Here is a 72,089-nt window from a genome sequence, read left to right as displayed (position 1 = left end):
TTTTCTTTGTGAGTAGTTTATTATTAGTATTAGTCTATTATAATCTCTTATTTTAGACTTATCTAAATTCTTCTTGGGTTAGTTTTGATAGCTTGTATCTTATAAAGTATTTTTTGCATTGAAGTTAATTGTTTGACATACTATTGTTCACATTATTTTTTCTGATTCTCTTTGTTTTTTAAAGTTGGTAGTAATACCTCCTCTTTCATCTATGGTTCTAGTAATTTCTTTCCTTTTTTCTTTATCAAAATTGTCAATTTTATTCTTTTTTATTCAAAGAAACATCTTTTGACTTCATTGGTTTTATCTGTTGCTTTCTATTCTCTATTTCATTAGTTTCTCTTTCATCTGTCTTTTCTCATTATTTCTTTTTGATTTAGGTTTATTTTGCTGTGCCTTTTCCAATGTCTTAAAGTAGAACTTTAGGTTATTAATTTAAAATATTTCTCTTTTCTTAAATGACATTAATACCAATAAATTTTCTTTTTAGCACAATTCAATCTTCATCATTTATATTTTGAAATCATATGTTGATTTTAATTAATCTTAAAGTATTTTCTGATTTTCCTTTTCCATTTTTATTCCTCTGGTACACTTGTAACTTATTGTATTGTTTAATTTTCACATTTTTGTGACTTTCCCAAATTTTACTCTAATATTGATTTCACATTTTACTCCATTCAGATGGAAGAAGATAGTTTATATTACTTCTATTATATGAAATTTTTCATTTGTTCTATTTCCCAGTATATGGTGTATCCTAGAGGATATTCCATGTGAACTTAAAAGTTTGTTTATTCTTTTGTTGTTAGGTGTAGTATTATTTAAAGGTCTGTTAATTCTGATTGATATTTAGTGTTTTCCAAGTGTTTTATTTCCTTGTTGATTTTCAGTATTGTTGTTTTACCCATTATTTTAAAACAGGGTATTGAAGTTTCTAACTGACATTGTTAAATTGTCTATTTTTCCTTTCATTTTTCTCAGGTTTTACTTCAGGTATATTAGTAAGTGCCTGCATATATTTATAATCACTATGTATTTCAGGGGCATTTACTCTCTTGTGATTATAAAATGTTTCCTTTATCTTTAAATATCTTTAGTAGCCCTTTTTCTATTAAATTTTATTTTGTCTGATATTAATATAGGCACTTCAACTTTATTGTGATTCCTCTTTGCTTAATATGTCTTTCTGTAGCCTTTAACTTTCAACCTATTTGTATCTTTTATTGTAAAGTATATCTCTTATAGACAACACATAGTTGGATCATTTTTATCTAATTCAACAGTCTTTGCTCTAGATATCTTATTCATTCATATTTAATGGCATTATTGATATAGTTGGTTTTACATCTATAAATTTTACTTTTTGTTTCTATAGCTTTCTTTTGAATTAAGTAAATATTTTGTAAGATAATACTATAATACCTTTAATGAGTTTTTCACTATATTTATTTGAGGCATTTTAGTGGTTGCTCCAGAGTTTTTCACATACATCTTAGCTTATTAAAATCAGCTCCAGGGCTGGGTTTGCAGCTCAGTGGTGGAGCATTTGCCTAGCATGTGTGAGGCACTGGGTTTGATCCTAGGCACCACACAAAAATAAAGGTATTGCATCCATCTACAACTAAAACATATATTTTTTTAAAAAAAAGAAAGTTAAAGACTGCACTTTGAACAGTGCCTCTGGTTTTGCCTGGAAGGAAAAATGGCCAGATGTGTGAGTATATACTGATTCATGGGCCATAGACAATGGTTGGGTGACTGGCCAGGGAACAGGAAAGAACACAACTGATGATAAGGAGAAGAAAGGGAGAAAGATTAACAGTAAAGATTTTTGGTACTGCACCAGGGTCATTCCTCAAGGGTACCTGGCTTCCTCTTTCATTCATGAGATTCTTGATCTGTAAATTGACTCAAATTTGGGAAGTGGTTGAAGGACCATGATTCTCTGCTGTTATGATCTAGGGCAAACTTTTGTACATTTTCCCTGGAATTTTTCTGCTTGTATAACTCAAGTAAGAATTTGATGTGTTTCCCATCTATTTGGCTTCTAGAAACACCATGATTAGCCAATGCCAGAGATCTACACAAGTCAGAACATTTTGTCCATTTCTTCCCCTTTGTTGTCTATTATGGTAACTATGACCAAACTGTCTTTGGAGATTGAGGGCTACCACTTGGCCCCTTTCTCCCCAGGATCCAATTATTCCCATCATATGTAAGTCTTCCAGTTGGTTGACTGCAGCTTCCACAGTAAGGTTTTGCATACGGAGAAGAGCAATGACAGAGGTGTTCAAGGATGCTGGTCCCCCTCAAAAATTTGTTTCTTACAGTTTTGGTGAAGGGCACATGTTCTGGACCCTCCTCCCAGTGTGGAGGAGAAGGTCATACATGACAGATCCATGCCAGCATCCCAATCTCTCTGAGCCTCTGAATTCCTTCATCAGCAGTAAACCAAAGATGGCCTACTGTGAATGAGCTGGAAATTCTGACTTCTTTATTCTCTCAGATGGTAGCTATGGAGAAAAATATCCCTGTTTCCTTGGATACAGCAGTCTGAAATGGATTATTCACCTGCTTGGCTGGGATGTCAGACATTTTCAGCTCATTCACAGTAGGCCATCTCTTGATCCACACTACAGCCAACCATCCAAGCTATTAGTACCTTTTTTTTTTTTTTACCCTGCAAGCTATTACATTAAATCTAGAATCTCTGCTTATTGGGCCTATATTAATAAATTCAGCCTGATTTAATCTTATGTTCCTTTCACCATTATCCCATACCCTTAAAGTCCATACCTAAACATGTTCCCCAGACCTCTGCTTGTATGAGTTTAAAAACTCAGGAAGTTCCTTCAGAGCGTAGTATACATCCTCATGGGTCACATTCTGTACCTCACTTCTAGAGACCTGCTTAGACTTGGATCTAGTTATTGCACTGGAGGCAAAACTGGGTGGTATGGGTGGATCCTGAGGAGTATCAACATTTTCATGCTGAACAACTGAATCATGAAAGGTTGTTACTATTTTCACAGGCAAAGCAGGATTAGTTTCCTCCGGGGGAGGTGGAGAAGCCAATGCCACAGAGGATGGGGGTAGGGATGCCTCAAGAACTTTGGAACTCAAGAACTTCTGGCAAAATAAATTCATCATAATGTGGGAGGTCAGTGTCCCCAGCCCCTATAGGGTCCCATATGTCAGTCCCCATGAGTCATCACCGTCCCAATTTACAGGATCCCATTCTTTCCCAAGCAGTGTCTTCATTTTAACTGCAGACATCTTTTGAGGTTGAAAGTTAAGCTTGCATTTAATTCATCCAATCACAGGATGAGGGTTTGTGTTTTGTTTTCAGCAACCTCAGCCCTTTGACTACAAGAGAGATGATTCTCCTTCAGAGCACAGATCAGTTACACATATCTTCTGCTGAGAAACTGAATTTCCTAGTTCATCCTCCTTTCTTACATTTCCAGTGAAGCCAGAAACAACCAACCAACATCATAATATTTCTTAGTTTTCTAGAATGGTTCAAAGGCATCATGTATAGAGTCACTAAACTCCTTGCTTTTACAAGTGGCAAGTTGGGCACATCAATGTATACTTTATGAATCTCTTTATTTTAAACAGTTCACAACCATGGATTATCAGTGCTCTCCATAGTACCAGTAAGAGAGGCTTTGGCAACTTTAGACCTAACTAATTTAGACAGTCAATTCCAGAAACCCCAAAGTCAACTAAGAAGATGCATCCTTACAATTCTGTTTCTCTTTAAGCATTCCTGCTACCAATTTCTGTATTAGAATTTTCTAGAGGAACAGAATCAATAGGAAGTATGATTATAAAAATAGGATTTATTATATTGGTTTACACAACCAGAAGCTGGATAGTCCACAATGGCTATCTGCAGAATGAAGAGCTGGAGGAACCAGTAACTGCACAATCCAAGTGGCTGAAGCCTCAGAATAAGAGGGATAAATGATGCTACCCCAGTCCAAGATTGAAGGTTTCTGGAAACTCCCTGGAGAATCACTGGCAGAGTCTGCTTTGGAAGAGTAAAGGAATAAGAATCTTATATCCTCAGGTGATCGCAGAATCAATAAATAACTCATGCAAGAATTGAGCTTGCATTTTCTCCTGCTTCCTTGTTCTTCCAACCTTTATTCCATCTAAGCCACCATACTATTGATTGATGTAGCCCATGCTTAGGGAGGATCTCCACTTCAGTTGGCTATCCCACATGCCAATTATTCCTAGGCACACCCTCTTTGACATACCCAGAAGCCTCTGAATCTTCAACATCTCTTAATACAACCAAGTTGACAATTCAAATTAACCATTACAGATGATAATATTACTCTCAGAGCTCTCTTCCATTCCATGACCATATATACGTGCTGAACTCCACTAATTTTTGACCAATTGTTCAATTGTTTTCATGATGCCTTGAAGTGTATATTGCTTTGCAAACTAATCCAATAAAATCATGGCTCCTTAGAAGGTCAACGCATGGCATTTTTCAGAGTATAGGAAGGCTTCTCCCAGCTATCTTGTCATCTGTTCTCCTTTGAAAACTAGCCACAATCTACAATTTACTATGTCTTTATCTGTCCAAATTGTCTTTAACTCTCAACTTGAAGATGCTCTAAGTCTTGAATTTCTGCAGCCTCTTTTGTAAATAAAATTGGTATCTTTGAGAAAAATTTAGAAGTTATCTGTTTTATTCCTGTTTCTCCCCCATGAAAATCTCTAAGACAGGGATATCTATATGTAGCTTTAAAACAATAGCAGTAATCTTGCCACATGACAACCTGCCACAGGAATTAAACTCTGCGATGGTGGGGGCATCTGGCTGAGATTTTCTTGGCTTGTCTTTCCTCTTGTCAAACCACTTCATGAGCTTCAGAAAGGGTATTCAGAGTACTATTCTTGTTAGGGCAACACTCAAGGTAGAGATTCTGTTCCAATAAATCAGGGATAGGAAGCAGGAGGAAAGATTATCTTCTCAAGTCTGCTCACTCAGAACTTAGTAACTTGGCAACAGGTAACTAGGGTGAGGATAAGAAATTCTGACTTCTTTATTCTCGCAGAAAGAAAGCCTTCTAATGGTAGCTATGGAGAAAAATATCCCTGTTTCCTTGGATACAGCAGTCTGAAATGGATTATGCACCTGCCTGGCTGGGATACAAAGTTGTTAGCATCTGCCTGTCAATCAATAAAACTCCAGGTGTGAAGACATTGGGTAGCAAGGGCATCCTATAAAGCCAATTGTAGCACTTATAACTCTGCAATCTGGGCAAACACAAAGATACTGACCCTTATCAAAGGGGTACTCTAAGCCAGGAGCTAAGTCATGGCTCTCCAGTGGACTGAATTGCATAAAATGTTGTCATTACTATCAGTAAAGTACTTCAACTCCATTTCCATATAAGATAGATGATTCCAAGGGGCTCCCATTTTTCAGAAGATGAAGCACTGGGGGTGCCATTATCAATAGTTTCATGTCTGTGAGCAAAGGGCTTGTCATGGAAGAAGATACAACCTCATGGAAGGTAAAAAGAACCTGTTGGCTCAAGGTAACTTGCTACTGGAGGTACCATTTCCACTTAAGCATGGAGGATTTTATGCCTCTGTTGAGTTGTTATTAGTGGGACTAACTAATCCTCTACCCATGTCAGGTTAGGATTCTGGGTGTAGTTTCATCTGCTGGTGAACAGTGTACAATTTAGTCACTATAAGGGCCCAGGGAGCAGCTAATATTTATTGTGTGTCAGGCAGCAGTTGATAGTACCTCCAGTCCAAAAGCCCACAAGGAGCCATTTTTTATCATGCTTATTCCAAATGCAACAGAATACTTAGCCAGTGGTGGCCAATGATTCAAATCTAAAATCAGTTTTCTAGAGAACCAGCTGCCTGGCTTTGTGTAGTCTACTGAATTATCTAGTGCCTATTGCTGGTGCTCCCCCCAGTGGAAGTTGATGAACTTGGTAAACAGACTGAAGTAAAACTAAAGGGTGTGAAATGTATTGTCACCCCCAACACATAGAACCTTAACAGGCTTTGAACATGACAAAGTCTTTGGAAGTGGGCACAGCTGTAAAAGATGATGTCCAACTGTAGGTATTTTGCAACTGTCAGAAGATTAGATTATGCCCAAGAATTTGATTGAGGTTGACAGACCTTGGATTTCGTATACAATTATTTGTTGACCACTCTTATTCTTGGAAACAGTATAAAAGTGAATGTAAATCCTCTTTGACTTCCTTTTTTAGAGCACTCCCTTTTCAAGACATCATATATATCATTAATACCATAAGCAAGAAACCTTATAGGAAACGGTCCCAGTCCTAGAAATATGTGTTATAGGCAATGGCTGGGATCTTAAAATTATTTATGATCTTGGTTCTGCTATCAGAATAGGGACCCAGGAGAGACTTGTTGACTTGAGTAACCATGGAAGGATTTCTGGCATCCCAGGCTGTGGACCTGAAGCAGCACTGAGAATTAGCTTCAGGCCCAAGGACCCATAGAAAGATGTGTTTGCCAGAGCTGGCAGTCCTTAAACCAGTTCCTCAGTGGATCTTGAAATGGTTCTAAATCTCAACCTCAGCCCCTCTAAGAAGTGGCCCAAGATTAGTTCAGCCACTGATACAGGGACACAGTGGGCAATAGGATTACCTGAGTCTTCTAGGCAGACATGTTGATCTTGGTGCTGACTGTGGATCCTGAAGATAGAGACCAGAATAGTGGTGCTTACCTAGGGATCTATCCAGTGATCCATCAGAAGCCTTTCTGGGAACTTGAGTAAGCCATACTCATCCATACACATAGTAGAAAGTTCACTGTCTGCAGAAACTTAGATGGATCCTCATCCAAGGACATCCCTTTTATAAAGGTGTTTTTATTAGTGCATTATATAGTTATACATAATAACAGAGTTCATTTTGACATAATCATATATAAATAAAATATAATTTGCTCCATTTTAGTCTCTGCACCCCCTATTTTCCTTTCCTTCTACCTCCTCCTGTCCCCCTTCTTTTGCTTAACTTGTACTTCTTCAATATATCTATTTTTAAATTGGTGCTTTATAGGTATACATATAGGTGGAATTCACTGTGTATATTCATACAGGTATATAGGTCAATTTCATTCTGCAGTTCTTCCCTTTTCTCATTCCTCCTTCTTCTCCCTCAATCCTCTTCCTCTATCCTATTAATCTACTTTTATTTTCATTGGATCCTCCCTTATTTCCCCTTATTTTGATCTAGCTTCCACATGTGAAAACATTGACCTTTGACTTTCTGAGTATGATGTTCTCCAGTTCCATACATTTACCAGAAAATTTCATAATTTCACTCTTCTTTATGAATTCTGTATATAGACCACATTTTCTTTATCCAGTCATCTGTTGGTGGACACCTGGGCTGGTTCCATAACTTGGCTATTGTGAATTGTGCTGCTATAAACATTAATGTTCTGTATTACCATACTATGTAGATTTTAGTTCTTTTTAAATTCCAAGGAGTGAAAAAGCTGAGTTTTATGGTGGTTTTACTCCTAGCCATTTGAGAAATCTCCATACTATTTCCCAAAATAGCTGAATTAATTTGCAGTCCAACCAGTAATATATAAGTGTACCTTTTCCCCATGTCCTCATCAGCATTTATTATTACTTGTATATCTGATAATTGTCATTATAAGGAAAGATTTCAATGTAATTTTCATTTTCATTTCCCTAATTACTAGGAATTTTGACTATTTTTCATATACTTTTGGCCATTTGTAGTTCTCCTTTTGAGTAATGTAATCAGGTAATCACAATACCTGTTATCAAATTATCCATAGAAAATATAGTAACAAAACAGTATAATATTTGCATGAAAACCAATGAGATAGAATAGAAGACAGAAAATAATCCACACAGATACAATCATCTGATACTCAAGAGAGATGCCAAATATATATGTTGGAGGAAAGAAAATTTAAAAAAAAATTGGTTCTGGCTCAGTGGCCGAGCGCCTGCCTACCATGTGTGAGCCACTGGGTTTGATTCTCAGCACCATGTGTCAATAAATAAAATAAAGGTCAATTGACAACTAAAAAAATATTTAAAGAAAAAATAGTTCTAGAAAAATTGGATGTCAAAGTGCAGAAGAATGAAACTAGACCCCTATCTTTCACTCTATAAAAAAGTCAACTCAAAGTGGATCAAAGACCTAGGAATTAGACCAGAAACTCTGCAACTGCTAGAAGAAAACATGGGCTCAACACTTCAACATATTGGTTCAGGCACTGACTTCCTTAACAAGACCCCTAAAGCTCAAGAAGTAAAACCAATAATCAATTAGTGAGATGAAATCAAATTTAAAAGCTTTTGCACAGAAAAGGAAATAATTAATATCATAAAGAGTGAGCCTACAGACTTAAAGAAAATCATCCAGAAACTGCTCCTCCAAAAGGGAATTAATATCCAGAACATAAAATAACTAAAAAAAAAACGTATTATCCCACACAAATAACCCTATCAATGTGTGGGCAAGAGAACTAAACAGACTTTTCTCAAAAGAAGATCTCTTTAGACCAAGGTTCTTGGCTGTTCTTAAATCTACCCACAGAGTAGATAAGATCTATACCCACTACAAACCCTGGTAACAAGCCCACCAACCATGGAATTCTATTGTAAACACAGTAGCAGCCCATATGATCTAGTTTCAACAGTATTTATCCACAATCTTGGAGGCGATTCCATCAGTCAAGGAACCTAACAATAAAATGTCTTACCTTGATGTCATCAGTATGTGAAGAATGGAAGAGGTATTTGCCTCTTCAAATGTACAAACCCATCTGCAAAACTACATCAATAGTAAAGTATCAGACAAACAAGACAGCACCAAAGGAAACCAATAAAGCATTACCAGTTGACCCAAAGAAATGAATATCTATAAATTGCTTGAAAAAGAATTCAAAATACTAATTTTAAAGCAGCAAAATGAGATGCAAGAAAATAGAAAACTAAATGAAATTAGAAAAATTATATATGAACAAAATTAGAAGTTTAATAAATAGGTAAACAGGTAAATAAATAAATAAATAAACATATAAAAGGACCAAGTGGAAATAAAGCGATTTCTACAGACCAAAAAGAAGATGATTTGGTTCAAATCCATAACAGCTGATATCCAGAACTCCAGTTTGGCTACCCTTACATCAGCAACAGAACCAGGATGCTTTTTTCCAATATCTATTTTATTATTGCCCTTTCCCACATCATGAAGTTCTATTCTGGATTTTAGCTCATACAGACCTAGGTTAATGTTTTGCTGATTAGTTCTATTTTTTGACTATAGAGTTTTTAAACATTGCAATGGAGATTTCACCTGTAAAAAGTTATAAGGCCTTTACTATTATGTTATGTGTTGTATGTATTATATTATGTGTGCACACTTGTGTTTTATGTTGTATGTTTGTAGGTACGTATGTCCATATATCATATATGATGAGCGCTCATGAAAAAATGGATCCAATTTTTTTTTATTCATGTGATTTAAATGGTTTAATTTAAATTGGGTAAACAGCAGTTGAGGATTGTTTTAATATGTGAACAAAAAAGGAGGTTAACAGATCTGTTTGTTTACTTTCACCTTTCCTTTTCATTATATTTAATAATTCTGTTCAAGATAATGTAAATTGTTCAGAAAATTGTTTTCTTATAGTGCCTTCTGGAATGTTACATAATTTTTTCTTTAGCCATTATTGCCAGAATTCCTATCTTCATCCCAGTGCAGGTGAAGACAAAGATAAAACCAATCTACAGCTTCTGCAATAGCTATCACTGAATTGCTTGCAGAACTTTCCTGGACTATGTATCACTTGTATGCATTGTGAACTCACTTGTATGCATTGTGAACTATCTGTTGGTGCAGCGACTTGTGGTAGTGTTGGGGTATTTTTGCTGTTGGTGTCATCAGTGGTATAATTTCTCCAAAAGGAGCCGTCAATTGGCTTGGTGTATCCTCCTCCCTTCTGCTTGTGATGGTCGTTCAGCTAAAATTTGGGGGCCAACAGAGGTGAGGCAAAGAACCTCACCCCCCCCCCCGCTGGTACAAAGACCTATCCACAGGTGTGGCTGTATGCTGGACCGGTAGTCAATGGCGGGTAAGATCCAATTGCAATGGTACCAACCTAAGACAGGAGGCTGACACCTTGAGGTCAGCTCTTGCGATGAGGGGTAAGAACCATATGTAGTATTGGACAACCTAAGGTAGGCACGGTCCCTAAGCCACATGCTTGTTGTTTAAACAGAGAGGGAGAGATATTGAGAGCCACAACCGAAGGGGCCCCAGCAAACTTCGAGCTGCCAGTTGATAATTGGCTCACAGTGGCCCCAGCAAACTTCTAGCTGCTGGCTGATTGGCTCCTCTGTGGTGATGCTCATTGGGCTGTTTCCCCACCCGTTCAGACCATGGAGCTGCTCATTGGGGGACGTTTTTGGCTCCGCCCACACAACCCAGCCAATCAGCCTCAAGAGCAGTGGTGGGGGGTGAGAGGCTTGTGGGAAGCCAGTGGTGGCAGTTGGGCTCTGAGGGAATTCCTGAAGAGCTCCTGTGGTGTGGCATGTGTGTTCTAAAAATAAAGGTTGTTCCTGCTTGATAAGTGGCTCCTGAATTGTGCCCAGCCAGACTGCTGCAAGTACACAGGTAAATAAATAAATAAACATATAAAAGGACCAAGTGGAAATACTGGAGATGGAAAAAAACATGGAAATACTGGAGATGAAAAAAACAATGACAGGGCTGGGGATGTGGCTCAAGCGGTAGCGCACTCGCCTGGCATGTGCGCGACCTGGGTTCGATCCTCAGCACCACATACAAACAAAGATGTTGTGTCCACCGATAACCATAAATAAATAAATAAATAAATAAATAAATATTAAAATTCTCTCTCTCTCTGTCTGTCTCTCTCTCTCTCCCTGTCTCACTCTCTTAAAAAAAAAGAAAAAAGAAAAAGAAAAAAACAATGACATCTGAAAAATTCAATAGCTCGCTTTAACTCTGGACTAGATTGTGTAAAAGAAAGAATTATTGAACTTAAAGACAAATAAGCCACTTGAAATTAACCAACTGAAAAAAGGAAAGAAAAGAAGACAAATGAAAAGAAAGAGCGGGTCAAAAAGAACAAAAATGCATAAAGGACATAGGGGACACCGTCAGACACACTGATATACAAATTGTGGAAGTTCCAGAAAGGCACAAGAGAAAGAGGCAGAAAAATTTTTAAAAATACTGTCTGAAAACTTTCCAAATCTTGTGAAACATGTGGACATCATGATTCATGAAGATCAAAGGACTCCAAGCAAGGTCAGTTTGAAGGACTAAGGCATATTATTCAGTCATGCACCATATAATAAAATTTCTGGCAATGATGTATTGTAATAAGATGGTGGTCAGTGATGGATTACATATAGGATTGCATAGATATGTAGTAGACTATACTGTCTAGGTTTTTATATAAAATATGGGACATGGGCATGTGTGCAAATTAGACGAGGAAAGATTTATTTTGGCTTACAGTTTTGGTTGTTTTAGTTCACGATTGGCTAGCTTCTTTTGACTTGGGACTGAGGCAAGTCAAAACATCAATAGCTGAAGGGCATGTTGGAGAAAAGCTGTTTATCTTCTGGCAGTTACGAAGCAGAGTCGAGGGAGGGAGAAAGGGGCCTGGGACAAGATATACCCTTCCAGGGAAGGCCCCTAGCAACCTATTTACTTCAACTAGGTCTCACCTGCTACAGTTCCCACTGTTTCCCAATAATGCCATCAAATTATTAACCAATCAATGAATTAATCCATTCATGAGTTCAGATCCCTCTTGATTCAATCACTCCCAAGAGTCCCAGTGAGTACTGTTGGATTGGAGACCAAGTCTTCAGCACATGAGCCTTTGGAGAACATTTCAGATCCAAACAATAATATTATCTTAGAGCTTTAGTAATATTGGTGAGCATTCTTACATGTGGAGAAATGAACTAGAGCTTTGAACCTATATTAAACAACCCCATTTGTTGTCATTAACTTATGTGTTAGTAAGCTTTTCACTGGGACAAAAGTACCTAATAAGACTAATTTGGAAGAAGAAAAGATTGTTTTGGCTCATGGTCTCACAGCTCTCTACGATCAACCAACTCCATTGTTCTGAGCCCAAGTTAATGCAGAAGGGCATGGCCAAGAAAGTTGATCAGTTAATGGCAGCTAGAAGCAGAGACAGAAAGGAGCTAGGGACAGTTATAATATAGGGCTCTGCCCCCAGTGACTTACAGCCTCCAACAAACTCCACCTGTCTACAGTACCACCTAATAGTCCATTCACTCTCACTGGATTAATCCAGCAAATAGATTAATCCATTAATGAGGTCAGAGCCCTAATCATTGCCTACCTCCCTCAAATTGCTGCATCAGAAATCTTGCCTTCATCACATTATCTTTTCAGAGGACATTACAGATCCAAACCATGAAACTGGGTTGGATCAAGGATACCCAAAGAACCAGCATGCACCTCATATACAATGGGCTTTCTCTTGTATGACAAGATTACACTTCTGCTCTCTCACCCTTCCTTTTTTGGGGAAAGTAATATGTTTAGACAATTGTGTTAGTCGATTCCTTAACTAAGACCTAGGAGAATCTTTCTCCCCTTCTCTTGCTAAATTGGGACTGGCTGAAAATGGAATCTCTGGGTCAAGAGATTGCAGGTGAAGTCCTGGCAGTAATTGAAAGAGGCAACACAAAGAGGTGTAAAAGAGCATTTAGGAATGCTAACACTATAAAAAGCCTTTCCAGATGGCGGAGACCAACTAGGACAGCCTATTATTAAGTAAAAAATAGTAAAGAATCACCTTCAAATTCTCCTTATCTGAAACTAGATCATACTGTTCATAACACCAATTGTTTTATTCTTCTAGGTATTGACCAGTCAAGTGTAGCAACAAGAGAGAGCACAGGAGAGGCTTGAAAAAGCAAAATTATATAATTATTATACTCACAGGTCCTAGAGAGAGAGTGAGAGGAGTACCATGAAAGTGGTTCAACCAACTATGTGGAGAGTTAAGAGAGTACTTCCGCACAAGTGCCTTTATTTGAATTCAGTGTGAAGTGCACAAGAACAAAGTGAAGGGAATTATTTTAGTATATTTGAATTTTAGTAGGTTATACTTGGGGGAGCTTATGGCAAGGACCAACCTTATCACAGTAGTACACCTAGTCAACGGGGTGAAGTACTCCCTACCTATTTGTGGGGTTGTTGAGGCAGCAGAAAAATATGAAGTTTTAAAAATTTGTAATGCATTGTCCTGACAGTAGCCTTTGATGCACAAAAATTTATAATTTTGATGATATCCGGTTTTTGGTTGTGTTTTGTTTGTTTGTTTGTTTTTTTGTTTGTTTGTTTTTTGTTTTTATTCTTGTGCTTTGGTGTCTTGTCAAATGTCAACAAAATATATCCTGATGTTCTGAATTTTATAGTTTAAGCTTTTTTATTTTAAAGTTTTGATCCATTTTGAGCTACTTTTTGTGGACGGCACAAAGTAATGGTTTAAAATCATTGTTTTACATGAGATATACAGCACCATTGCTAAAGAGAATGTCCTTCCCTTTGTGGGAAATAATGGCATCCCAGTCAATAATTAATTGATCCTTATTTGGAGGCTCATCTCCAGGCGTTCTGCTATATTTATTGGCCTATACATCTGCTCTTATGTAAAAACCACACCATTTTAATTACTATAGCTTTGTAGCAAATTTGAACTTGAAAAGTGTTGGTCCTATAACTCCATTTTTTTAAATATTGTTTTTGCTGTTCAGGTATACTTATAATTCCATATAAATTTGAGGTTTTACTTTTCAATGTCTGTAGAAAAAAATGCTATTTTAAATTTGATAGGGATTGTGCTTTTCTGCAGATTTATTTGAATGATATACATATCTTAGCCATGTTAAGTATCCATATTCATAAATGTGGTATATCTTTCCATTTATCTATGTGTTCTTTAATGTCTTTCAGCTATTTTTGTAGTACTCAACATCTTGGTTAGATTTATTTTTAAGTATTTGATTCTTTTAGAAGATCTTGATACTCTTGTAAACAGGATTGCTTTTTAAATTTCCTTTTCATATTATTTATTATAACTGAATATTGTGTATTGTTCTCATACCCCAAAATTTTGACATATTTATTTATTACTTGTGGTAGATTTATTGTGGATGGTTTTGGATTTTTTATATAGGATCACATCATTGCAATGATGGTGGAATGTGATGAACGTCATTATCCAAAGTACATGTATGAAGACATGAATTGGTGTGAGCATACTTTATATACAAACCGAGATATGAAAAATTGGTGTTTTATGTGTGTAATAAGAATTGTGATACATTCCGCTGTCATGTATTTAAAAAATAAAAAAAAGGATCACATCAGCTGCAAATAAATAGTTTTACCTCTTTCTTTCAAATTTTGACTTTTTATTTCTTTTTCTCCTCAATAGCTCTGGCTAGAACTTTTTGTACAATGTTGAATTCAGGGATATATGTATTATTTTTCCTGATCTGGAAAAAATATTTTGGTCCTTCACCATGTATCATATTAGTTGTGAGTTTCTCATAAATACACCTTATCGTGTTGAGGATTATCTCTCTACTCTTAGTTTACTAAAAGTTTTTATTTGAAAGAATGACAAATTTTTTCAATTGCTTTTTCTGCATAAAAGGAGATAATTTGGGGTTTCCCCTTCATCCTATTAATGTGATGAATCACTCTCTTTTCTTTTGTTGAATCACCTTTGCATTTCTTGGTTAAACACCACTTAGTCATGGTGAATAATTATTTAACATCTTGTTGGATTCTATTTGTTAGTATTTTGGGAGGATTTTTATATTTATGATCATGATGAATATTTCTCCATATTTTTCTTTTCTTAGGATATTTTTTTTTTCTGGCTTTGATATTGGGGTATTTCTGGTCTCATACAATAAACTAAAAAGTGTTCTCCCTTTCAGTTTTTGGAAGAGTTTGAGAAGGATTGTTTTAATTCTTTAAATGCTTAGTAGATTTGACCTGGGGAAACAATCTGGTCATGAACATTTTTGTGAGAAGCTTTTTTTTAAAATTTAAGATGTTATATTTTATTTTACTGTAAACAAATAGTTGATTTAAGAAAATGTAAAAGCAGTCAAGAACAGTGCTGGATTTTTGTGAGGCTACTTGACCACCTGAAGGCTCTTTGTTGAACCCTAAGGGCATCACTGGCTGTCCTGACCCAGGGCACAGTAGGTGACTCTCGATGAATCCCTGGGACTTGATGGGCAGGTATCCTGATGATTCTGCGCCAGGAATATGTGCTCATCATTGTGTCTTTCAAGCGGCTCTGGCTTCTGTGGGGAGACCAGCAGGCAACCTGCTCCAGGTGCTGTCGTTTAGAGCCTTGTCTGACTTGCAAGTTCAGTCAGGTGGAGGGGTGGAACAGGAGTGCTCAGTGGCATCCCACAGGGATCTAGACCTGGTGCAGGCCATTAGAGTGAGGGTTGAGCCTCTAGTCCCCAGAAGGTCTGAAATGTGACCTTTTCTTGATCGTCCACCATTCTCAGTGCAAGATGACCAGGCCGAACCCTGGGTTTTTCTCCAGGTGCCCTGCTGGAGGCTGAACCACAGACTTGGGACCAGCACCGCTAAAAGGCCCCCACCCCAACTACCCACTTCCTCCCCACAGGTGGGAGTGGAAGACACACCTGCAGGGGAGGCTGGGTCCCCAGAGAAGTTTTTGATTACTGTTTCCATCTCTTTCTTTGTTTTAGATCTATTAAAGTTTTACTTTTTATGAACCAGTTTGAGTGATTTGTTAATTTCATTTTTTTTTCCATTTCCTCTAGCTTATTTAACCTAGTCATCTCTTATAATGTTTGCTATTAGGATCAGTAGTAATGCCCCACTTTCATTTTTTAATTATTTGGATCATCTCTTTTTTTCCTTCATTAGTCTGAAGTTTGTAATTTCTATTGATCTTTTCAAAGAACTGACTTTTGGGTTCTTTGTCTCTGTTGATTTTCTCTTCTCTATTTTGTGAATCTCTCCTATAATCTTTATTATTTCCTTTCTTTAGTTGACTTTGGGTTTAGTTTGCTCTCCTCTTCCTCCTCCCCTACCTCTTTCTCCTGTTCTTCCTCCTCCTCTTTCTTCTTCACTTTCTTCTTCTTCTTCTCCTCTTTCTCCTTTCTCTTAAGGTACAAGGTTGGGATTTTTATTTAAAATATTTCTTATTTTTCAATGTATGCATTTAATGGTTTTGTGTGTGTGTGTGAATGGAATTTTATTTGTTCTTTTTAGTTATACATGACAGTAGAATCCATTAATTTGACACAATTGCACATGCATGGAATATATTTTATTCTAATTTGAAAACTCCATTATTATGGATGTAAATGTTAGTCTGAGCACTGATTCTTACAAGTTTTGGTATAGATGATATTTCTATAGCATGATCATATCTCTAATATATATATATATGTATGTATGTATGTGTGTGTGTGTATATATATATATATATTACCATTAAACAATATATATATTTTGTTTTATTGTAAACAAATACATTACCGCAAGAAACACTCTTCACTGGTAAAGATATACACATTCTTAAAATGAAAGAAATTATACAAACACACATGGATTTTTGAACAAAAATACACTTTAGAATAATCAGTAATTCATTGGAGAAATTGGGGGAAAGTGTTAGAAGACCCTAGAATTAAATGAAAATGGAAGCTCAACATACCAGAATCTAAGAGATAAATTAAATTCAGTTCTAAGGGGGAAGTTTATAGCTATAAATGCCTATATTTTAAGAGAGAGAGAGAGAGAGAGAGAGAGAGAGAAGTGTCAAATACATGACCTAATAATGCATCTCAAAGTCTTAGTAAAACAAGAACAAACCAAACTCATAATTGGTAGTGAAAAGAAATAATAAAGATCAGATTTGAAATAAATAGAGACTAAAAGAACAATGCAAGGAGTCAATGAAATAAAATTAGTTCTTTGAGATGATTAAACCCTTATTCACACTAGCCAAAAGACCCACATCAATAGAATCAAAGATGAAAAGGAGGAAATTAGAACAAATACCAGTGAAACCCAGAGAATCATTAGAGATTATTTTGAAAATATTCTAATAAATTGAAAAATCTAGAAGAAATGGATAGAGTTCTAGACATATATGACCTACCAAAATTGAATCAAGAAAATATAATAAAACCTAAAGTAATAATAAGAAATGAGATTGAACAAGTAATAAAAAGCTTTCCAACAAGGAAAGCCCCAGGACTGCACAGATTCATGGCTGAGTGTTCTCAGACTTTTAAATAAGAAATAGTATCATTGTTCCTCAAAATATTCCATAAAACAGAAAGGGAAGGAACTGTTCTAAGCTCGTTCTACAAAGTCAATACCATTGTGATACCAAAACCAAATAAAGACACAGTAAAGAAAACAACAGACTGTCATCCCTGATAAACAGATTTAAAAATCCTCAATAAAACACCTGAAGACCAAATTAATCAACCCTTTAGTTTCACTTAGTTGCACTAAGCAGCTCAGTGAGATCTTGTCTCTAAATAAAATTACAAAATAAGGGCTAGGACTAAGGCTCAGTTGTCAAGTGTCTCTGAGTTCAATTCCTGATATAAAAAAAAGAATACAAATAACTTTAATGCTAGTGAGAATTTAAGGAAAAGGGAACCTCTATATACTGTTGTTGGGAATGTGAATTAGTGCAACCATTATGGAACTCAGTAAGTAGGTAGCATAAAAAACTAAAAATATTATTGCCTTCTTCTTTGTATATATCTTCTTTTGGTTAATTTCTTCTTTGTATTATATCTGAAGAAATTACAGACAGCACACTACAGAGATACCTGCAGTAAAATTCACAATTGTCAAGTTATGGAATCAGCCTAGGTACCCATTGACAGATAATAATTTAATTTATAACATACTCTTTGCCTCTTTTAAGCTTTTAAGTCTATTTTATATGATATTATTATTTTAAGTCTATTTTATATGATATTATTATTTTAAGTCTATTTTATATGGTATTATTATTATGCCATAATTTTTTTTGCCTTATTTTGGAAGGTTTTTCTCTCTACAAGTAGAATTCTAGATTAGAAATTTTTATTTCCATGACTTCAAATGTGTCATTCAATTATTTTCTGACTTCCATTTTTTTAAACAGGAAGAAAATCATTAATTCTTATTCCCATAAGTTTAATTTTATTTTTCCTTTGGTTTCTTTTAAGACCTTTTTCATTATTTATGCTTTTCAAACAATTTAAAAATATTCTTAGGGGCTCTGTTGTTGTTGCTGTTGCTTCTGCTGCTATTTGTTTTGTTTCCTATATGTCCAGTTAGAATTAGATAAACTTCTTGGCTCTGTGGGTATAACAACCTAGGTCCCATCTCTTTATAAAAATTACACCATAGGTTCAACAGGGAATGTTTAATATAAGAAAATATTATCTATGATAAAGAGTATAAATAAAGAAACTCAAATGACAGCTTTTAGAATTTATCAGCCAAGGCAATCCTAATGAGTTCAGGGGAGTGGTGTTTTCAATTGCTGGAGTGAATTTGTAGCAAGAGTCTTGGTGGCAGATATGTTAAGAGTTTTTTAGAACCTAGGGCTTAAAAAATGAACAGCATGTTTGTATATGCTCTACTTTCCCTAGGCAACAAGCAGATATGCACAGGACATTAGGAAATGTCCAGAGAAAAGTTGGGCTCTGGCATGGGCAGTGGGCCCTTTGAGGGTATGCAGAGACTCTGGCTTCTCTGTAGACAAGGCTGTAAAAGTGTTGTTTCCAGAGGCTGCAGTCACAGAAGGACCATATTCTTGGCCTTCAGTTGGGGAAGTACTCTACCCAGTAGCCTCACCCACATTGCCAAATTTTAGCCCATTTCAGACATGATAGAAGAGATTCTTCCTCCTGCAATTCCTCTCCAGTGTCTCTAAAAGAAAGCTTCACATTGTGCTTGCATTAAGTAAACATGCTTAAAGGAATTTTATTGTTTATCATGAAGCATATATTACAAGGTGCAGAATGGTGAGGCAATGTATTGATAACTAACACAGTGGGCTAATGACTCAGTTGAATTTTGGAAAATTCCATGTGATGCTTTTCTTGAAGAAACTTTAACATTCATATTTCTACCAGTAGTGTATTTATTATCATTTAAATATTTTCTAAGATGGAATGCTTTTGTTACCATTCTCCTCAACAAAAGAATCAGGAACACCCACATCTATATTATGAGTGTAGTAGTCTAGGTCCAAAAGGGAGATTTAAATTACACAGTAAAACAGGAAAAATGTAATATAAATAATCTTTAACAACAATAAAGTGTAAGATCTACTATTTCATATACACTTTTTTAAAGATAGATAGAAGGAAATTCAATATGGTACCCCTTGGGCTGAGTAGCAGTATACATAAAAGGAAAAAGTTGAAATATGTTCAGACCTCTTTGGAGAAGATATGGTTCAGCCCACTAGATAGAGATGTTTGATTGTTTAAAAATAAAATCTTTTTAAGCCAGTCCCCCAAACATTCAAAATTTGAATGTTACCTCTGATGCACAATGGGGGGCGGGGATAGAAGTTTGTTGGATTAGACAAAGGGAAACGAAGGGAAGAAAGGGGGTGGGAATCATAAAGACAGTAGAATGAATCAGGCATAACTTTCCTGTGTTAATATATGAATACATGGTCAGGGAAACTCCACATCATGCACAATTGCAAGAATGGGATCCTAATTAGAATAAGTTATACTCCATGTAAATATAATATGCCAAAATAAACTCTATTCTTATGTATATCTAAAAAGAAAACATAAATTTTTAAAAATCTATTTAAGCAGTAAAATTTAATATAGGCATTTAGAGGAAGACTACATTCCTAGTTGCTCCATGGCTCAGGATTCAAGCAGTGGGAATACTGCTTCTAAGTGAGATAAGTGAAAGAGGGATTTTACTACAATTCAATATTGAAAAGTTGGAGTGTCTTAGAGACTCAGAAATTCTGGTATATTAAGCAAAGTAAAATGAATACATTGGAGCCAAGCTGGTTGAAGCAGTGGCAATAATACCAGTCTAGAAGATCAGGAATGGGCTCTTGTTGAAGATTAAACACCTGAGAAATGCTGAGGCAAGCATTTATTTAAGAAAGTGATAGCAATAGACTTCTCAAAAGAGAAGGGACCCCAAAGCTGGGTTTCCATAGGAGGGGGTGTGTCTTGCTCTTTCATAGACCCCAGAACTCCTCTTTTAATTATTGTCTTCTCTTTCATTTCTATGCCCAAGAGTAAGGACAAGGAGGTTCATTGTTAGTAACCTAGAGTGCCCAGGAGCACAATTGCAGAGGTTAACAACCCACTGTCCTCTCTGTTTGATAACCTGTGATAACCAGTCATGGTTCTCTCTTGACACGACCCCCCAACATTACCTACACTAACTACCTGAACTTTGTCTTTGCCTAAGCCAGGAAGGGCTGCAGGCAGATTGCTTTTTTGGCAAAGAAAGCTTATAGGGGGTCAGCACAGCAGGCTTATTGTGTGTAGAATTATTCTCTTAACCTTGTGTTCCCACCATTCTCATTTATCTGTCCCCTTATAGCAGCACTGGTTCAACATAGAGGAGGGAAAGCACAGAGAGAAATACAGATTTGGTATAAAAACACCTGGGATCAGAAGAGCAGCCTGAATTTAGCTGATCTAAAAGATGCACTGTTCATTGGTGATTGAGAAGTGCTCTGTTTTTCAACTGACTGCAGAGAGCTGAGGTGGTAGCCATCTTGAGGTGGCTATGCTGCAGCTGCTGCTGCAGGAGCCAAGAGATCACAGCAAACATTGCCACAACTGTTCTAGCAATCACCTACCATATGACCTAAGGTATACCTAGTGGAACATGAGTGAAACAGGCACAGAGAAGATATTCCCAGAGGGATTTAAGTCAGAAAAGCAAGGCTAATGTTAGCTCAGCTTGCTTCTTCTTTGAGTCTGGCAGATTACATGGCCAGCTGAAGAAGGTTGGTAATATGAACAGGCAGGTAAGAATACACTCAGGGACTGAGCCTGGGAAGGCTGTATTCAAGAACAGCACAGTGTGTGAAGGATTGGCTGCCCTGCCCCCAAGTAAAAATATTTGGAAGCTCCTGAGATCCAGATTCCAAACAGAGATCAGCAACTGCCAGGCCCTTGGGGTGTGTTGATCTAATCTCTCCAGAGCAGATAAGACCCAATAAAGTCACTGAGACCTGATATAAGCTAAGCCCCACCCACCAGACCTTCCCTCATAGAACTCTGTTGTAGCTGCACACTGAAATTGTACCAATCTGGTCTGTGTGGACAAAACTCAAGCTGAGATACTTCCCACTGCATCCTACTTTATACTGGTGTGAAAGAAAGCTGAGACTTATTTCAACCAGCTTCAGTCTTAGGCCACTCCTACTGGTTGCTCAGAGAGCAAAAGAAAACAGCATCAGCAGTGGAGTGCTCCCTCCCTCTCCCCCCCACCAACCCTCCTTCCTCATAGCTCAAGAAGAAACAGAAAGACAGCTGGGCATAGACAGCAACCATCCTTTCTTGTGGCCTATTTTAACCACCTCAATGGAGACAATTCCTTCATTTTTCATTAAGATGTTCTCTCTCTCTCTCTCTCTCTCTCTCTCTCTCTCTCTGTGTGTGTGTGTGTGTGTGTGTGTGTGTGTGAGAGAGAGAGAGAGAGAGAGAGAGAGAGAGAGAGAGAGAGAAATTTTGCTGTGCTTGCTGGGTCAGGAACATATATATACTATATATACTTGTTCCTTGTTTTTTCCCCCTCACTTTTTTTTTTTTTTTTTTTTTTTAGAGAGAGAGAGAGATAATTTTTTAATATTTATTTTTTAGTTTTCGGCGGACACAACATCTTTTGTTTGTATGTGGTGCTGAGGATCAAACCAGGACGCATGCATGCCAGGCGAGCGTGCTACCGCTTGAGCCACATCCCCAGCCCCCCCCCTCATTTTTAGCATTTAAAAAATGTAGTTTATTTTTCCTTGCTTTGATTTTTGAGGGTTAGGGTTTTTTGGTTTGTACACTTTGGTTTTGTTTTGATTTGTTTCTTTCCCTTATTTCTCTTTCTTTTCCTCTCCTGCTAACAGCCAAATTCTAATGTTCTTTCTTCCTCTAAACCTTTACATTATTTTTCCTATTTTATCTCTTTCCTTATAACAATATTGTACTATATTTGTACCTAGGGTAATGATGTCCATCTCATTTTATCATATTTCCTGCCCCCTCTACCCTCCCTACCCCTTCCTCTCCTTTGCCCACTCTGTCCATTTTTGTTAATTGTAAACTGTTTACTAGCTTCCTAGCACATTTTCTTTTATCTCTCTCTGATAAACTCGGATTGAACCCAAAGACTCGGAACCACCAAGTGAAATCACCAGCCCTTTTTATTTTTTATTTTGAGATAGGGTCTCACTAAGTTGCTTAGGGCCTCACTAAATTGTTGACTCTGGCTTTGAATTTGTGATCCTCCTGTCTCAGCTTCCTAATTAACTATAGTTTTACCATCTTTTAGAACTAATTGGTTTATATAACTCCTGCCCCCACCATTAATTATGATGTAATTATTACTGCTCTGGATGACATATTTGACACCCCCTATTTTCCTAAAAGCCAGATCTAGTTCATAGTTATTGTTTTTTTCTGCTCACAATTGCTGACCCCCACCATTCCTGTTTTGTTTTGTTTTGTTTTTGTAATTACTATTGTACATGTCAAGTAGCAAACAGGTATTTACTTTACTACTGTATATTGTTCGCATTGGATTTTGCTCTTGTTTATTTTGCCCTATTGTGTGAGGTGCTTGGAACCTCCAGGGACACTACAAGTTCACAGGATAAAGACTCTGCTTCTGAACTAAATTCAACAAAAAGACAACACACCCTGCTCCAAATACAAATTAATGACACTCAATCTTCAGCTATACAAAGAATAGAAGAGACAAAAATCTAAGCTAATGTCCAGGTCCCAAGTAGAAACAGGGGTGGGCACCCAGTTCCCAACTATGGACAATCACTGCTATGGCAAAAACGAAGTTAATACAAAGACTATGGACCCACACATATAAGATGATTCAATCTAGAGCACTCTAGGACACTTTGGCAAGTAAAAAATTGTGCCCTAAAAAGACCCACTCAAAGAGAAAAAGATAAATCCCTCTAAACCCAATACAGGGATACAGAGCTTATATGAAAAATTAAGGTAACATGACACCTCGTTAAGTTCGTAATTCACTAGCAACTGACTCCAATGACATTGAAGTGGATGAAATATCAGAAAAGAAATCAAAATACAATTATAAAAAATATCAATGATTTTTGAGAGAAAACAGAAAAATAACTGAATGAATAAAGAGTCAGCACATATATGGAGTATAACTAATTGCTATCATGTATCTCTAAAAAGAAAAAATAAAAATTCAGTAAGGATGCAAATGAGAAATTCAATAAGGAGATAAAATATTGAAAAAGAATCAAAAGAAATCTTAGAAATGAAAGATAATAAATCAAACAAAATTTTTCATTGTAAGTGTCTCTAATAGATTAAACCTTGATGAAGACAGAATCTCAGAGCTGGAAGGCAAAGTGGCCAGCCTCAGAACCATTTTGTCATTTTTATTGCTTTCTGGCTCTTTTGTAGAATGCCTTTTTCTCCTCTCTGTCTTCCTTTGTAATGTCATTGTTTTGTATAGTGGTATGCATGAATTTCTTTCTTGTTGCCAGCCATCCATGGGCTGCATGTGGGCCACTGTGTATCAAGCCTAGTGGATAGGAATGTCTGATGTCTGGGAATAACCAGTGGACATTTTCTCTGGTTAACTGCTCTGACATATTGTGAATTTCTATCCTACTCTACCATGTTCCGTCAGCACCTGAGATGGGTGTAACCTGCCAAGATGCCAATCAACCTGTGATTGCAAGACACCCTGAAGCAAGACTCTGCCCTTGAAACCTTGTCCCTGCCTTGGATGTACCCCCTTAAATAAACCACTGGAGCCATCTTTCCTTTCTCTAGTTCAAGGCCTTTTTTGGACTGGATCCGTCAGGAACTCTGCTTTTGTAAATACATTTCTGACTCTTTGTCTTTTGTTCTTCACAAATTATTTTAGACTTTAAGTTCTCAGGTGGTTTACACCCTCCTTAGCAAAAAAGAAGAACCCCTCAATAATATGCTGGGTCACTCCATATATTTTCTCTTTACTTTTTGTGAATGTTTTTAATCATAAAAGAATGTTGAACTTTTCACATGCTTTTAAGAAATCTTTTGAGTCAATCATGTATTTTGGGGGGCTTAATCTGTTAATCTGGTATATCATGTTCATTGATTTAATCATCCTTGCATGCTAGGGATAAATTCCACTTGATCATGATCAATGATCTTTTAAATGTGCTGTTAAATTAAAATTGCTTTTCTTTTAGTTACTTTTGTTTTGTTTTGCAGTACTGGGGATTGAACAAGTAGTGCCCTATCACTAGATCATACCTCCAGCCCCTTTATTTTTATTTTGAGGTAGAGTCTTTCTAAGTTGTACAGTCTGGCCTCAAACTTGCTATCCCTCTGCCTTGGCCTCCCAGGTAGCTGGGATTATACGGATGAACCCCCATACTTAGCAATTTGTTAGTATGCTGTTGAAATTTCTATATCTATATTCATTGAAAATATTGACCTATACCTTTCTTTTCTTTGGTGTCTTTATCTAGCTTTGGTGCCAGGATAATGCTTGCCTTGTTCAATGAATTTGGAAGTATTCCCTCCTCTTCAAATTTTTAGAAGAGTTTGAGAAGCATTAATATGAATTCTTCTTTAATGTTTGGTAGATTTTAACAGTAAAGTTATTGGGTCATGGGTTATTCTTAGATGAGAGACTTTTTCTTACTTATTATTGATTTATTTAGATTTTCTTTTTCTTCCTCATTCAGTCTTGGTGGAATGTATAAATCTAGAAATGTATTTATTTTTCCAAATTATACAATCTGTAGCATATAGTTGTTTATAGTAATCTCTTATTTTCCTTTCTATTTCTGTGCTAATAGCCATAATGTGTTTTATTTCAGTACTTTTTAATAATTATTTTGTTGAAAAAATGTTAATTATACATATGAGGTTCAACACATGAACATAATGTGCGCTGATAAAATTCAACTTCCCTTAATGCATCCTCCTACTTCCACAAACAACTTTTCCAAACTTTATCACTATTCTATATCCAGGTTGACTTTTTTTAAGTTTCCAAATATGATAGAGAATATGTATTACTTACCTTTGTTTGTCTGTCTTATTTCAAAAATAAATTATTTCATCCATTTCCATACATTTTGCTGAGAAGGTCAGGCGTTTGTTCTATAGTTGAATAATATTTTATTTTCTTTATATACTATATTTTATTTATCCATTCACTTTTTTATGATCAACAAGTTCCTAGGTACCTTCCAAATATTGCCTATTTTGTAATAGTCCCACAATAAATTTGGACATACAGATATTTCTTGTATGCTGAGATAGCTAGATTACATGGTATTTTTCTTTTTAGTTTTTTGAGGAAATGCCATATTGTTTTCCAAAGTGGCTGTACTAATTTACAATATCAACAGTGTATATAATTATTTTCTCCCCATCCTTGCTAGCATGTGTTATTTCTTTTTTAAAAAAAAAAAATAATAGCCATTCTAACTGTATAGAGTGGTATCACATTGCAGTTTTGATTTGCATTTCCTTGATGACTAATGATAAGGAGCATTTTTCATTTATTTATTGGCCATATGTATATTTTCCTTTGGGAAGTGTTTATTCAAATTATTTGCCCATTTTTTAAAAAAATGGAATACTTGGTATTTTGGTTGTAGTTTTGTACTTTGTTCTATTAATTGTTTTGAGGTCCTTATGTATTCTGGGTATTAATTCTTTGTCAGATAAAGAATTGCCAATTATTGTCTCTCATTCTGTAGGTTTCCTCTTCATTCTTTTGTGTCTTTGCTGCGAAAACTTTTTAGTTTGATAGAATTCTGCTTTTCTAGTTTTGCTTTTGTTTCCTGTATTTTGTAATCATATCCAAAAAAGTGTCTATATTAATGTCTTGAAATGTTTCATCTGTGTTTTCTCCTTTTTATGATTTCCAGACTCATATTTATATTGTTCAACCATTTTGAGTCAATTTTTGTACAGAGTGAGAGGTAGGGGTCTTACATGTGTTTTCCCAGCACCATTTATTAAAGAGGTTGCCCTTTCTCCAATGTATAGTTTTAGAATCTCTGTCAAGAATAAGTTGATTATAGATGAATGGATCAATTTCTTGATTCTCTATTCTGTCTATATGTCTATTTTTATGCCAATACCATGCTGGGTTTTTTTTTACTATAACTTTGTAATATGTCTTGAAATCAAATATTGTGATATCTCTAGATTTGTTCTTTTTGTTCAAAATTCCATTGGCTGTTTGGGGTCTTTCATGCTTCCATGTGAATTTTAGAATTATTTTTTCAAGTTCTGTGGAGAAGATTACTGGTATTTAAATAAGGATTGCATTGACTCTGCAAATCACTTTGGGTAAAATGGCCATCTTAAGAGTATTTATTTATCTAGTCTATATAGGACTAGATAAATATAGGACTTTCTGGTGTTTTGTATCTTCATTAATTTATTTAATCTGTTCTGTAATTTTCACTGTGTAGATCTTCTACTTCCTTGATAAAGTTTATTCTTAGGTATTTTATTTTTGTAGCTATTGTGAATGAGATTGTTTTTATGATTTCTTTCTCAATAAATTCACTATTGACATATGAAAATGTCAGAAGCATCTTATGTTGATTTTGTAATCCTGTAACTTTGTTTATTGTAATGGTCTTTGGGGAAAATCTTTAGATTTTTCTAGGTAAAGAATAATACCATCTGTTAACATGATAATTTGGCATCCTTTCTTTCTCTTTATATGACTTTTATTTATTCCTTGCCTATTTGCTCTTGCCTAATTGCTCTACTATTTGATTAAATAAGAGTGAACATTCATCTTTGTTCATGTTAGACAACATGCTTTCAGTTCTTCTCAGCAAAGAAAATACTCAAGATCATGAAGAGAGAGCCCTACAGAATGAGAGGAAATCTTTGCCACCTGCTCATCAGACAGGTTGTTAATTTCCAGGATATACAAGGAACCCAAAAAACTTACCACCAAACCCACAAATAACCCAATAAATAAATGGGCAAAAGAACTAAACAGACACTTCTCAAAAGAAGAAATATAAAAGGTCAACAAATATATGAAAAAAATGGTCAACATCCCTACTAATTAAAGAAATGCACATTAAAACTACACTGAGATTCCATCTCACACCAGTCAGAATTGAAATTATTAAGAATACAATAACAATAAATGTTGGTGAGGATGTGGGGAAGGGGTATGCTCAAATATTGTTGGTGGAAAGGCAAACTGGCGCAACACCCTGGAAAGCTGTATGGAGATTCCTCCAAAAAAATGAGAAATGGAACCACCATTTGACCTAGTTGTCTTACTCCTCAGTATACATCCAAAGGATTTAAAATCAGCATACTACAGCGACACAGCCACATCAATATTTGCAGGACAATTCATAATATCTATGGAGCCAGTCTAGGGTACCCTTCAACAGATGAATATATAAAGAAAATGTGGTATATATGCACAATGGAGTATTACTCAGCCATTAAGAAGAATGACTCTATGACATTTGCTGTCAACTGGTTGGATCTGGAGACCATCCTGCTAAGTTCAATAAGCCAATCCCCAAAAAACAAAGGTTGGATTTTTCTCTGACATGTGGAAGTTAACTCACAATAATGGGGTGGGAGAATAGAAGTTTAGTGGATTAGACAAAAGAGAATTAAAAAAAGGGAGAAGGGATAGAAAAAGAAAAGACAGTGGAATGAATCCAACACAACTTTCCTATGTACATATATGCATACACCACAGTGTACATCCAAAAGAAATTAATTTAAAAAATTAACTAAGGGTAAAAGGAAGAAAGATCAATAGAGGGAAGGGACCAGGGGAAAGAGAAGCAGAAGGAGGGGTACTGGGGTCTGAATTAGAATAATGTATATTCCATGCATGCATAATAATATCAAAATGGATTCTAATGTCATGTATAACTAAAAACAACCAATAACATTTTTAATAATGTCTTTGGGTTTTTCCCCATTCAGTATATTGTTGACTATGGGTTTTCATATATATCTTTTATTATATTGAGGTATAATCCTAATTCCTTTAGGGTTTTTATCATGAAGTGAAACTCAATTTTATCAAAGACATTTTCTGCATCTATTGGCATGATTGTCTGATTCCTTCCCACCAAGGGTTTATTAATTTTTAATTAAAAATTTATTCACAAATGGAGCACAACTTTTCATTTTTCTGGTCATGCATGATGTAGAGTCACACCATTTGGAAATCATACTTGTACATAGGGTAAGAATTTCCATTTCATTCCACCATCTTATCCCCCACACCCCTCTCCTCCCCCTTCTCCCCTCTGATTAATCCAGAGTTTCTCCCTTCTTTCTTTGCTCCCACCACACACATTATGGATCAGCATCCACTTATCAGACAAAACATTTGGCCTCTGGTTTGGGGGCATTGGCTTACTTTGCTTAGCATGATATTCTCCAACTCTATCCATTTACCTGTAAATGCCATAATTTCATTCTTTTTTAAGGCTGAGTGATATTTCACTGTGTATACATGTCACCGTTTCTTTATCCATTCATCTATTGAAGGGCATCTAGGTTGTTTCCACAGTATAGGTATTGTGAATTGAGGTGCTATAAACATTTATGTGGCTGCATCACTGCAGTATGCTAATTTTAAGTCCTTTGGGTATACATCCAGGAATGGGATAGCAGGTTCAAAGGGTGGTTCCATTCCAAATTTTCTAAGGAAACTCCATACTGCTTGCACCATTTTACAATCCCACCACCAATGAATCAGTGTACCTTTTGCCCCACACCCTCACTAGCACTTATTGTGGCTTAAATTCTTGATGATTGCCATTCTAACTGGAGTGAGATGAAATCTTAGAGTAGCTTTAGTTGCTTTTATTGCTTTAGTTTCTTTTGTCTGACTAATTGCTCTGGATAGAGTTTCAAGGACTATGTTGAACAGAAATGGTGAAAGAGGGTATCCTGTCTTGTTCCAGTTTTTAGGGGGAATGCTTTCAATTTTTCTCCATTTAGAATGATGTTGACCTTGGCTTATCATAGATACTTTTACAAGGTTGAGATATGTTCCTACTATATATAGTTCTTTATATATAAAACTACCATATAGTTATTTTTTCACATCCTGGAGATTAGTGCTGTATCTGATGTAGAGGTGGTAAATATTTTCTCACATTCTGTTGGCTCTCTCTTCACTTTATTGATTGTTTCCTTTGTTGAGAAGAATTTTTTTAGTTTGAATTCATCTCATTTATTGATTATTGATTTTATTTATTGAACTTTAGGAGTCTTGAAAGAAAGTCAAGTCCTAAACCAATATGATAATATTGGTCTGCTTTCTTTTTCTTATTAGGCACAGGGTCTTTGGTCTAATTCCTAGCCCTTGATCCACTTTGAGTTTTGTCCAGGGTGAGAGATGGAGATTCAATTTCATTTTGCTGCATATGGATTTCCAGTTTTTCCACCACCACTTGTTAAAAAGGCTATTTTTTCCTCCAAAATATTTTTGGAGCTTTTGTCTAGTACGAGATAACTGTATTTATGTTAATTTGTCTCTGTGTCCTTTATTCTGTACCATTGGTCCTCAAGTCTATTTTGGTGCCAATACCATGCTGTTTTTGTTACTATTGCTCTGTAGTATATTTTAAGGTCTGGTATAGTGATGTCACCTGCTTCACTCTTCTTGCTAAAGATTGCTTTATCTATTCTGGGTCTCTTATTTTTCCAGATAAATTTCATGATTGCTTTTTCCTATTTCTTTGAGGAATGTCATTGGGATTTTGATTGGAATTACATTGAATCTGTATAGAGCTTTTGATAGTATGGTCATTTTGACAATATTAATTCTGCATATCCAAGAGCAAGGTATATCTTTCCATCTTCTAAGGTCTTCTTTAATTTCTTTCTTTAGCATTCTGTAGTTTTCATTGTAGAGATATTTTACCTCTTTTATTAAGTTAATTCCCAAGTTTATTTGTTTGTTTGTTTGTTTGTTTTGAGGCTATTGTAAATGGGGTAGTTTTCCTCATTTCCCTCTCAGAGGATTTGTCACTGATGTACAGAAATGTCTTTGATTTATGGGTGTTGATTTTATATCCTGCTACTTGGCTGAACTCATTTATTAGTTCTAGAAGTTTTCTGGTGGATTTTTTGGATCCTCTAGGTATAGAATCATGTTGTCAGCAAATAGTGATAATTTGATTTCTTCTTTTTCCTATCCATATCCCTTTCATTTCTTTCATCTGTCTAATTGCTCTGGATAGAGTTTCAAGAACTATGTTAAATAGAAACATTCCAGTTTGTAGAGGAAATGTTTTCAATTTTTCTCCATTTAGAATGATGTTGGCCTTTGGCTTAGCATAGATAGCTCTTACAATATTGAGGTATGTTCCTACTATCACTAGTTTTTATAGTGTTTTGAATATGAAGGGATGCTGTATTTTATAAGATGCCTTTTCTGCATCTATTATGATGATCATATAATTCTTGTTTTTAAGTCTATTGATGTGATGAATTATGTTTATTAATTTCCATATGTTGAACCAACCTTACATCCCTGGAATGAACCTCACTTGATCATGGTGCACGATCTTTTAAATATGTTTTTGTATGTAATTTGCCAGAATTTTATTGAGAATTTATGCATCCATGCTCATCAGGGATATGGTTCTGAAATTTTCTTTCCTTGATGTGTCTTTGTCTAGTTTTAGTATCAGTGTTAATACTAGCCTCATAGAATGATTTTGAAACGGTTTTCTGCTTTTTTATTTCATTGCATAATTTGAGGAGTAGTTGTGTTAAAATTATGATTTGAAAATCTTGTAGAACTTGACTAAGAATCCATCTAATCCATCTAATTCTTCTTGGTTGATAGGCTTTTGATGGTATCTCCTATTTCATTGCTTAAAATTGATCTGTTTAAATTGTGTACATCCTCCTGATTCAGTTTGGGCAGATTCTATTATGGTCTCTAGAAATTTGTCAGTGTCTTCAAGATTTTCTATTTTATTGGAGTATACATTTTCAAAATGATTTCTAATTATCTTCTGTATTTCGGTAGTGTACTTCATGATGTTTCCCTTTTCATGAAGAATTTTAGTAATTTGAGTTTTCTCTTTCTCTTCATTTGCATAGCTAAGGGTTATCAATTTTATTTAGGTTTTTCAAAGAACCAGTTTTTCCTTTTGTCAATTTTTAAATTGTTTCTTTTGTTTGAATTTCATTGATTTCAGCTCTGATTTTAATTATTTCCTGTCTTTTAGTGCTTTTTGTGTTAATTTGTTCTTCTTTTCTAGGGCTTTGAGATATAATGTTAGATCATTTATTTGTTGTTTTTCCATTCTTTTAATGAATGAGCTCAGTGCAATAAACTTTCCTCTTAGCACTGCCACCATATTGTCCTAGATTTTTGATATGTTTCATTGGTGTTCTCATTTACTTCTTAGTATTTTAAAGTTTCTTCCCTGATTTATTTTGCTTTACATTCATCATTTAATAGCGTGTTATTTAGTATCCAGGTGTTGGAGTGGCTTCTATTTTTTTATTTTATCATTGATTTCTGATTTCATTACATTATGATCTGATAGTATTCGGGTAGTATTTCTTTTTTTTCATTTTTTTGTATCTGCTAAGAGTTGCTTTGTGGCATAACATATGGTCTATTTTAGAAAAAAAATCCATGTGCTGCTGAGAAGAAAGTTTATTTGCTCATTGATGAATGAAATTCTCTATATATGTCCATTAGGTCTAAATTATTGATTGTATTACTTAGTCCTATAATTTCTTTGTTTAGCTTTTTTTCAGAAGATCTAACCAGTGGTGAGAGAGATGTGTTGAAATCACCCAGTATTATTGTGTTGAGAATAAAATCATGATATTTGATTTTTGAAATTTAAAAGGTTTTTTTTATGTACACAGAAGCTCTATTGTCTGGGGAATAAATATTGACAGTTGTTAGGTCTTCTTGATGTATGATTCCCCTAAGCAGTATGAAATTCCCTCTTTATCCCTTCTGGCTAACTTTGGCTTGAAGTCCACTTTATCTGATATGACAATAGAAACCCTTGCTGTTTACATAGTCCATGTGAGTGGTATGTTTTTTTCCCATCCTTTCACCTTCAGTCTGTGGATGTCTCTTCCTAGGAGGTGAGTCTCTTGAAGATAGTATATTGCTGGGTCTTTTTTTTTTTTCAAATCCAATCTGCCAGTCTATGTCTTTTGTTTGATGAGCTTAGAACACTAACATTCAGGATTATTATTGAGATTTGATTTGTATTCCTGGTCATTTTTGTTTATATATATTTTTAATGGTTGATTTTATTTTTTAAATACATGACAATAGAATGCATTACAATTCTTATTACACACATAGAGCATAACTTTTTATATCTCTGTATATAAAGTATGTTGACACCCAATTCATGTCTTCATACATGTACTTTGGATAATGATGTCCATCACATTCCACCATCCTTGCTAATCCCCTGCCCCCTCCCTTTCCCTTCCACCCCCCTTCCCTATCTAGAACTTATCTATTCCTCCCATGCTCCCTCTCCCTACCCCACTATGAGTCAGCCTCACTTCAGTCAGAATAGCAGCTATTATGAAGACCAAAAACAATAAGTGTTGGTGAGGATGTGAGGTAAAAGGTACACTCATACACTGCTGGTGGGACTGCAAATTGGTGCAGCCAATATTCTCCATATGGAAAGCAGTATGGAGATTCCTTGGAAATCTGGGAATGGAACCACCATTTGACCCAGCTATCCCTCTCCTCAGACTATACCCAAAGGACTTAAAAACAGCATACTACAGGAACCAGCCACATCAATGTTTATAGCAACACAATTCACAATAGCTAAACTGTGGAGCCAATTTAGATGCCCTTCAGTGGATGAATGGATAAAAAAAAATGTGGCATATATACACAATGGAATTTTACTCAGCATTAAAAGAGAATAAAATCATAGCATTTGCAGTAAATGGATGGCATTGGAGAAGATAATGTTAAGTGAAGTTAGCCAATCCCCCCAAAAAACAAATGCTGAATGTTTTCTCTGATATAAGGAGGCTGACTTATTTTTGTTTTTTAACTTGACTTAGTTTCTCTTTTTAAAAAATATTTATCTTTTAGTTACAGGTGAACACAATACCTTCATTTTATTTTTGTGTGGTGCTGAAGTTTGAAACCAGTGTTTCATGCTTGTCAGGCAAGCGTTCTAACTCTGAGCCACAAACACAGCCCTTAATTTCTCTTTTGATTGACTTTTCCTTTAGTGTAGTTCCTCCTTCTACTGGTTTTTATTTTTTTTCCATTTTTCCCTCATGAAATATTTTGCTAAGAATGTTCTGTATTACAAGTTTTCTAGTTGTGATTTAAAAAAAAAAAAACTTTTGTGTATCATGAAAGATTTTTATTTCATCTTGAAATCTGAAGCTCAATTTTGCTGGATATTAAATTCGTTGTTGGCATCCATTTTCTTTCAGATATATATATGAATGATATATATTATTCCAGAAACTCCTAGTGTTGAAGGTCCGAGTTGAGAAATTACCTGAGATCCAAACTGGTTTCCTCCTATATGTAATTTGATACTTTTCTCTCACATACTTTAAAATTCCATGTTAGTCCTTCTAAGTATAATGTGATTTGGTGTGGGTCTGCTGTAATTTTGTACATTTGAGGTCCCATAAGCTTCTTATTGTTGATTTTTCCATTTTATTCTTTAGATTTGGGAAATTTCCTGATATAATGTCATTGAAAAGATTGTGCATTCCTTGGTTTGTATCTCTGCATCTTCATCTATCCCAATAAATCTTAAATTTGGTCTTTTCATTTTATCCTATATTTCCTGGAAGTTCTGTTCATGATTTCTTACCATCTTCTCTGGAGTGTTGACTTTATTTTCAAAAGTATATGTTTTGTCTTCATTGCCTGAGGTTCTGTCTTCCATGTGGTCTAGTCTGTTGTTGATACTTTTGAATTTTTAATTTTATTTATTATTTTCTTCATTTCAAGGATTTCTGCTTGATTCCTTTTTATTTCTTTATTGAAGTAATTTCTCACTTTCTGTATTTTCTCTGATAGCATCCTTTATTTTGAAGATAAATCTAACTCTGTTCCTTCTAAACTCCTTCTCTGATAAATCTGCTACTGTGTTGTCTATGGATTCTCTTGTTGGAACATTTTGGTTTGTTTGATGTACTTTGTTCTCTTGTTTTTTCATGTCATTTCATAGTGTCTTCCCATCTAGCAGTATGGATCTTGAGACAGTACAGTTTCTTCCCTATAGTCTTATAGGGTCCCTGAAAGATTCCTGTACCCCACCTTTAAGGGGAAGAACAAAAATAACAACACTCAATGGAAATAATGTACAGCCTTAAACCAAATAGCTCCTACTAAGGCATCTACAGTTTTGTCACAATAAACAGAAATGGTATGTTCAATTATTATCTACAATATAAACAGTGACTTTGCTAAAAGAGTTTACCATTTCAAATTATGGACAAAGAGGGAGCATAAGCAGTGTAGGATGTGATGTTTATGAGAGAGAAGGAGAGAAGATAGAGGTAAAATTTTATAGTAAGTGAAGGAGGAATTAATAGAGGTTGGCTGTTAGCCTGAGAGAAGTGAGAAAGAGAATCCAGAGAGACAGATAAGAGAAAAAAATCTGTACAGATTTTTAGGTAAAAATATAAGAATGCACAACAAAACTGTAATATACTATTCAGACATGCCATTCCTCAAAAAACTGCTGGAAGAGAAATATTTGGTTTCAAAGATGGTAGAGATGTGATAGAAAGTAAAAAGAAAAAGAAAAAAATTCTTCCATGAAAAATTGGAAAATTTTTTCTATTGGCATTCAAAAGTTTCTCACCTTCCCTTCTCCACCAATAGGTGGGCTTGTCTGAAGTTTGATGGTAGCTTCAGTCTGGTGGGTGCTGACCAGTTGGCTGAGTGAGCTGACAGCAAGATGTCCTCACACCCTCTTCAGTCATCCCACCCATTGTAGCTGGCCCCTTTGGTCCCCATGCATCTCAGGACTCACTGAGCTGGAGAGAGCCCAGTTCTCTTCAGCTCCTTCAACCTGTGCTTCCCTCTGGGGAAATGCCCCCAATCTCCAGCTTTCCACAGGCTTCCCAGGACCAGACTGGCTCACATAGACCCAGCTGCAATCAGAGAGATCTGGGCTTCAGATTCCCCAGGATTTGCCTCACTGTAGCCCCAAGATCTCAATGCCATTCCAACTTGCAGAGAGACCACTAGGGATTCACTCACACAAAGAAGGAACCCCGCAAAGAGGCAGCCACATGGTGGCCACTAGCATACCCATCAGAAAGACCTCAAGTGCAACCAGACCTGCAGGTACCCTGACAATTGATCTCCAGGCCCTGACCAGTGTCCCCAGACTGAGAAGGATGTGCCTCCAGATGGCAGAAGTGGTGGCTGCAAACCTGCAGGTCCCTTGGCCCTAGATTTCCAGGCCCTGTCAGTGTCCCAAGATGCTGTCCCACGATGCTGTGTGTAACCAAACCTGCAGGTAGCCTGGCAATGGGCCTCCAGGCAGTATCAGGCAGCAAGTAGCAGGCCATCTGCTGGTGAGCTGGTGATACGTGAATGAATTGTAGACAAACAGCAGGTGACCAGCAGCAATCAGAGAGTGATCTGTGGGCAAATGGAGGGTGATCTGGGAGCAAGCAGTGGGTGAGTGGCTGGCAAACAGCAGGGGATTGGCAGGCAGTGAAGGCTGCCTCTTTATATTTCTTCTATTAGAGGTAAAAAGTGAAATTGGACTGTTTACTTGAATAATTGATATGTGTATTGTAAATACGTGTATACAAATTTGTGAAAAAAGACAATAAAAACCTCAACCTCATACATTTATTGGATTTTAAATGTGAAATCTGCTTAGCATATCTAAAATGAAGCAATGAAAAAAAACATCAGAAGGGATAAAGCATAATACTCCCAGACTGACAACTGTCCAAGATGTTATTAGATTTGACAAAAGGAGTCAAGTCTGATATTCTCAGATTAAGAACACTGGCAACAAGAAGACAAGCCATGTCATATGAAACCAACAAAATATTTATTTATTTTTTATTAGTTGCTCATGACAATACAATGATCTTGACATATCATACATTTGAATCAAATGGGGTATAATTTCTTATTTTTCCAAGTGTACAGGTTGCAGAATCGCATTGGATATACAGCCATGTTTACACATACAGCAATACTAGTGTCTATTTTATTCTGCTGCCCTTCCTATCCCCCCTTCCCCTCCCCTCCCCTCCCATCACCTCTTTCTACTGTGCAATTTACAAAAAAGAAAAAAACAAATAAACAAACAAACAAAAAAAAACACATGTGTGAATCAGCTTTTTGACATTGTGATTAAAATATTTGGCCAGAACAACTTAGAAGATTCATAATTTATTTTGATCTCAGTTTCAGAGGTTCAGTTTTTTGTTAGCTGACTCCATTGCACTGGGCCTGAGACAGAATATCATGGCAGACAGCTGTGATAGAGAAGAGCTGTCAGGTCATGGTAGCTAGAAAGCAGAGAGGGGAGGTAAAGGGGCCAAGGACAAATATAGTACAGGCCATGCCTCTAGTGATTAATTTCTTCTAGCCACACCTCACCTTCCTAGATTATCACCCAATAGTTTATTCAAGTTATTAATGTAGCAAATGATTAATCTACGGATGATATTAGAGTTCTCAAAATGTAATCATTTTGCCTCTGAACATTCCTGCATTGCCTAACACATGAGCTTTTAAGGAAACATTAAAGATCCAAACCATAATATCATGTTTGTCCATTGTTCTATTTATAATATGACATATATTTTTATTAGTATCCTATTTATATGACAATTTGCATTTTCATCCTTATAAAAGATACATAATAAAAGATACATAAGTTCTATATTGTGATTTACAACCTATTTTAATGCACCCATGTTAATTTTTTTCAATTATTCATAGAATTGAAAACTTGTGACCTAAATTTGAGTTTTAACACTCCTGCTTAGTTTGTTTCTATTTGCATGGAAGATCTTTATCCATGTCTTCACTTTCAGTCTCTGTAGGTGTCTTTATCACTGAAGTGAGTCTTGTGTAAGCAGTATGTAGTCGGGCTTTTGTTTTTTGAATCCATTCACCCAGTCTCTTTTAATTGTCCCCTTACATTCAAGGTTGTTGCTGATAGGTAAGGACTGAATCCTGTGTTTCTATCCAATTGTTCAAGAGACTCATCACGTTCAGAGTCTTTCTTCCACTTGTCTTTTGTTGAGGCTTTCAACTGTAATTTTTTGAGTCTTCAAAGGTTAACACATATTAATGAGATTCAATGTAATATTTTAACAAAAGAATGCAATGTGCACTGATCATATCCATAAAAGAGAGAACATGCAATGCTTGTCTTTCTGTGTCTGGATTATTTCACTTAACATGGTGTCCTCTAGTTCTATCCATTTTGCTGCAAAAGACAGGTGTTAATTCTTTTTAATGGCTAAATAATACTTCATTTTATATATTTTATACTCCTGTGATTTTATAATCACAGTATATATGTATGTGTGTGTGTGTATATATATATATATAAATAAATATATATATATATATATATATATATATATATATATAATTTTCTTTATCCATTTAAGTGTTGTTGATCATCTAGATTTCTTCAATATCTTAGTTATTATGAATACTGCTGCAATAATCATGAGAATAATGCTATGCCTTTTGTAAGCTGACTTCATTTCTTTCAGATATAGACTCAGGAATAGAATAAATGGACCTCACAGTGGTTCTATTTTTGAATTTTTGAGGAACCTCAATACTGTTTTTCATAATTGTACCAATTTAGATTCCCATCAATGATGTAAAAGATTTTCTTTTACTCCACATCTTTATATTTGTTACTTTTAAAATTAAAATAGCCACTCTAACTGGTTGGAGATGGTATCTCATTGCAATTTTGGTTTGTGTTTCTCTGATAGCTAATAATATTGCTCATTTTTTCATATATTTATTGCACATTTGTATATGTACTTTGAAAAGGGTGAATTCAGATCATTTGCCCATTTTAAAATGGGACTATTATTGAGTTCTTCATTGCCAAGATTTCTCTTTGGTTCTTTTTCAAAATCTATATCTTATTGCTGAATTTCTTATTCAGAGAGTGTTGTTTTCTCTCTGTATTCACTAGGATCTCATTAAGTTTTTGTGCTGATTTTTACAATTCTTTGTTAGGCATTGTGTTAGGCATTGTGTACATTCTTTGGGATCTATTTCTAGAGACTTATGTTCTTTCAAAGTGTCCTGTTACTTTTTCTTCATATTTCTCATGCCCTTATGCTGAAATTTGTGTCAGTTATCTCTAGATACTCTTATGGGGCAGAATTCCTCCTACATGATTTCTCCTGAAGGTGTCTTGGGTCAGCTTAGTAGGTAACATTGACTTTGTTTCCAGGTAGGCATTATAGTGCATCTCCTTTGATTTCTTCAACTGTAATTAATGACTTTGGGCAAATTCATGACGAAGTGCATACTTTGGTAGAGTGTGAAATACCCACTGTCTCCACGAGCCATGCAAGAGAGGGGACTTGTGGCTTGTGGCTCCAGTCAGGTGATGAAGATTTCCTCAGGTGTTGTTGATGCTAGTTCCACTACCAGCAAGTGTCTCTGGTACTGGCAGTCCGAGAACTTATAAGGGTCCTGAAGCATATGCCCTCTATGCAGAGAGTGGAGTAGGCTTGGATGCTGTATGGGAAGAGGCAGTTGCAGGAACTGAAGCACCCCTCTGTGGTGCCAGCTCCTATCTCTAACACCAATGCATGCTCAGATTCAGTGCAGGTGTGAGGCAGTGGTGGGAAGTGCATAAGCAAGCAACAGGAGAATCACAGAACCTGCCTCTTCAGTGTTAGTGTGCAACAAGAGGTGTGGCAGGAGCTGAAACTGGGGCATTGCTCTCTGCCTCTTTAGTAACAGTATTCACTTGGGGGCAGGACACCTGCTGGAGCCAAGAACTTTCTCAAAGCCCCTTTAGCATGGACCCATAGGCATGGCCTCAGTAGAAACCATATCATTCCCTTCCAGCCCTGTTAGCAACAGGCACCCAAGCATGACATGGGGTTGGGTAACCATGTGGGTGCCTGTATTCAGTCTTGACTCTGAGGTGAGTCCACACAGGACTTCCCATGCCCTTTGTATTAGAGGGAGAGTGCCCTGATCTCCTAGCAGCAAAGGCAGTATCGTATGTTCCCCTCCATTATGCAACATTCAATCCCCACAATGCATGAAACCTAGCAAGCTTGGAAACTGAAGTCTCTGTGACTAGGAAATAATGTGAGATCGTTTTTCAAAGTGCAACTACTGTGCAGATTTCAGGTTGTTTACCTAACTAGACTGCAAGCCTGTCTAGGATTGCACAGTAGATAGAATTGCCAGCATCTGCACTGATAGGAGTTTTCTGGGACTCTTCCATTCACCCTTACTCATACGAAGAGGAGTCTCCCTCCTCCAGCCATGGAGCTTATGGCACTTGCTTGGTGGATCTCTGAACTTTGTATGCTATCATTCCATATTCTGTTTCCAGTGAGCCTCATGCAGATTTCCAACATTATTCCACAGTCACCTCAAAATGCAACTATACACCTACCTATTTGGTTTCTTTTTGGTTTTGTTTTATTTCTATCTGGAGGAGGTGGTGAGTGTTAGGCACCTCTATTCAGCCATCTTTAATTCCTCTAATTTTATTTCTGATTTTATTGGAGTCAGTTTTTTTCACTTCATTTATCAACTGTTTTTCTAGTCTTTGTTTTCTTTATTTCCTCTCTAATCTTTATGCTATTCCTTCTGCTAAATTTTGGCTTAGCTTATTCGTTTTGTAGCCCTTTCCCATGTAATGTTAGGTTGTTTATTTGAGGTTTTCTTTTATTGGTATAACTTTCCCTCCTAGAATTGCTCTAATCTTGTAAGATTTGGTACGCTGTGTTTCCATTGTCATTTCAATATGTTTAAATTTCCCTTTTAATCTTTTCTTTAACCACTGGTGGCTCAAGAGCATGTTGTTTAATTTCCAAGTATTTATGAATTTCCAAGATTTCTCCTGGTATTAATTTCTAGTTTCATATCATGTGGTCAGGAAACATACTCAATATGGTTTCAATATTTTCAAACTTAACACTAATTTTATATGACCTCTCCTAGAGAATGTTCAATGTTCAGTTGAGAATAATGTGTATGATGTTATTGGATGGGATTTTTGGTATAGGTCTTTTTTTCCCTTTTATGATCAGGGATTGAACCCAGGGGAGTTTAATCCCTGAGCCACATCCCAGCCCATTTTATTTATGGTTTTTTTTTTTTTTTTTTGAGAAAGGATCTAAATTGCTGAGGCTAGCCTCAAACTTATGATCTTCCTGCCTCTGCCTCCTGAATTACTGGGATTTCAGGTGTTCCCTGTCACTCCTGGCTCTGCATAACTTTTAGATTTATTTGGCCTGAGGTGTAGTTTAAAGCCAATGTTTTCTTATATATTATCTGTCTGAATGGTGTGTCCATTGCTGAAATGGAATATTTATGTCCCTTATTTATATTGTACTGCAGTCAATAGCTCCCCCCTCAGTTCTGTTTATATTTGTTTTATATACTTAGATGATTTGATGCTGGGTACATATATATATTTCCAATTGTTATGCCAACTTACCCATGATTTATTATATAATGATCTTCTTGGTCACTTCTTATAGTCTTTGGCTTAAAGTCTACTTTGCCTGATGTAAGTATAGTTACCTTTTCCTCTTTTGGCTTCCATTTGTAATGGTTTAATTTTTTTTATCCCTGCACGTTCAGTCTATGTGTTGGATGTTAAAAAAATGAAGTCTATTCCAGGCAGCCTGCAAATGGAATTCTTACCCAGCCATTTGATACATTTTGATTGGAGAATCTTAATCTATTTCCATTCAAAGTAATTATCAATGGGTAAGTACTTACTGATGTCATTTTGCTCATTATTTTCTGTTTGATTTTTAGATCCTTTGCTTCTTCATTTCTTGCAGTCTTCCTTTGTGTTTTGATGATTTTCTATGGTGATGTACTTTGAGTTTTTTCTCTTTATCTTTTGAGTATCAACCATAAGATTTAATTTTGTGGTTATCATGAGGTTTACATGTAATATTTCAAATTTTAACAGGTTTTTAAAAACTAATAACAACTTATTTTTGATAACTTACTCAAAATTGTACCTTCCATTACACATTATATAATTTGATTCCACAATTTACACCTTTTAGAATCTTACCCCTTACTGGTACCAAAACAGGTGGGTGGACCAATGGTACAGAATAGAGGACACAGAGACTAATCCACAAAGCTACAACTATCTTATATTTGATAAAGAAGCTAAAAGCATGCAATGGAGGGAGGATAGCATCTTCAACAAATGGTGTTGGGAAAACTGGAGATCCATATGCAACCAAATGAAACTGAATCCCCTCCTCTCGCCATGCACAAAAGTTAACTCAAAGTGGATCAGGGAGCTAGATATCAAATCAGAGACTTTGCATCTGATAGAAGAAAAAGTTGGCTCCGGTCTACATATTGTGGGGTCAGGCTCCAAATTCCTTAATAGGACACCCATAGCACAAAAGTTAATAACAAGAATCAACAAATGGGACTTACTTAAACTGAAAAGTTTTCTCTCAGCAAGAGAAACAATAAAAGAGGTAAATAGGGAGCCTACATCATGGGAACAAATTTTTATTCCTCACACTTCAGATAGAGCCCTAATATCCAGAGTATACAAAGAACTCAAAAAATTAAACAATAAGAAAACAAATAACCCAATCAACAAATGGGCCAAAGACCTGAACAGATACTTCTCAGAGGAGGACATACAATCAATCAACAAGTACATGAAAAAATGTTCACCATCTCTAGCAGTCAGAGAAATGCCAATCAAAACCACCCTAAGATACCATCTCACTCCAGTAAGATTGGCAGCCATTATGAAGTCAAACAACAACAAGTGCTGGCGAGGTTGTGGGGAAAAGGGTACTCTTGTACATTACTGGTGGGACTGCAAATTGGTGCGGCCAATCTGGAAAGCAGTATGGAGATTCCTGGGAAAGCTGGGAATGGAACCACCATTTGACCCAGCTATTGCCCTTCTCAAACTATTCCCTGAAGACCTTAAAAGAGCGTACTACAGGGATACTGCTACATCGATGTTCATGGCAGCACAATTCACAATTGCTAGACTGTGGAACCAACCTAGTTGCCCTTCAATAGATGAGTGGATAAAAAAAATGTGGCATTTATACACCATGGAGTATTACGCAACACTAAAAAAATGACAAAATCATGGAATTTGCAGGGAAATGGATGGCACTCGAGCAGATTATGCTTAGTGAAGCTAGCCAATCCCTAACAAACAAATACCAAATGTCTTCTTTGATATAATGAGATCAACTAAGAACAGAGCAGGGAGGAAGAGCAGGAAGAAAATATTAACACTAAACAGATAAATGAGGTGGGAGGGAAAGGGAGAAAAAAAGGAAATTGCATGATAATGGAGGGAGACCCTCATTGTTATACAAAATTACATATAAGAGGTTGTGAGGGGAATGGGAAAATTAACAAGGAGAGAAATGAATTACAGTAGATGGGGTAGAGAGAGAAGATGGGAGGGGAGGGGAGGGGGGATAATAGAGGATAGGAAAGGTAGCAGAATACAACAATCACTAATAGGGCATTATGTAAAAATGTGGATGTGTAACCGATGTGATTCTGCAATCTGTATTTGGGATAAAATTGGGAGTTCATAAACATCTTGAATCTAAAAAAAAAAAAAAAAAAGAATCTTATCCCTTAATAATTATTGTAAGTAAAACTACTTTAAAAGATATTTATCTTTAAATTTTAATAGTAGATATGTAATTTGTTTTCTTACCACCACTATAATATTAGAGTATAAAAAGTTTTATAATCTACTTATGATTACCAATTAATTTTGGCTTTATGTTTTATGCATATATATAAAATGCAATATATAATGCATTTATTAGTGCATTATAGTTAATAGTTGGGTTCATTCTGACATTATTATGCATGTATAAATTTTAATTGGCTCCATTCCAGTCCCCAGTGCTTTCTCTTTTCCTCCCTTCCTCCCTCCCCCAACTCTTCTTCCTCTACTCTGTAGGTCTTCATTTCATTTATTCACCTAGTTTTAGTTGGTATTTTCACAGATAAACATAAAGGTGGGATTCACTGCAGCATATTTATACATGCTTATGGCATAAATTTGTGCATCCCCTTTCCTGTATATATCCTCCCTCTCCCTTAGTCTTCTTCTTTGACTCTGCTGGTCTTCTCTATTCTTAAGATATCCAACTGTCCCCCCCACCCCCACCCCCCCCACACACACACCATTTTCCCTATTATTTTGCTCTAGCTTCTGTGTGAGAGAAAACATTTGACACTTATTTTCTGAGTCTGGCTTATTTCATCTAGCATTATATTCCCAGTTGCATTTATTTGGCATATGGATTCAGCAAATGCCATAATTTCATTCTTCTTTATGGCTAATCAAAACTCCATTGTTCATATATACCATATTTTTGATGTTGTTTTTTTTTAGTTCTTTATATATTCTGGATATTAATCTCCTTTCAGATTAGTAGCTGGCAAAGATTTTCTCTTCTTATTTAGACTCTCTTCACACATTTTATTGTTTCCTTTGCTATGCATAATTTTTTTATGTGCTGTGATCTCACATATTGAGTCTTCATTTTATTTCCTGAGCTTTAGAAGTCTTAGTAAGGAAGTCATTGCATGCACAAATATTTGGGCATGTTGACCTACTATTTATTCTAACAGTTTCAAAATTTCTGGTCTAACTCCTAAGTCTTTTACACTTACACTTTGATTTGACTTTTGTGAAGGATGAGAGGTAGATATCTAGTTTCATTCTTCAATATATGGATATCCAGCTTTCCTAATACCATTTGTTAAAAGGGCTATCTCTTTTTTTTCTCCAACATATATTTCTGGAACCTTTGCAAAGTATCAGATGATTGTAACTATGAGGATTTGTCTCTCTGTTTTCTATTCTATTCCATTTGTTTTCGTGTCGATTTTGATGCCAATACCATGCTATTTCCGTTACTATCGCTCTGTAGAACAATTTGAAGTCAGGTATTATGATGCCTCCAGCATTGCTTTTTTGACTTAGAAATGCTTTGGCCAGCCTGGACTTCTTGTTCTTCCAAACAAATTTTAGGACTTTTTTTTCCTAGTTCTGTGAAGACATTATTGGTATTTTGATGGGGATTACATTGAAACTGTATGGTTCTTTTGGTAGTATGGTCATTTTGACAATATTAATTCTGCCTTTCCAAGAACATGGAAGTTCTCTCCAGTTTCTGAAGTTTTCTTTAATTACTTTATGTAGTGTTCTATATATTTTATTGAAGAGGTCTTTCCCCTCCTTAGATTTATTCCCAAGCTTTTGGTTTGATTTGTATAGTTTTCCTGATTTCTTTCTCACAAAATCATCACTGGAATATAGGAAAGCTATTGATTTATAAAGGTAGATCTTGTATTCTGCTTCTTTGCTGTCTCTATTTATAGCTCTAGAAGTTTTCTGGTAGAATATTTTTGGGTCTTCTGAATATTTTGTCACCAGCAGATATTTTATCTTCTTTTTCCCCCTCGTTTTATTTTTTATTGATTTTTTAAAATAAATAACAGAAGAATGCATTACAATTCTTATTACACATATAAAGCCCAATTTTTCATATCTCTGGTTGTATATAAAGTATGTTCACACCAATTTGTGTCTTCATACATGTGCTTTGGATAATGATGTCCATCATAATCCACCACCCTTGCTAACCCCTGCCCCTGCTTTCCCTTCCCACCCTTCTGTCCTATCTAGAGTTAGTTTATTCCTCCCACGCTCCCCCTCCCTACCCCATTATTAGTCACCCCCCTTATATCAGAGAAAACATTCAGCGCTTGTTTTGGGGGGGATTGGCTAACTTGACTTAGCATTTTCTTCTCCAATGCCATCCATTTACTTGCAAACACCACGATTTTATTCTCTTTTATTGCTGAGTAATATTCCTTTGTGTATATATACCACATTTTTTTATTCATTTATCTATTGAAGGGCCTTTAGGTTGGCACCACAGTTTAGCTATTGTGAATTGTGCTGCTATAAATATTGATGTGGCTGTGTCCCTGTAATATGCTGTTTTTAAATCCTTTGGGTATAGACCAAGGAGAGGGATAGACTGGGTCAAATGGTGCTTCCATTCCCAGATTTCCAAGGAATCTCCATACTGCTTTCCATATTGGCTGCACCAATTTGGAGTCTCACCAGCAGTGTATGAGTGTACATTTTTCTTCACATCCTCACCAACACTTATTGTTGTTTGTCTTCATAATAGCTGCCATTCTGACTAGAGTGAGATGAAATCTAGACTAGTTTTGATTTGCGTTTATCTAATTGCTAGTGATAATGAACATTTTTTCATATATTTGTTGATTGATTGTATATCCTCTCCTGAGAAATGTCTGTTCAGGTCCTTGGCCCATTTATTGAGTTATTTGTTGTTGTTATTGTTGTTTATTTGTTTTTTGGTGTTTAGCTTTTTGAGTTCTTTATATACCCTAGAGATTAGTGCTCTATCTGATGTGTGAGGGGTAAAAATTTGCTCCCAAAATGTAGGCTCTCTATTCACCTCATGATTGTTTCTTTTGCTGAGAAAAAGCTTTTTAGTTTGAATCCATCCCATTTATTGATTCTTGGTTTTAATTCTTACACTATAAAAGTCTTACTAAGGAAGACGGGGCATAATCCCACATGATGGAGATTAGAGCCTATTTTTTCTTCTATTAGACTCAGAGTCTCTGCTTTAATTCCTAGGGCCTTGATCCACTTTGAGGTGAGCTTTGTGCATGGTGAGAGATAGGACTTTAATTTCATTTTGTTGCATATAGATTCCCAGTTTTCCCAGCACCATTTGTTGAAGAGGCTATCTTTTCTCCAGTGCATATGTTTGACTCCTTTGTCTAATATAAGATAATTGTACTTCTGTGGGTTAGTCTTTGTGTCCTCTATTCTGTACCATTGGTCTACCAGTCAATTTTGGTGCCAATATTATGCTGTTTTTTGTTACTATTGCTTTGAAGTATAGTTTAAAGTCTGGTATAGTGATACCACCTGCTTCACTCGTCTTGCTAAGGATTGCTTTATCTATTCTGGGTCTCTTATTTTTCCAGATGAATTTCATGATTGCTTTTTCTATTTCTATGAGGAATGCATTGGGATTTTGATCAGAATTGCATTAAATCTGTATAGAGGTTTTGGTAGTATGGTCATTTTGATAATATTAATAATTATGCAAGAGCAAGGTAGATCTTTTCATCTTCTAAGGTCTTCTTTAATTTCTTTCTTTAGGGTTCTGTAATTTTCATTGTATAGATTTTTAATCTCTTTTGTTAAATTGATTCCCAAGTTGGTTTTTTTTTTTGAGGCTATTGTAAATGGGGTAGTTTTCCTCATTTCCCTCTCAGAGAATTTGCACTGATATACAGAAATGCCTTTAATTTATGGGTGTTGATTTTATATCCTGCTACTTTGCTGAATTTATTTACTAGTTCTAGAAGTTTTCTGGTGGGTTTTTTTTGGGTAATCTAGGTATAGAATCATATCATCAGCAAATAGTGCCAATTTGAGTTCTTCTTTTCCTAAGTGTATCCCTTTAATTTCTTTCATCTGTCTAATTGGTCTGGCTAGAGTTTCAAGAACTAGTTTAAGTAGAAGTGGTGAAAAGGGGCATCCCTCTCTTGTTCCAGTTTTTAGAGGGAATGCCTTCAATTTTTCTCCATTTAGAATGATGTTGGACTGGGGCTTAGTGTAGATAGCCTTTACAATGTTGAGATATGCAACTCTGCAACTGTTCTGGTCAAGTCTTTTGGTCACAGCAGTGAAAAGGCTAACTAAAATATATTGACATGGTCATATGATTCTTGTCTTTAATTTATGTGCTGAATTACAATTATTGATTTGTGTATGTTGACCCATACTTGCATCCCTGGAGTTAGACCCACTTGATCATGGTGTATATATTGATATATTTTTCAATGTGGTTTGCTAATATTTTACTAGAGATTTTTACATCTATTTTCATCAGGGATATTTGTCTGCATTTTTTTATTTGATATATATAATTGGGGTATCAATCTATGACTTTTGCTATTGGGTTATAGTGGCTTCATAGAATATATTTGAGAATATTCCTATATTTTGATTTCATGGAATTTTTTTAAGGAAGCCTGATGTTTTATCTTTAAAAGTATGGTACAACATCACATAAAAATTCATCCTGACCTGGTCTTTCTTTTTTTGAAAGAATTAATTGCTGTTTCAGTTTCATTGTTTGATATCAGTATGTTTAGGTTTTCTATATCTTCCTGGTCTAATTTGACAAATCATCTGGGTGTAGAAATTTGTCAATGTCTTCTAGATTTTCCAGTTTATTGGAATATAAATTTTCAAAATAGATTCTAATGACCTCTGAATTTCAGAAATGTCTGATGTTATTTATTTTTGTTTTCTATCTCTTCCTTTTGGTTAGTTTGGCTAATGGTTTATCAATATTGTTATCTTATGAAAGAACCAAATCTTTGTTTCATTGATTTTTACATTTTTAATTCTCTATTTCATTAATTTTTGCTCTGATCTTGATTATTTCCTGTCTTCTATTGATTATGTATTATTTTCTTCATTCTTTTCTAAGGTCTTGGGCTCTGACATTATTTATTTGAGATCGTTCTGCATTTTTAAAATATAGGCACTCAATGCTATAAACTTTTCTCTTAAAACTGCTTTCATACTGTCACAGAGTTTTTGATACTATTCTTATTTGTTTCTAAGAATTTCGTGATTTCTTTTTTTTTCTAAGGTCAATTTCTGTTTTTTAAAAAAGATTGATTAATCTCCATGTGCTTATATGGCTTCTATTATTTTTCTTGGTGTTGATTTCTAGTTTCATTGCATTATGATCTGATAGGATTCACAGGGTAGTTGGTTTGTTTCTTTTTGTTTGTTTGTTTTTTTGGTTTTTGTCTTTTGTTTTTTTTTGGTTAAGACTTACATCATTGTGACCTAGAATGCAGTCTAACTTGGAAAATGTTCCGTTAGCTTGAGAAGAAAGTAAATTCAGCTGTTTTGGGGTGAAATATTCTGTCAATGTCTGTTTAGTCCATTTGATTTATAGTATTATTTAGGTCAGAAATATCTTTATTGATTTTATATATAAATGATCTGCCTATTGGTTATAAGAGTGAGGTGAAATCACCCAGTATTATTGTATTGGGTTCTGTCTGGGATTTAATGTCATGAAGTTATTTTTATGTAATTAGTTTCACTGATATTCAAGGCTTAAATATTTACTATTATTATATCTTGTTGGATTTTTCCTTTTACACATATGTAGTGACCTTCTTTGTCTCCTCTGATTAATTTTTGCTTGAAATTCACTTTGTCAGATATGAGAATAGCTATTTCTGCTTGATGTTGGATTCTGTTTGCATGGAATATTTTTCTCATTCTTTTACTTTCAGTCTATGGGTGTCTTTATGAGATAATTCTCTTGCAAAAAACATAGAGTTGTATCTTATTTTCTAAGAAATTCTGTCAATCTATGACTTTTTATTGGGGAGTTAAGACAATTTACATCAGTGTTATGGAGAGAGATTTGTTATTTCCTGACCTTTTAGTTTGTTATATTTAATTGTCTTGTATTTCATTTAAATTGTTGCTCTTCTATTAAACATCATTATTAGAGATCTTTGGGGGTTTGTTTTTGAGTTCTCTGTATAGTACATCTTTAAGTTTTGAGTTCTCTGTATAGTACATCTTTTTAATTGGTTCTCATTAGTTATGCATGACAGTAGAATCCATTTTGATAAAATTATACCAACAAGAAATATGTTATTCTAATTAGGAACACATTCTTGTGGGTGTACACAATGGTGGGGTTCACTTAGGTATTTTCATATATGTACATTGGAAAATTATGTTAGATTAATTCTACTGTCTTTCCTCTTCCTATTCCCCCTCCCTTCCCTTCATTCCCCTTTATCTAATCTACTGAAATTCAGTAGGTTTAAGTCTTCTTTATAGTGCTGGCTTAGTGGACATGGACTATTTTAGTTTATCCTTTACATGGAAAGTTTTTATTCATCCATAAATTCTGAAATACAGCTTTGCTAAATACAGCACCCCTGGATGGCAATAATTTTCTTTTATTGTTTGCAATATCTCTGTACAAGCCCTCCTTGATTTTAGGTTCTTAATTAAGAAGACAGAAGTGAGCCTTATTGGTCCACCTGTAAATGTGACCTGACATTTTTCTCTTGAAACTTTAGATATTCTTTCCTTATTTTGATTTTGATCTGTCTTGGAGAGGTTCTTTTTTGATATGGCCTATTTTAGGTTTTATATATTTCTGTATGAGGGTGTCTATCTCATGTCTAAGATTGGGACAATTTTCTGTTTTTTTCATGGAAGAGGTTCTTTGTGTGTGTGTGGGGGGGCAGTACGCATGCATGCATGCCAGGCATTGAACCCAGTGGTGTTTAACCACTGAGCCACAACCTCAGCCCTTTTTTATAGTTTATTTAGACACAGGGTCTCACTAAGTGCTTGGCCTTGCAAAGTTGCTGAGGCTGGCTTTGAACTTGCAATCCCCCTATCCCAGCTTTCTGAGCTGCTGAGATTATAGGCATGCACCACCATGCCCAGTTATGGAAGAGGTTCTTAATGCCTTTAGTCCCTGTCTCCGTATTCTTTCTAGCCCAATGACTCTCAGATTTGGTCTGTTGATATTGTCCCACAGTTTCTGTATATTCTGATCATAGCCCATTTTTCCCCTTTAAATTCTGAGTATTTAAGTTCGTATATTCTGTCTTCAAGGCCTGAGGTTCTGTCTTTAAGGCCTGATCTATATTTTATGCAATCTGATCAGTTAATGATATATTCAAGTGAATTTTTATTTGATTCATTGTATCTTTTATTTCCAGGAGTTCTGATAGGGTTCTTTTCAATATTTTTATTTCTTTATTGAAATTGTCTTTCACCTCCTGTATTTTCTTTCTTAATTTATTCTTTGATCTTCTTAGTTCATTGAACATTTTAGTAATCATATTTTCATAATCTTTCTCTATAATTTCATCCACTTTTTTGTCAGTGGGATACTTTAATGGGGGATTGTAAATTTGGGGGGGATTTGTTTAACCATTTCCTCATGTTTTCAGAGATTTTTTACTTTCTCATAAGTTGGTATGAATTCTTCTTCCTCTTATGCATAAGAGCTTTTGTATGTAATCTTTGTTATATAATTATCTTTTCTGTTTTTTATTTTTTATTTTTTTGCTGTATTACTATATATTACTAGATATTCTGGATGAGACCTGCGGTTCCCCTCTGACTGTTTCTTCTTGGAGCCTGGATTTTGGTTTGGGGTTTTTATCTCCCCTTTTCTATGTGCTGAAGTACTGTTGGGGTTCAAGTGAAGTTAGTTCATGTGTGGAGTGAGGGTCACTGTTACTTGGCTGAGTTTTGATGTTGTTCACCAGCAAGATCTCTACTCTGTGAGCTTGAAGGCTCCCAATCACTTCAGTCTTAGAGAAAGAGGAGCAAGTTATAGAAATAATGTTAGCAACTTATGTACAATCTTAAATATATGGTGTCAACTTTGACATCTATAACACTAATTACCATTTATAGAGGAACAATGGAGTTGGCATTTAACATCAGTACCAAGACTAAACAATGATGCACTAGATCGGACATTAAACAGTAGGTGTCTACTACATTGTCCACTATATTAATAATCTCAACGACATGCATGAGAAAGGATTTATATAATTCTATCAGATAGTGAAATTTCTTTTCTCTTTTTTTAATTTTTTCTTTTAGGTACCAGGGATTGAACCCAGAGGTGCTCAACCACTGGCACATCCCTCCCCCTTTTAAATATTTGATTTAGAGAAAAGTTCTTGCTAAGTTGCTTAGGGCCTCACTAAGTCACTGAAGCTGGCTTTGAATTCAAGATCCTCCTGCCTCAACCTCTTAAGCTGCTGAGATTCCATAGAATCACAGTTTTTTAAGTCAAAATAGAGTAGAAAAGCAAGAGAAAATTGAAATATTTAAAAAGTGAACAGATAAGAAGCAGGAAAGAGGTAACAGGAGTTACCTCTAAAGAGGAGTCAAAATAACTAAAAGTAATAAGAAGAGGAAGCATAACAGGAAGATTTGGCTGTTAGTGGGGGTAGAGAGTACACCAAGGATAATAAGAGGAAGAAAATCCAAGGGAAAAACAAATATAAGATCAAAATTAATCAAATCCATGTAAAATTTTATCCAACCAAAGTCAAACCAAGGTTAAACAATAAGTGGGTGCAGAAGAAATTAAAATGAAAAAAAAATTTATATATATATATATATATATATATATATATATATATATATGTATTTGAACCTATCACTACAACTAGAACACATACACTGGTGGAAAAAAGTAAAATAATAATTAACAATAGCTTCCACCCACACTTGCCAGGGCCTGTCCACGTCGACTGACCAGAGTCCACGAACTCTCGGCTCTGAGCCCCTCTGGACTGCCCAGACCCCAGCTTTCTATCCTCTAAAACCACTAAGAACAAAGTCCCTGCATCAGTTTTTACTGGAGCTAATCACCTGTCAAGCTTGGAACAGGGATTCCACCCAGATTGCTCTTAGCCCCAATAATCATGGAGTGCACATCTGTGGGATGAACAGTAGCCAGTGGGTGAAAGCTCACGAACTCAAGGAGCACCACGGACACATCACAGGTATTGGCTGGACTCCCAGGAGTGACCACGTAGTCTCTTGCTGGGCAGACTGCAATGCCCATGTCTAGAGTCAGAAAGATGGCATCTGGAAGGCAACCCTGGTGATCCTGAGGATCAGTGCGCAGCCACTGTTGTGAAATGCTCCCCTCTAGAAAACAAATTTGCTGGGGAAGTAGAGCACGACTCATTTCTGTTTGCTGCTTGAGTCTGAAAATGACTGGTGGGTAAGCAAGCACATTAAAAAGCCGATCCGCTCCACAGTCTCAGCTTGGAGTGGCATCCCAACAACCTATTGCTGGCAGCAGGATTGGGCGACTTCAGATGCAGAGTATTTTCTGCCTACATTGAAGAAGTGGATGAAAAGCGGCCAGTACGCCCTGGGGCAGCAAGATGCCTTTTGATCAGCTGATGTCAGAGTTTGGGTGGCAGTGACACTGACGGCTGGGAGCTTCTCTGCCAGTGGGAGCTGCCTGGCCTGGGTTAGTCACGACTGCACTGTGTCTATTGCTGGTGCCTCAAAAAATGTCCAGGTCTCAATTCTGAAAACGGAGTTCCTGTCACTCCTAAGTGTATCATTTGTGTCTGAGTGTTAGGGTCTGTCAACAAGTCAAGATGGCGCCTGGCATTTTGCCAGAGGGAGTGGTTTGTGAAGTAAGGCCAGCGAGCCATTAAGTGTGGAGATTCCTTATTGGTTGACTGCTGTATCTAGTTTATGTTAATTAAGGTAAGCTGTGTGGAATGTATAAATACCCCTCCTGTCCTACAATAAATGGCTCCCACTCCTGCTGTATCAATGTACACAAGTTGTTACCCCCCACCCCCCCTTATTTTGCTGCAGCTGGACTGGGGCATGGGAGAATGGCGTTGTGGCTGCTGGACATGACTGCCGCCGGATGCTGTTTAATTAGGATGACCGAGGCTGCTTGACCATTGTCTCTAAGCTAGGCATTCCAAAACAGAGCATCCAGCGCAACATGCCTGCCATGGACCGCTTTTGCAACATGGACAAGAGGGCCACGACTGAGGACCACAATAAAGCCTTGGAAATGCTGCACCAGAGTAGCATCGCTCAAGTGTCTATTTATGAGGGGCACAAACAAGATTGTCGCAAATTTTGCACTATTGGCATCGATGGAACCATGACAACTTGGGATTTCAAGATCTCAGAGTCTTCGATCCAGGGCCTCCAAATAATGTGAAGCTGTGTGAGCCTTCACCGTCCAGCAGGAGAAACCTGACTGACCGCCTCTCTGCCCCTGGCATGATGGTGAGTAAAGCCGGCCCCTAGGATACACTGTAAACACATATCACGCAAATATCCTGTGTTTTTGTTTAAATATAATTGGTGAAAGTTTTGGGTTTTTTTTAAGGCAACAGTGATTTGTGGTTTTTTGGGTTTTTTTGTTTTTGCTATTTCATTTCATTCTTGACCAAATCTTCTGTTCAAGTAGTTGATTGTGGCAAATTGTCACACTAACTTAAAGGAAAGGGTGAGGGAGGTATGTAAATTGTCTGCTAGAAAATTAAATTAAAATCCCAAATGTAAAATAATAATAATAATAATAATAGTAATAATGGAAAGAGGAGAATAGGAAACATCCTTAATGAGAAATATAGGGCTTGTTTGTGCTGAGATTATCAAAATTGTTGACAAGGATGATGCTCATTGCTTATGCTGTTATTCCTGTTTATTTATAATATATAAATATTTATATATTTATTTATCCATAAGACTCTCTTAGGTCAAGGGCTGGGTTCTTAAGTCACACTTCTTTGTGTTTTTCACCAAACTTCCAGCTATTCTTTCTAGGGTCAAAGCTGTTTGTAGTAGCTCTCAGCTTCCCATCTCACATGACAGGATGGGATAAACTGGGGAATGCTGACATATGATGTACTTCCATCATGGGGCTGGTGCAGAGTTCTAAATTGGAAGTTCCAGTATGTGGAGTTTAGTCTTGCCTGACTTTTGGAACTCTGTTGGTGGGTATTTGAGATTTGATCCACACCCTTGCTGTGGAGATGCCAATCCCTGATGGATGTCTGGGTCTCAGGAGTCTCCCCCAAATTCCACTTTCAGGGTAAGGAGTCTAAACCTCTACTAGTCTCACTTATTCATCACAATGAATGTGAATTACCCAGGATCAGACCTGGAATGTGGATGCATCTCTGTGGCTGGTAGTTAGCATCTTTCCGGTTGTTTGTATTGAATGCCAGCAACAAGGGGAGCTTTTGCTCTTTGGTATCTTGACCTTGGATCACTGGAGGTTCAATTCTCTCCATGTCTGTTTCAATCATGCTGGTCCAGACACACACTCTAGGACTTGAAATAGGTTTCTGGGTCAGGATGGAAGTATACTTTATCAGTTCCCAATCTCTTTTCACTGCCAGGTAGCAGCTTCAAAATTGTTCCCACAATCATGGCATCTCTCCTTCTCCCTAGTCTCTCTGTCCATGGGCTGAGTGATTTTGGTTTCTTTTCCCTCAACAATTCCCCCAACAGTCTCTGAGTCAGTTAAGGTCAGCCTAGGCCAGCCTCCTTCTCTTTTACACTATTTCTCTCAAACCAGTTTTATTCACTGCCCTTTCACCTCTGTGGTCCCCCTCCCCTCTGCAGTGGGCTGGTGGCACTGACGCTGCTCACCAGCCAATCTGGTGTATCTCTAATGTATTATTTATTTTATATTCAAAGTTTTTGGGTTTTTTTTTTTAGTTTCTGTGTCTCTGTGGTTATTTTATTGTCCACAATTGAATTTCAGTGAATTCCCTTAGTCACCCATTTTGCTAAGGTGCAGTCTTCCAGCTGTTTAAATTCTGTGCTGAAGAACTGCTGTGCTAGGCACCCTTTCTCTAATTAGTGACCTCCTGCAGCTTCAATAATTTTATTTAGCAGATTTTTTTCTTTTACTGTAAGGAAGGTCTAGGGATAACAAATTTCCCCAAATTTTGTTTACCTAATAAACTTTTTCATCTTACCCTCATTTTTCAATGACAGGGTAGCTGGGTATAGAATATTTGATTGGCATTTTTTAAAAATTTTTGAAATCTATCTTCTCTCTCCATTCTTGCCTACTAGGTTCTACTGAAAAGTCTGATAGTTTTGTGAGAGTTTTCTTGTAGGTAACAAATAGCTTTTTCTTCACTACTCTAAAGATTCTTTGTTTTTACATTTGACAGGCTGATTATAAGGTGTCTTGATACTCCTGGATCTGGATTTATTTTCTTCCCATCTGGTTTGTATCCCATAAGCCAATTATGGTTTATTTACTCTTTTTCAGTCTTTCTTTTTGCTCTCAGATCACATGATTAATAATGATCTATCTTCAAGTTTGCCAATCCTTTATTTTGCTTTGCCTAGTCTATTTTTGGATTCTTCGACTAAAATTTTGAGTTCAGTTGTTGTATTCTTCAGCCCTATAATTTCTTTTTGAAACTTTTTGATTTTTTTTTATTTTTTTAAAAAATCTGTTTGTTCATGCATTGTTTTTCTGCTCTGAGTCTATTTATGATAATTATTTGAAATTCCTTGTCAGATAAATCACATACATCCATGTTATTAGGGTAAACTTCTAGTCATTTATCTTTTATTCCTATGGAATATATTTTCCTGTTTCTTCACTTTCCTTGTCTCTGTGTGTGGTTTCTGCACATTTGATAAGAACACTATCTCTGCCAGTCTTGTTAAAGTAGCCTGATGTAAGATATTCCTCACAATCATCCTGGTCATAGATACTAAATGCCTTCGCACTCTTTGTGATTGTCCAACCCACTACCTTTGTTCTTAATGCTTCTCAAGATTAGGATATGCTGAGTTGCATTGTTGCCTGAGACAGAAGATAGCTGTAAGAGTTGGGATGTTAAACACATGTTCCAATTCCTTATTTCCTTGTGGAGATGTTGAGAATTGGGAGTTTATCTCCCACTGTATTTCCTTAAGGCCAGGAGATTATCTGTGTAGATATCAGATAAGTGTAGATATCTTTTTCAGACTTTTCACTCTGAACCTTGGTATATAGCTCCTTGGTATATAGCCCATTCATTCTCTATGATGGAGTAGACTCAGAAATGCAGAGCCCCATCAAATCACAAGAGCTAGGTGATTTAGGATCCAGTGCCTCAAGAAGGGGCTGTGAAAGTTGAGGAGCTTGATGCATGCAGAAACTACTTCAAGATATAGTGTGTAGATTTGGATTTCTTGCCAAAGAAAGTCAGGGAGGAAAGCACGAGGAGTTCCCACTCTTTTCAGGCTTGCTGAAGTCACAGAAACTTCCATGTAATTTCTTCAAGCCTGGATTTATCACTGGAGCAATATACAGGGGAACTTGTGAGGTAAGCCCACTTGCCTTTTCTGGTGCAGATGTCCAAAAAAGTCCTTCCAGGGGGAATATTCAGACTGGGGTTTATTTGTGGAACAAGCTAGGAAGAAGGCATATGGAATACTGGAGTTGAGAGGACTATCACTCCCATTTAGGCTCATTAAAGTCTGTCCTTTCAGTTCCTCCCTAAAAGGAGGCTGGAAAGAAAGAGACTCTGGAAACTGTAGACCTGGATTCATCCTTAGAACAACCCAGGAAAGGTGACCTGGGGAGTGCCATTCCTCCAACTTAAGCTCAAAGAGATTTTGTTTTTATAAAGAGAAAAGGTTTATTTTGATTACATGGAGAGCTTTATTCTTTATTTACTTAGGTAGGCTTCCAGATGCAGACTTGTTGGGGAACAGAATCATGAGAAACATCTGAAAATGTGTGTAACCAAACCCTGTCCGAGGATGTCTGAAGGCTAGATTGGTCTAGGAGGCTGCAGCTGTGAAAGTACACTCATGGTTTAAGTCCTCCCCCACTTTGCTCTTCAGGAAAATCCGCTGGTGCCAAGTCTCTGCACTCCTCGTGGAAAGTGAATTAAAAGCCAAGCCCTCTGGCAGGAACCACTGGGGTATTATATGTGTGGTAAAATTCCTCCTCCTTTACAAAGAGGGTAGAGATGAGGATCTCTCGTCCTTATTGCATGGCACTCTGTTTAGAATGGAATATGAGCATTAGAGTATCTCCACTTTTACTACCCTCATTTTGAGGTAAAAATTTTTCTCAGTCGTCTATTGCATATGCGTCTTTAAATTAGATTTTGTCTTTTCTCTGGACAGAACTGATCCATACATAGATATTTACTCAATGTGTGTGTAGGAGTAGAGATGGTCCGCCATTTTGCTAATGTCACAATACAATATTCATACAAATACTACTCTAAATATTGCCCAATATTGTCTCTGAAATAACTTAGATTGCACCCATCTAAAAATGTGCAAATTACTTTGTTCTAGAATCACTTATAATTCCTATTCTTGCATGATTATCTATTAAATAGTTTGTTACAATGTGAGGGTATTAACATTCTATGAACTGACAATTATAAGTTTTTGGAGGTGGAGACTTTCAGATGTTTCCATATTCCAATTTGAAATAAGAATATTCTAAAAGTTAAATTTTTAAACTTTTATTAAAAATAACTTTCAATATAGAATCATTGAGTCTATCTACAATATCATTTCAATGTGTTTAGCTCCTTCCTGTGTAAGTTTTCACTTAGGAATATTTGACTTCAAGTCTGAAGGATTTCTTTTAGTATTTATGGTAGTGCAGGTCTAGATGAAAAACAAGTATTTGAGATCTGGGTTAAAAATCCAGCTGTTTCACTTATTAATGTCTGGTGCTAGAAAAATTAATCTAAGTCTTCAATTTTTCTTTTGTAATTGTGTAGAGTTACAGCTGATAATACAAATAATACTGATAATAATAATAAGCTGATAATAATAATAAGCTGATAATACAAATAATACACTGATAATTCAAAATACAACATGTGGATATATATTCATCCATTTTATGTTGCTGTAACATACTATTAGCAATTTAATAGCTACTATTAGAGTAATTCTCAATGAATGGAAATTTATTGGCTCATGGTTTTGGAGGATGGTTAGTCCAAGATTAAGGGGCTAGCATTTGTTGAGGGCCTTCTTGATGCATCACATCATGGCAGAAATGCAAAGAGAGTAAAGGCAAATTTGCCCCTTGATAACAAACCCCTCCCAATATAACGGCATTAATTCATTCATGAAGGCAAAGACCTTGTGCCTCAGTCACTTCTTAAAGGTTAAGACACTTGATTCTATTAAACTGGGAATTAAATTTCAATATGAGTTTGGAAGGGATCATACATTCAAACAACAACACCAGGAGATTCCACTACTAAATGGCACAGAGTACCTGGTGGCAGACCAGATCTCCTTCAGATAAAAAAAATAGAAATGTCATAAAATATAAAGTGAAGTGTTTGAAGAAAAGCAAAGGCAACTCAAGCAATAACTAGAAGGACTAATATTTTCAGAGAAAACAACCTTAGAGGTAATATGACTTCTTTAAATTCTTTCATTGTGATCTTCCTCTTAACAAAATTGTGTGTAAAATACTGTATTGTTAACTATAAACACAAAGTGGTACACAGATCTCCAGAACTTAAATCATCTCACATAACTGAAATTTTTGTACCCATTGAATAAAATTCTGTTTTCCTCTCCTCCCAGTTTTTGAGAAGTGTAACTTTGCTCTCTGCTTCTATATGTCTGATTATGTTAGATACATCAAATAAATGAAGTCATACAGAATTTACTCTTCCAAGGGCTTGTTTTACTTGGCATAATGTTCTCAAGATTTATTCATGTGTCATATGACAGAATTTCTGTCTTTAAGACTGAATAATAAATAGTATATGGTATGTATAAACCACATTTTCTTTATCCATTTATCCACTAGTGGATCTTAAGTTTATTTGCACATGTAGGCTATTATGAATAATGCTGCATTAAACATGGGAGTTCAAATATCTCTCCAAGATCCTTATTTCTTTTTGATAAATTCCCAGAAGTAGGATTACTAAATTATATGGTGTTTTCATTTTTAACTTTTTGAGAAAAATACATACTATTTCCCATAGTGGCTGCACAACTTTATGTTCTCATTGAAAATGCATAAGGGGTCCCAATTCTCTACATCCTCACCAATAGTTACCTTTTCCTGTTTTAAAAATAATAGCTATCCTAATAGGTACAAGTGATATCCCATTGTAGTTTTACTACTGGTCCTTCCTTAATGATGGGGCATCATTTTATATATGTTTTCTTTGGATAAATATCTATTCAAGTGTTTTGCCCAACTTTAAAATCAGATTTTCTGTGTTTTTTATTTGCTTTTGTATTGAGTTGAAGATTATATATATATAAGTTTGAGTGTTGTTTCCCAAAGATCTGTAAAAAAAGGCTTTGTCCTCAGGGTGGCGATGTTGGAACAATGTTGAAATGATATTGGAAGGTTCTAATTTTGCTTCATCCTATGAGTGTTTGATATGATGTGATTTTGTTTTCATCTGTGTCAAGATATTTTTAAATTCCCTGTTGATCTCCTTTTTGACTCATTGTTAAAAGAGTGTCTTTTGAAATTTCTACACAATTAATATCACACATTGTCTTCTGCTACTGGTTTCTAGTTTCAGACCAATGTGGTCAGAAATATGCTTGATAGGCTCTCTTGTGTTCTCAAATTTGTCACAACTTGATTTGGGTCATATCATCTATCCTAAAGAACATTCCATGTGTGATTGTAAAGAATGTATTTTCTGCTGTTGTTGGAAGGAATATCCTCCATACATCTGTTGAGTCCCTTTGTTCTAGAGTGGTATAACATCTTATTTTCTATTTTACTCATTTAAAAAAGTAGGCTATGAATCTCCTATTATTATATTGCTGTTTCTTCCCTCAAGCTCATCAATGCTTATATTTGTACTCAGATATTCCAATATTGGGCACATATACATTTATAATTTTTATTTCTTCTGGGTGAATTGGTGATTTAATTATTAGTAGTATCCTTATATGCCTCTTGGGAGTTTTAGATTAAAGCCTTTTGTATTTGATAGCATATAGCCATTCTTGACTTCTTTTGTTCACAATTTGCAAGGAATATTTTTCCACCCTATCACTTATAACTGATATAGGACGGGGGAAACAAACTACAATATGCCTTTTTACAGACAACATATAGTTGGAGCTTAATTTTATTGTTATTGTTGTTCTGGAAGAGGCCACTAGACAAGGGAAGATTTTTTAAAAAAAACAAATAATTGAGTGATTTTATGTCTTTCATTTGGTAATTTAACCCAATTATATTTAAAGTACTGATAGAGAATTTACTGTTGCTATTTTGTTGGTTTCTGTTTGTCTTGTTTGTTGTCCCTTTTTTCTTTATCTTACTTTGTCTTTCATTTATGTACTTTGTATCTCCAGTAATATCTTTGTGGTTAAACACATTTTAATATTTATTTTAATGATTGCTTAAAGTTTGTCTTGTGTGCTTTTCACTAGAAATAATTAATTCACATTTAATCAGTTAAAGTATTATGCTATTTTGTGTTTGTCATTATATTTACATTCAGGAATAAGCTATATAGTTTTATATGATTTTGTATTGCTATTCAATATCTACTTGTTTCAATTTGGAGAACTTCCTTTAGCATTTCTTATAAGATACATCTAGTGGTGAAGAACTTCTAGCTTTAGTCTGGGACATTTTTTTCTACTTCATTTTTGAAGGATAGTTGCCAGGTATAGTATTCTTGGTTGACTGGGTTTGTGCCCCCCCCCCCCTCTCTCTCTCTCTCTCCAACTCCCTTTCTTTTTCTTTCAGCTCTTTATATATATCATTCTACTTACCTCTGGCTGAAATGTATTTGCTGAGAAATCCACTTATAGAGGCTCCTTTGTTCATGACTATTTGTTTTGCTCTTGCTGCTTTTAAAATGCTTATTTATTTGAATAAGTTTATTGTCCCATCTCTTCCATTTTTTAAATTTCTATAATAAGCATATAGAAACACTTGATGGCATTTCTAAGGATACCAGTTCATGTCTTTTTGTCCCTTGCTTGCACACTGCAGTAGATGAATAAAGTCATAAATTTTTAATATAATTTTTATTTGTTCTAATTAGTTTTATATATGACAGTAGAATGTATTATGTCACATCACATATAAATTGAGCATGACTTCTCCTTCATCTGGTTGTCCATGATATACAGTTACACAGGTCCTGTAATCATTATGCACATAGGGTATAATGTCCTATTCATTCTACTATCATTCTTACCCCCATACCCCCTCCCCTCCCTTCACTCTCCTCTGTCTAACTACCTCTATTCTCCCCCACACACTTATTGTGAATTAGCACCTGCTTATCAGAGAAAACATTTGGCCTTTGGTTCTTTGGGATTAGCTTATTTAATTTAGCATAATATTCTCCAGTTCCATCCATTTACCAACTAATGTCATAATTTCATTCTTATTTGAGGCTGAGTAATAATATATATATATATATATATATATATATATATATATATATATATATATATATATATATCTCACAGTTTCTTTATCCATTCATCTATTGAAGGGCACCTAGGTTGGTTCCTTAATTTAGCTACTGTGATTGAGCTGCTATAAATATCGACATGGCTGCATCACTATAGTACACTGATTTTAAGTCATTTGGGTATAAACCAAGGAGTGGAATAGCTGGGTCAAATGGTGGTTCCATTCCAAGTTTTCTAAGGAATCTCCATACTGCTTTCCAGAGTAGTTGCACTAATTTGCAGTCTTATCAGCAATGTATGAGTGTACCTTTTCTCCCACATCCTTGCCATTCATTTTTGCTTGTATTCTTGATGATTGTCATTCTGGCTGGAGTGAGATGAAATCTTAGAACAGTTTTGATTTGCATTTCTCTAATTGCTAGAGGTGTTAAGCATTTTTTTTTCATATATTTATGGATCGGTTATATTTCTTCTTCTGTTCAGTTCTTTGTCCATTTATTGATTTTTTTTGGTGTTAAGTTTTTTATATATCCTGGAGATTAATGCTCTATCTGAGGTACATGTGGTAAAGATTTTCTCTCATAATGTAGGCTCTCTCTTCATGTTCTTGATTATTTCCTTTGCTGTGAAGAAACTTTTTAGTTTGATTTCATCCCATTTATTGATTCTTGATTTTACTTCTTTCACTTTTGGAGTCTTGTTAAGGAAGTCAGTTCCTAAGCTGGCATGGTGGAATTTTGGGCCTACTTTTCCTTCTATTAGGCACAGGGTCTATGTTCTTGTGCCTAAGATTAAGAACTGGAACAAGACAAGGATACTCTCTTTCATCAATTTTATTCAACATCATCCTTGAAACTCTAGCTAGAACAATTAGAAAAAATTAAAGGGATACAAATAGGAAAAGAAGAACTTATATTATCGCTCTTTGCTGATGACATGATTCTATATTTAGAAGATCCAAAAAAATCCACAGAAACATTATAGAACTAATAAATAATTCAGCAAAGTAGCAGGTATAAAATTAACACCCATAAATCAAATGCATTCCTATACATCAGTAATGAATTCACTGAAAGAGAAATTAGGAAAGTTATCCCATTCACAATAGCCTCAAAAAACACAAAATATTTGGGGAATCAATTTCACAAAGTGTGAAAACAAAACAATGAATACTACAGAACACTAAAGAAAGAAATTGAAGAAGACGTTGGAAGATGGAAAGATTTTCCATACTCTTGGATAGGCAGAATTAACATTGTCAAAATGGCCATACTACAAAAAAAATTATACAGATTCAATGTAATGCCTATAAAAATCCCAATGGAATTCTTCATAGAAATAGAAAAGGCAATCATGAAATTCATTTGGAAAAATAAGAGACCCAGAATAACCAAAGCAACCCTTCCCAAGAAAAATGAAGCAGGAGGCATCACAATACCAGACCTTAAATTATACTACAGAGCTATAGTGACAAAAACAGCATGAATTGGCACCAAAACAGTTATGTAGACCAATGATATACAATAGAAGACACAGAGACAAATGAACATAAATACAGTTATCTCATACTAAATGAAGGTGCCAAAAACATACATTGGACATAAAATAGCCTCTTTAACAAATGGTGCTGGGAAAACTGGAAATCAATATATAGCAAAATGAAATGATACCCCCATCTCTCACATGCACAAAAATCAAGTCATAAATTTTTAATTCAGTCAGGCTCATTGTCCTATTTGTTCACTTCAGTATCTAATTCTTCAACACCAGTCTTTAAAAAAAAACAACTTGTTTCATTGATTTTCCTCTGCTGCTCATGTAGTCTCTACTTTATTAATATCTTCTATATCTTTATTTTCTTCCTTTTGTTTTGTGTAGTTTGCTGTTTGTGTGTGTGTGTGTGTGTGTGTGTGTGTGTGTGTATGTGTGTGTATGCACTGTGCTAGGGTTGAACCCAGGGAAGATCTTGCCCAAGCCAGGCAAGCACCATACAATGGAGCTCTATCCCTAGCCCCTTTAGTTTCTTAATGTAAGAGTTCAGGTATTTGACTTTTTTATCTTTCTTTTTTTTTTTAAAGTATTTACGGGTTTTTTTCCTCTAAGACTTTCCTTAGTTTTATAAAATAAGTTTTGGAGTTTTGTAGAATTTTTGATAGCTACAGAGGTATGTGTGAAATCTTATAATCTACAATGTGCCCCAAGATACAATAATTTCTTTACCTAAAATATTTTCTGAGGGCTGTGGTAAAAAGGAAGTCTGAAAACTTACAGAGAAACAGCTGTGCTTAGGAATCTCAACATGCTCAGACTTTGGAGAAAATTGACAAAAATTGACAAAAAATCCAAAAGGACTCTGATATGGTCTGAATATTGTTTTTACCTCAAGGGCTCGTGGATTAAAAAATTGATTGTCCCCAATGTGATGGTAGGAAGAAGTGGTGGGACCTTTGAGGTGGGGTCTTAGTGCAAGATAATCGGGTCAATGCAGGAAGTACCTGGAAAAGATTGATAAAGTTCTCATGGGGCCCAAGTTTCTGGAAAACAAATTTTATAGTAGAGCACGATTGACCTTCCTTACTCCCTGGCTTCCTATCTTTCCATGTACTTGCTCTCACTGCCACCACCGTGGTGTCATCTGCCATGATACACTGCAGCTGGGGAGAGGGAGTCCGCAGAGTCGGTGTCTTGCTGTTGAATTTCAGCATTCAAAACAGCAAGATGAATAAAATGACCCTTTTATTAACAATCCTCAAATATTTTCTTATAGCCACAGAAAAGGGACTTATATAGACCCAGTTTCATAAACTCTAAAGATAGATGTGATAAGTCTACCTAAAGCTTCAACTTACCTTGAGCATCTCAATCCCTGTTTAAGTTGAAGTAATCAGCTTGTCACTCTGTATGACAAAAATGGAAATCATGAAGATTGACTTCTGGAATGACAGGTAAAGAATGCGGCTAAAAATAAAACTTATGAGAATTACTTTGAAAACAATGATCCAAAGCCTCTAGGAATAGAAAGTGGAAAAGCATTTACCTGAAAAAAATGTATAAAAATTGATGCTTGATGCAATTACATAAAGACACTACTCAAAGACTCGGATAGACCCCATTTAATAATACTGAGTGACTTCAACACACTTCTCTCATCAATAGATAGGTCATCCAGACCTAAACTCAGTAAAGACTATTTGATCCTAAAAATCATTACAAGTAAAATGTTCTTAATAGACATCTATAGACTATTTCATACAACAGCAGAATACAATTTATTTTTATCAGATCATGGAGCATTCTCCAAAATATACCATATTTTAGGCCACAAAGCAAATCCTAGCAAATACCAAAATAATTCCTCACATCTTACTGAGTAATAATGGAATAATATTAGAAACACACACTTACAGAAACTAGATAAAGACATAGAGATGGAACAATAAACTTTTGAATGGTGGATGGGTAATATAAGAAATCAGGGGAGAAAACAAAAAAGAATTATTAGAATCAAATGATAATAGTGTTCCAACAAACCAGAACCTATGTGACAGTATGAAGATGAATCTAGGGAAAATTTGATAGCTATGAATGCCTACATAAGGAATTTAGAAAGATCAAAAACAATCTAATGATACATCTTAAGGCCCTTGAAAATGAAGAACAAACCAACTCTAAAACAAATAGAAAGAAAAAATATTTAAGATCAGAGACAAAAACATTAAAATTGAGAATAAAAAAATCACAAAGAATCAAGAAAATAAAAAGTTGGTTCTTTGAAAAGATAAATGATATTAAAAAACCCTTAACTAATCAAAAGAAAAAGCTAAGGCCCATGTTAATAAAATTAGAGATGAAAATGGAGAAATCACCACAAATAGAAAATCATGGGATCTTTAGAGACTATTTTGAAAACTTAAACTCCAGTAAATTGAAAACCCTAGAAGAAATAGATACATTTCTAGACACATATGATCTGATAAAATTAAATCAAGAGGACACAGAAAACCTATACAGACCAGTAACTAGCAATGAAATAGAAACAGTAATAAAAAAGCCTTCCAGACATGAATGGTTTGAATATACTTTATATACAACCAGAGATGTGAAAAATTGTGCTCTGTATGTGTAATATGAATTGAAATGCATTTTGCTGTCTCATATAACAAATTAGAAGAAAATAAACAAATAAATAAATAAATAGCCTTCCAATTAAGGAAAGCCCAGAATCAGAAGGATTCTCAGCTGAATTCTACTGAGCCTTTTTTTTTTTTTTGAACCCAGTGCCTTGTACATGTGAGGCAAGTACTCTACCAACTGAGCTATATGAGCTATATCCCCAACCCCTCTACTGGGCCTCTAAAGAAGAACAAATGACAATGATCTTCAAATTATCCAGGAAATAGAAAGGGATAGAACACTTCTAAATTTATTCTATCCAAATCAGATAAGAATACATCAAGGAAAGGAAACTATAGACCAATTTTCCTGTTGAATTAGATGCAAAAATACTTAATAAAATATTAACAAATTATATTCAACAACATATTAAGTAGATTGTACATCATGACTAAGTTGGCTTTATCACAGGGGTGCAAGGATAGTTTAACATATGCAAGTCAAAAAAATGTAATTTGCCATATAAATAGAATTAAGGACAAAAATCACAGTCATCTCAATAGAAACAAAGAAAGCCTTTGACAAAATTCAGCACCCATTCATGATAAAAATACTTAAGAAACTAGGGATAGAAGGAACCTACCTCAACATCATAAAGGCTATATATGGCAAACCCAAAGCCAACATTATAGTAAATGGGTAAAAACTGAAGGCATCTTCTTTAAAATTGGAAATAAGATGAGGGTATCCACCCTCTCCAATTCTATTCAATATAGTACTAGAAATTCCAGCCAGAGCAAGTAGGTCAGAGAAGAAAATAAAGTTCATGTGCAGAAGCTAGAGAGGGAAAAGGTAAAGAAAGGTGCAGAGGGATCTCATAAAAATCAAAGGGAGATCATTAGAGGAAAGGGACAAGGGGGAGGAAAGAGAGGAGGGCAAGGGGTAATGCTGGGGAAGTACATTGGCCAAATTATACTGTTATGTTGTGTACATGTACATGTATGGATTTGTAACAATGAATCTTAACATTATATACAATGATAATGCACCAATAAAAATTATGGAAAAATACTGATACATAGCTGCACAATGGGAAAGGGAAAAGTCCCTTTACAAGCTGAAAAGATAAAGGAATCATGATGATTCAAGAGTTATGGACTCCCCCACTGGACATATAGTCAATTTGAGCAGAAAGGAGATGTACACACAATGTAACAAACTTGCATGACTCAAAAGCAGACCAGCATTTCCCACTGGAGTCTGGGAGAGCTGTGAAGGGGGACCATCTTAAAAGGGACATCATTGTATAAATTGTCTCTGCAGAGGATTATAAATTTCTTCATGCTTTTTTGTCTTCTTTATCATTTTTAAAATCCTATTTTTAGTATCCCCAAGCTCCAAATGCATTTTTTTCATTCTTTTTTTCTCTTGATCAATGGGTTCCTCAATCAGGACTGAGTTTGGTGTACATATGTTGGGAGCAGAAAATAGGCACACAGCAAAACCCTTGAATTGGTGATTTAGAGCTATGTGTGCTCTTGCATACCAGGTGCAGTCTGGCAGTTTAAATTTCCAGATCCCAAGCAGTGGAGTTTGTCATGGGGATCTCAAAGCCACTCTGTCTACACAGAAGGTAGGGTGAGATAAATACTATTTATCCCTGGGGCAAAAATGCATTTCTTTACTGTGAATGACATTCAGAGCTGCCAATTGCCATGGAGAAGAATGGGATATTCACTACCACAATTGAGATTTAGAATGGGAGAATTTAAGACCTATCACAACCACCACAAAGAAGTGCAGCCACAGAGAATTGGATTACTTATCCAGGAAAGTTATCCTTCTGAATCAAAGTAGAAACAAAATCTTACAAGAAAAGCATAAACTAAGAGTTAATGACTACAAAGCCATCATTACATAAAATACTTAAAGAAACACTACATATAGAAGACTGTTAAAAACAAAACCCAAAGATAATGGATAAATGAATATATTTGAAAAAGAAGCTAAACAAATGAGTATTTAGGGCCAAATTAAACATTAGAAATAAAACAAATGGCATGAAATAATAATCATCTCTTCATAAAAATACTGAATACAAATGGTCTCAACTCTCCAATTAAAAGACATAGAGTGATGGGTAAAGTGGATTAAAAAGCAAGACAACTAAATGTTCTTCAAAAGAAACTTGTATTACAGGCAAATTCATCAAATGAATGTGTGGAAAGTGATATTTCACGCAAATGGTGCCTGAAGGCAAGCAGGTGGATACTCTCATAATCAACAAAGCAGACTTCAGGCCAAAATTAACCAACAGAGACAGTCATTATATACTGGAAAAGGGAACAATCCAATAAGAAGACATAACAAAAGTAAATAGCCATGCTCCAAATGTTGATGCACCCAACTTCATAACAAATGTTACTCAATATAAAGGATCAGATAGACCACTATCATAATACTGATTGGCTGATTCTGACCTATCTCTCTCACCAATAGAGAAGTCAGACAGACATGAAAATCAGTAAAGACACTTTTGGCCTAAAAAATACTACAAATTGAATGGACCTAACAGACATCTCTAGAATATTTCATCTAGCAACAGCCAAACTCATTTTTTTTCTCAACTTCTCATAAACATTTCTCCAAAATATATCATACTTTGGGTCACAAAGCAAGTCTTAGAAAACACACAAAAAAAACCCTGATATAATCCTGCATATTTTTTTAGAATAAAATCAGCAAAAAATAATAAGAAAAACTATAGAAATTGTATGAAGAAATAGAGATAGAAGAGAACCTTTGGGGGCTCCTGAGATCTAGACTTCCAACAAAGATTGCAACTGCCAAGCCCTAGGAGTGTGTTGATATAATCTCCTCAGAGCAGACACAACACAACAAAGCCCCTGAGGAATGATTAGACCTAAGCACCATCTGCTGAAACTTCATTCATAAACTCTGCAGGAGCCCCACCCTGGGAGTGCATCAATCTTGGTCGGTCTGCACCAATAAAAATCCAATTGACAGTACTTCTCATCCCATACTACCTCATACTGGGAAGAAGATATGCGGAGAATTATTTGAACCAATTTGGCGAGCAACACGGGAGGAGAAAAAGGTAAACAACTTCCAGTCCTTGCTCTCATTCTCAGTATATAACTCAAGAAGAAATGGAAAGAAAGACATTCAGGCATAGACAGGGACCCTATATTCATGTTAACTATTTTGACAATATCAGTGGAAATGATTTCTTCATTTATCATTAAGAATCTTTTCTTTTTTTGTTTATATGTTTATTTTTTCCTCATTATTAGCATTTTTAAATGTAGTTATTTTTACTTGCCTTGTCTTTAGAGGGTTAAGGTTTTTTGATTAGTACATTTTGGTTTTGTGTTTAATTTGTCTGATTCTCTTGCTTTTCTTTGTCTCTTCTCCTCCTACTAAGAGTGGAATTTGTCATGGGGATCTCAAAGGCACTTTGTCTATTTTTTTGTTGTTGTTGTTAATTTTTTTTATTGGTTGTTCAAAACATTATAAAGCTCTTGACATATCATATTTCATACATTAGATTCAAATGGGTTGTGAACTCCAATTTTTACCCCAAATACAGATTGCAGAATCACATTGGTTACACATCCACATTTTTACATAATGCCATATTAGTAACTGTTGTATTCTGCTACCTTTCCTATCCTCTACTATCCCCCCTCCTCTCCCCTCCCATCTTCTCTCTCTACCCCATCTACTATAATTCATTTCTCTCCTTGTTTTCTTTCATTCCCCTCACAACCTCTTATATGTAATTTTGTATAACAATGAGGGTCTCCTTCCATTTCCATGCAATTTCCCTTTTCTCTCCCTTTCCCTCCCACCTCATGTCTCTGTTTAATGTTAATCTTTTCCTCCTGCTCTTCCCCCCTGCTCTGTTCTTAGTTTCTCTCATTAGATCAAAAAAGACATTTGGCATTTGTTTTTTAGGGATCGGCTAGATTCACTTAGCATAATCTGCTCTAGTGCCATCCATTTCCCTGCAAATTCCATGATTTTGTCATTTTTAGTGCTGCATAGTACTCCATTGTGTATAAATGCCACATTTTTTTATCCATTCATCTACTGAAGGGCATCTGGGTTGGTTCCACAGTCTAGCTATTGTGAATTGTGCTGCTATGAACATCGATGTGGCAGAAGCCCTATACTATGCTCTTTTAAGGTCTTCAGGGAATAGTCTGAGAAGGGCAATAGCAGGGTCAAATGGTGGTTCCATTCCCAGCTTTCCCAGGAATCTCCATACGGCTTTCCAAATTGGCCGCACCAATTTGCAGTCCCACCAGTAATGTACAAGAGTACCCTTTTCCCCACATCCTTGCCAGCACTGGTTGTTGTTTGACTTCATAATGGCTGCTAATCTTACTGGAGTGAGATGGTATCTTAGGGTGGTTTTGATTTGCATTTCTCTGACTGCTAGAGATGGTGAGCATTTTTTCATGTACTTGTTGATTGACTGTATGTCCTCCTCTGAGAAGTGTCTGTTCAGGTCCTTGGCCCATTTGTTGATTGGGTTATTTGTTATCTTATTGTTTAATTTTTTGAGTTCTTTGTATACTCTGGATATTAGGGCTCTATCTGAAGTGTGAGGAATAAAAATTTGTTCCCAGGATGTAGGCTCCCTATTTACCTCTCTTATTGTTTCTCTTGCTGAGAAAAAACTTTTTAGTTTGAGTGAGTCCCATTTGTTGATTCTTGTTTTTAACTCTTGTGCTATAGGTGTTCTATTAAGGAATTTGGAGCCCGACCCCACAGAATGTAGATCAGAGCCAACTTTTTCTTTTATCAGACACAGAGTCTCTGTTTTGATATCAAGCTCCTTGATCCATTTTGAGTTAACTTTTGTGCATGGCGAGAGAAAGGGATTCAGATTCATTTTGTTGCATATGGATTTCCAGTTTTCCCAGCACCATTTGTTGAAGATGCTATCTTTTCTCCATGCACCTTTGTCAAATATGAGATAGTTGTAATTTTGTGGATTGGTCTCTGTGTCCTCTATTCTGTACCATTGGTCCACCCACCTGTTTTGGTACCAGTACCATGCTGTTTTTGTTACTATTGCTCTGTAGTATAGTTTGAAATCTGGTATCGCTATGCCGCCTGATTCACACTTCCTGCTTACAGTTGCTTTTGCTACTCTGGGTCTTTTATTTTTCCATATGAATTTCATGATTGCTTTATCTATTTCTACAAGAAATGCAATTGGGATTTTGATTGGCATTGCATTAAACCTATAGAGAACTTTTGGTAATATCACCATTTTGATGATGTTAGTTCTGCCTATCCATGAAATGAACAGGGTATATTTTTCCATCTTCTAAGATCTTCTTCTATTTCTCTCTTTAGGGTTCTGTAGTTTTTATTGTATAAATCTTTCACCTCTTTTGTTAGGTTGATTCCCAAGTATTTTATTTTTTTTTGAGGATATTGTGAATGGGGTGTTTTCCCTCATTTCTGTTTCAGAAGTTTTGTCACTGATATACAGAAATGCCTTTGATTTATGCATGTTGATTTTATATCCTGCCACTTTGCTGAATTCATTTATTAGTTCTAGTAGTTTTTTTGTAGACCCTTTTGGGTAGGTATAGGTATAGAATCATGTCATCTGCAAATAGTGATAATTTAAGTTCTTCTTTTCCAATTTTTATGCCTTTAATTTCTTTCGTCTGTCTAATTGTTCTGGCCAGTGTTTTGAGAACTATATTGAATAGAAGTGGTGATAGAGGGCATCCCTGTCTTGTTCCAGATTTTAGAGGGAATGCCTTCAATTTTTCTCCATTCAGAATGATGCTAGCCTGAGGCTTAGCATAGATAGCTTTTACAATGTCATGGTAAGTTCCTGTTATCCCTAGTTTTTCTAATGTTTTGAACATAAAGGGATGCTGTACTTTGTCGAATGCTTTTTCTGCATCTATCGAGATGATCGTATGGTTCTTATCTTTAAGTCTATTGATGTGGTGAATAACATTTATTGATTTCTTCCTCGTGTAGTGTTTTGCTCAAGATGCTTTGCAATGCTGGTTTTCTGGCTGCAAATTCTTTTAACTTTTGTTTACCATGAAAGATTTTTATTTCATTGTTGTACCTGAAGCTTAATTTTGCTGGATACAAAATTCTTGGCTGGCATCCATTGTCTTTCAGTGTTTGAAATACGTTGTTCCAGGATCTTCTCGCTTTCAGCGTCTGTGATAAAAAAATCCGTTGTTAACCTTATTGGTTTACACCTGAATGTAATCTGCCTCCTTTCTCTTGTAGCTTTTAATATT

At 35.7% G+C, this 72,089-nt stretch overlaps 1 pseudogene; it reads left to right on the top strand.

Annotated features, from left to right (window-relative positions):
• The first annotated feature begins 15,330 nt into the window (after positions 1-15,330).
• On the top strand, positions 15,331-53,452 carry LOC143404136 (actin-related protein 2/3 complex subunit 1A pseudogene; annotated as a pseudogene).
• The last annotated feature ends 18,637 nt before the right edge of the window (positions 53,453-72,089 follow it).

This window comes from Callospermophilus lateralis, chromosome 7 (genome assembly GCF_048772815.1).
Source record: "Callospermophilus lateralis isolate mCalLat2 chromosome 7, mCalLat2.hap1, whole genome shotgun sequence".
Classification (NCBI taxonomy): Eukaryota; Metazoa; Chordata; class Mammalia; order Rodentia; family Sciuridae; genus Callospermophilus; species Callospermophilus lateralis.
The sequence above is the reverse complement of the archived record's forward strand: the minus strand, read 5'-3'. Positions and strand labels throughout refer to the sequence as shown.